The following is a 72089-nucleotide window of genomic DNA, read 5'->3' as shown; positions in this document are numbered from 1 at the left end:
GAGCTTTACAACAAATGCTAAAGGAACTTCTCTAGGTGGGAAACACAAGAGAAGAAAAAGACCTCCAAAAACAACCCAAAATAATTAAGAAAATGGTAAAAGAAACATACATATTGATAATCACCTTAAATGTAAATGGATTAAATGCTCCAACCAAGACAGACTGACTGAATGGGTACAAAAACAAGACCCATGTATCTCTGCTGTCTACTGGGGACCCATTTCAGACCTAGGGACAAATACAGACAAAAAGTGAGGGAGTGGAAAAATATATTCCATGAGAATGGAAAAAAAAAAAATCTGGAGTAGCAATACTTATATAAGACAAAATAGACTTTAAAATAAAAAGACTGAATTCAATCATTTAATAAAATCTTTATAAATTAAAAAAGAAAATATTATTAAAATTTTAAAAAATTCTTATACTTGGACCTTTTCAATGTTGTGATCTGAACTCTTTGAATTACATGCATCAGAATTCAATAAAAGCAAACCTAAATAACCTAGAAAAAAAGAAATGTAGAGTTTCAGATTTATGAGGAAAAGATTTAAAAATCTTTTGTGTGTATGTGTATATATATATATATATATATATATATATATGAATATACTTGATAACTGAACTGCATTCTTAAAAATGGCTGAGGTGGTAAATTTTATGTTTATTAAACACAATTAAAATTTTAAAAATATATTTAAAAAGGAGCTTATTGACTCAGCTTATTGGGATGTCCAGTAGTGGAGCCAGCCTCGGGGACTCCAGGGAGTCACTTACTTGCACACTTTTAGATTTTGCTCTGCCATTTACTCCATTTCTCTTGTTCCTCGCCACCCCCCACCTTTTTTTTTTCTCTCTCTTCCTTCTCTATTGACTATCTCTTTGCGAGGATGCTAAGTCGCTTCAGTTGTGTCCTACTCTTTGCAGCTATGTGGACTGTAACCCGCCAGGCTCCTCTGTCCATGGATTTTCCAGGCAAGAATACTGCAGTGGGTTGCATTGCCTCCTCCAGGGGATCTTCCTGATGTAGGAATTGAACCCACATGTCCTCTGTTTCCTATATTGATAGGTGGGTTCTTTACCATTAGTGCCACCTGGGAAACCCATTTATCTCTTTTCATTGATCTTATTTTCCTCTGCTGCACATGGACTTTTTGGTGCATGGTGCGGAGAGAAAGGAGAGGTTGTAAATAACTCAAAGTTTAAGTCATTCTAGCAGAGTGATCCTGTAGAAAAGGGAAAATTATTCTTTCCTAGCATCTATAATGAAACACAGTGAGAGAATCTTAATTGTCATTGTTTTGGCTCCATGCCAGGGCACTCATGGGCTAGGTGTGGACACATGCCCACCCTAGCTGCAGGGGCCAAGGCTATCTGGTTCACAACCTTCAGAGAACTATGTGAATTTGAGGAGGAAAAGTTCCCAAATGTCGAATGTGGGGTAAAGCCATCAGTGGAAGGAGAGAAGTTATTTAGGGCAGCCAAACAGTTTTCACATATGACTTTTCTTATTTGAGATAGAAGTTAATAACCACTGCTGTGGTGTTCTTTCTCCCCATCCTCACAGGTAAATTACTAGTTCTAAAATATTGATTTACCAGTCCCTCACACATGTTAAAGACATTAACTCCTATATCATATTTGTGTTCAAAATGCTTCCCCTAATTTGTTATTTTCTTTTTAATTTTGCTTATTATATTCTGTAACATTAAAGTTGTACTTTTCATGATTCTAACTCCATTGAGCTTTTAAATTGTGATTTCATAGTTTTATTCTCAGGAAGTCCTTTTTCATTCCAATACCTGATGAATATTCATGAACATGTATTTCTGAAATATTTATCCACCTGAAATATAATAGGAGAGGATCTAAATTTTTCAGATTTGCTTATTAATTTTTTAAGCACCATTCAGTGAATAATCATTTCCTTTCGGGTTTGTAGCAATTTATACTACATTATTATATGAAATATAGTCTTTGTCTCTCAGACCCACATGTAACACGTCTTTGGACATTTTCTCTTGGATGCTTCATATGTCTTTTGACTGAACAGATTCAAAACAGTATTCATTATCATCACTGAAGACCATGTCCTCCAATATCATCTATTCAGTCTTAAAATAAGAAACCCAGGAGTGATTCTTTCACTCTCACCTTCTTCCTCTCCCTCTTTCATTCTTTCTCTCTTTTTATCTCAATTTGTTACTCATGGAGCAAACATCTTGTGCCTACTAAGTGCTAGGTGTTATGTAGGCTTTTGGAATGAATCAGTAATAATGGAACAATTTCTTTTGTTGTGAACCTTATATTCTAGTGGAGCTATCCAGACAATAAGTAATAAGCAAAACAAACAAATTTTGTAGTAAGTTGAGAAGAAATAAGTACAGTAGTAATATAATAGGGTAGGTTAAGATGAATCTGAGAGATCAGACTGAGGGGAGGGAGTTGCATTTCTTAGAAGGGTGGTTTAGGTAGGGATCATTGGGAGGTGTCATTGAGCAAAGGCTTGATGCAGATGAGTGAGTTAGTAGTGCAGATATCATAGGGAAAGGCACCCACCCCATCAGAGATATAGCCAGTAAAAGGCTGGTGTTCTCAGGAAAGATCAAGATGTCTATTGTGTCTTTGTTAGTATAAAAAAGTGGGAGAATAGTAAACTATTCAAGGAGGCAAAGGGAAGCAAATTTAGGGGGGTTCTGTAGACCACTGTAAAGAATTTGGCTTTTACTGTAAGGAAGGTGGGGGGGCCTCTGGAGGGTTCTGAGAAGAGAGTTGATATGATATCACTTACATTTACAATTATTTTTATGTCTGGTTGTCCTGCTGAGAATAGCTTAGGAAAGGGTGGTGCAGTGGTGTCAGCAGTGATAAGTTAGGAGTCTATTTCAGAATTTAAGGGAAGAGAGAGATGGTGGCTTGGGTAGCAGTGCAGATGCTAAGATGCTAGTGGTGAGATTTTGAAGGGTTGATGTTTAGTCACCAAGTCGTGTGCAACTCATTTGTGATGCCATGGACTGTAGCCCACCGTAATCCTCTGTCCAAGGATTTCTTAGGCAAGAAGAGTGGAGAAGGTTGTCATTTCCTTCTCCAGGGGATCTTCCCCACCCCAGGATAGAACTCCAGGGTCTCCTGCATTGGCAGGTGGATTCTTTGTTACTGAACCACCAGGGAAGTCCTTTTGAAGGGTTAACAAATACGATTTTTAATTAAAGGAATAGTGGATGTAAGAGAAATGATTCCAAGTTTTTTGACTTAATCAACTGCAAGGATGAATTTGTCATCATTTAAGATGAAGGGGTAGGTAAGAACAGAAGCTCAATTTAGTACTCTTTTCATCTAATATGTTTATAGTATGTGCAAGTGAAAATGTAAAGTAGGCATCTGAATAAACAAGTCTCATTTACCTGCTAGAAATCTGAGCAAGAGACTGACACACAAATGTTATTGAAAGATGTGATACTAGGTGACACAACCTAGAGCATGAATATAGATAGAAAAGATGCAAAGTTAAAGACATGAGCCCTGATATCCTCTAACATTAAGAGTTCAGAGAGAATATGAGTAATAATTAATAAGACCAAGAAGGAGCTATTGGGTACATAGAAGAAGATTGTGTAGTGCCTGGGAAACCAAATAAAGAAAATATGAAGATTGGAATAAATACCTGGGTTTAAAAATGGGACTAAGAGTAAATCTTTAGATTTAAATATGGAGATAATTAGATAGCGGAAAAACAAGTGTTAGGGGAAATTTTTCATTGAAATGGATTATTTGAGAGAATGCAAAAGAAGAATTAGACAAAGAGCAGAGACAACTCTTTTGAAGAATTTTACTGTAAAAGTTTTTAGAGAAATGGAAGTAGCAGAAAGGAAAGTCATATCAAAAATTTTAGTAAGACAGCAGCTGTAGCACATGGTGAAAGCCATGGGGATACAGTAAAGAGGGAAACATGGGCGATGGTGAACAGAGATGGAAAAGCTGGAGTAGTTCTTGTATGCACAAGAGAGAAGGGTTGTATTGAGTGAAGTAGAGTTTGGTTAGATCCTAATTCCTTTGGCTTAGAAAGAAGAGAAGAAACTTATTATTTGCCATCCTAAGCTAGAATCCTGTGTCTATTTTCAGAAGTGGTGTGGCAGCTAATTATCTTTGTTATAGTTGTTGCTTTTGCCTGATAATTTGATTTTGCTTTATAAAACAATGTGAATCATTTTACCTTTATTCTGGTGGAGGAGGTATGCTATAGAGAAGAACAAGAAAGAATATTTTGATTATGGTTTTAAAGATGAAGCTAAGCTTTATTGACTGTATAATCTGGCTTAATACATAGATTGAAATTATGCTATGAAAACCTTACTCTGCAGTGCTGTTCTGGGGACTCAATAAAATAATATGCAAAAGGACTGGTTTCCAAAGTCACTTTATTTTCATATTTTAAAATGTTACTTTTTAATAGAATGGTCAAAAATTTTGTCCTCAAGTCTTTAAAAATATTTTTCTGTGTTTTTCAAATTCTTAAGATGAATATGTACTACTGAAATTATCATAAAATAATTAAAAATAGAAAAGATCACTTTAAATTTTGCTGTGCAATGCATATTCAGTCACCATAAAATAAAGATTCAAAATAGTTCTAGAGTATGGCAGAAATTCTCTTTGTCACAAGAAAATGATAAACCTCTTATTTCCTCTCATTAACAGCTTCTTTGCTTGAACTATACTAGGAAAAACATCATAAGTGATAACTCCCCAGGTCAAGTGGTTTCAGTCTCAGTAGCATCACTTGGTCACTGCCCTCTGGGGCTGTAATTAGCTTCCACTCTTACTGTGACATCATTTTATACACAGAAGTATTTGTGTCTATAATGATCCTGTGTAGGATCTGGTTGATTTTTGGGTGGAGATATCTGAATCTCTAGCAGATCTCTTGGTTCCTTTGGCAAAGCAGGTAGGTGAGGGTTATTTAAGTAGTATGAAAATCAAAGAGCAAAGTTTCCTATGTTCTAAATTTAGAGATGATTTTGGTGATGTGATTAAAATGTTCTCAAGTCAGATCTGCTTTATTACAGCAGCCTCTTCATTGGGCTTCTCTTTTTGTCTCTTCATTCCAGTTTATCTGTCATATGACAAATCAATCATTTTTTTTTTGAGCTCTGGTCTCATCATTAATTCCTTGCTTCTAATTAACTCATCTCCATTAACTATACTCTACGATCTTAAGTTCAAACTTAAGGTCAGGTAAAACTAGTCTCAACTTTCTTATTTTCCACTGTTCTCTTAATTTCCATTCACCAGACAACTTGCATTCTTCACCGTTATCCCAGAGCACCTTGAACTTGTCATTTCTCATAGTGTAGTATCTGCTTGAAATGATTGTTCAAACTCTATCTCCATGTATCATAATATTTACTAGTCATAAAAACTCTTCAGTGCCCTATTTCCCCCTTTGTCTTCTCTGATCAACATCGCCCTGGTTTTCTCCTTCCACTTTACTCAGGTATTTCTAAGTCTGTAACAGTCTCTTACTGGGCCTAATAGATTTATGTAAAATGTTAGATAGGCATTGTCTTTCTAAACAAATAACACAGGATGGTCAGTAAACATATAAATAAGAAGGGATGGTAGAACAGGAATTAAGAGATCTAGGATTACATTCGTTTGAGTTGCCATCTGCATCCATAACATTGCTTGATATGCATATAAACTGTCGTTGTATTTTCCACTTGTACAGGGTTGCCAACAGCTATGGCTAAATGATGTCAAGTGAATGTTGAAAAAGATGGTAGTTTAGCAGCAAAATTCTTATTTCCTGAGGGGCACATATTTGTGGGTTTGCTTCTTCCTTCTAAGCAAATCTATGTGAATTTTTATATGATCGAGCACAACCTTTGAAAAATTCCAAGAAGCGTCCCCTTCCCCCTATAGATGCAAATGAACCAGTGTTATCTGAGGTGGTCAGAAAAGGCTTCAAAATAGTTTTTATGAGAATTTATTCATAGTTTTGGCTGTAGAGAGAGGAGTGTTGGGGAAATGATACAGTCTGACATTATGTCTCAGAGCATAAACTTCTTATAAAACAAGCCCTTTGTTTTCATTTAGGAGTTCTTGGGAAATATTCCTCATAGAACCTTTCAAGCTACAGGAGACCAGTATAGACATGAAAACCTGACTTGACACTGGCTCCACTTAATTGTCTTACACTAACAAACTCAGAACTAAATATATATATATTTTTTTTTTAATATTTGGAAAAGTTAGCTGGTAAAGAATTTGCCTCCAATGCGGGAGACCAGGATTCAATCCCTGGGTTGGGAAGATCCCCTGGAGAAGGGAATGGCTACCCACTCCAGTATTCTGGCCTGGAGAATTCCATGGATTGTGTAGTCCCTGGGGTCCAAAGAGTCAGACATGACTGAGTGACTTTCACTTGAATACTTGGAACTTAGAATTGGGACATATAGCTAGATGGTCCTTATATTGTATTCAGTTCAGTTCAGTTCAGTCGCTCAGTTGTGTCCAACTCTTTGCAACCCTGTGGACTGAAGCATGCCAGGCCTCTCTGTCCATCACCAACTCCCAGAGTTTACTTATACTTATGTCCATTGAGCTGGTGATGCCATCCTACCATCTCATCCTCTGTCGTCCCCTTTTCCTTCCACCTTCAATCTTTCCCAGCATCAGGGTTTTTTCCAAATGAGTCAGTTCTTCACATCAGGTGGCCAAAGTACTGGAGTTTCAGCTTCAACATCCGTCCTTCCAATAAACACCCAGGACTGATTTCCTTTAGGATGGACTGGTTGGATCTCCTTGCAATCCAAGGGACTCTCAAGAGTCTTCTCCAATACCACAGTTCAAACCATCAATTCTTTGGCACTCAGCTTTCTTCATAGTCCAACTCTCACATCCATACATGACTGCTGGAAAAACCATAGCTTTGACTAGATGGACCTTTGCTGGCAAAATAATGTCTCTGCTTTTTAGTATGTTGTCTAGGTTGGTCATAACTTTTCTTACAAGGAGCAAGTGTCTTTTAATTTCTTGGCTTCAGAAGTCACCATCTGCAGTGCTTTTGGAGCCCAGAAAAATAAAGTCTGACACTGTTTCCACTGTTACCCCATCTATTTCCCATGAAGTGATGGGACCAGATGCCACGATCTTAGTTTTCTGAATGTTGAGTTTTAAGCCAAGTTTTTCACTCTCCTCTTTCACTTTCATCAAGAGACTCTTTAGTTTTTCTTCACTTTCTGCCATAAGGGTAGTGTCATCTGCATATCTAAGGTATTGATATTTCTCCCAGCAATCTTGATTCCAGCTTGTGCTTAATCCAGTCCAGCATTTCTCATGATGTACTTGGCATATAAGTTAAATAAGCAGGGTGACAATATATAGCCTTACTCCTTTTCCTATTTGGAACCAGTCTGTTGTTCCATGTTCAATTCTAACTGTTGCTTCCTGACCTGCATACAGATTTCTCAGGAGGTGGTCATGTGGTCTGGTTTTACCATCTCTTTAAGAATTTTCCACAGTTCAGTGTGATCCACACAGTCAAAGGCTTTGATATAGTCAATAAAGCAGAAATAGATGTTTTTCTGGAACTCTCTTGCTTTTTTGATGGTCCAGTGGATGTTAGTAATTTGACCTCTGGTTCCTCTGCCTTTTCTAAATCCAGCTTGAACATCTGGAAGTTCATGGTTCACCTACTGTTGAAGCCTGTCTTGGAGAATTTTGAGCATTACTTCACTAGCATGTGAGATGAGTGCAATTGTGTGGCAGTTTGAACATTCTTTGACATTGCCTTTCTTTGGGATTGGACTGGAAGCTGACCTTTTCCAGTTCTGTGGCCACTGCTGAGTTTCCAGATTTGCTGGCATATTGAGTGCAGCAGTTTCACAGCATCATGTTTTACTACCCCTTATTGTGCTCCCACTATGGTAGGTACTGCATTACATATATTTTATGCATATCATATCAACTAGTTCCCACCATGCCCTACAAGGTAGATATTGTGAGGAAACAGGGTCGGAGAGGTTAAGTAACTTTTCCATGCTCACATAGCAAGTGAGTAGTGTAATCTGGATTTAAAAACAGTCCTGATAGAAACCCAAGCTACTTACAGCTGTACTGTAGTCATCTCAAATCAGGATAGCAGTTGTAATTCACATTTGTGTTGCATTGTAAAACATGATCTTTCTATTCATTATCACATGTGATATTCACAGAAATTGTGTGAGCCTGGCTAGGCAAGCACTGAAGGAGTTTGCCTTTTCAAACTGAATCACTTGCTTAGTGGTGGGAGCCAGATATTTACTTTTATCTCAACTCTGGTACTCGTGGTGAAGAACCTGCTTGCCAATGCAGTAGACATGAGAGATGCGGGTTTGATTTCTGGGTTGTGAAGATCCCCTGGAGAGGGAAATGACAATCCACTCCAGTATTCTTGCCTGAATAATTCCGTGGACAGAAGAGCCCGATTGGCTACAGTCCATGGGCTCAAAAGAGTTGGACATGACTGAGTGACTTTCACTCACTCACTCTCTCCTTTTATACTCTCCTGTTTTTTAACTCTTCCTTTTATCATCATATTGCATATCTCTCCTAATTTCTCCCTTTCTGTGTCTTTCTCTCTTTCATTTTTTTTTCTATTTTCTCTGTTCTCTATTCCTCTCCACCTCTCAGATTATTGCCAAACTTCATGAAATTGAGTGTTGTAAATTCAGAGAAAAGTTTCCTCCTATTCCAAAGCAAGATATGTTATAGAGTGTAGGTGCCTCTAGATGGAGACTGTTAGTTGTGGTTGCTCTCTATTTTTTTTTTTTAATTTTTTAAAATTTTATTTTATTTTTTAACTTTACAATATTGTATTAGTTTTGCCACACATCAAAATGAATCTGCCACAGGTATACACATGCTCTCTATTTTGAGATGAGAAACATTCTTTGCATTTGGAATTTATTTGAAAAGATGATGGAGAGAGGAGAACAGCAGAGTAATGGCTTCTAGAGTGTGTAGGGGTTACTAACCAATCTCTCATTCTGAAACAATACACTCACTTTCACACCTAGTTATAAACTTTGGGTGATATGCAATTGAAAATTTTAAAGAATTATGGTTAATAGCAATAGATCCACAGGTTACACACCAAGGTGTTAGCATTCATATTTAAAAAGACATCACATCCATCCTCTTCCTGAAATCCTTTCCCTGTAGATGATACTAGTCCCTCCTTTGAATTTCTATTGTTCTTTTCCCTTCACACATTCAAAAAACATTTTTCTCTACTGTTTGTATGGCACATATTGTATATTTACTTATATTGTAGCTATTATGTGTGCAATTTATGTCTTTCCAATGGATTTATAGAGTTTGTGACTTACAGAAGCTAGGAAAAAACACCCAGATCATTTATGGGCTGTAACTGTCAAAAAAAACTTTATGAAATAATTAAAACTTTTATTAACTTTTGAGGAGAATAAACATAGAGAGGCAGATATGATAGTGTGATAGTAAATATTCTTTTAAATATTTTGTTATTGTCGTGTCATTTCAAATAAGCCACAAAATAAGAAGAGTGAGCACACAGTCTGGCAGTAATGAATAATCCTATTTTTGTATACAGTTTATTTCTAACATTCAATGGGTCACCTTTTTGGTATTTAGTTATTATGGTTATGCAAAATAATTTATTGCCTATCATAGGGTGTTTTGTAAATACTGGTGTTATCAGTTTTAAGTCAAAGAAATTACATTTTTAATTTTGATTTTTTGCCTTTTTTCTTAGGCTGTCTTCTACAGGATCAATAATTTCTGGATCAGGAATCCAGATGCCTGGGTTCTTGTTTGCAGTTCTGTGAACTGAATAATTCATTTTTCATTTTAAAAAATTTACTTATTTTTATTGAAGGATAGTTGCTTTACAGTACTGTGTTGGTTTCTGCCAAACATATACACAGTTTTTATTTTTGAGTCTTAGGTTTTTCATCTGAATAATGGTAAATCTGGACTGGACCATCTCTTAGATCGAAATATTGGTAAGAATCCACTGGTTTTCTTAAGCCTCACCACACAGAAGTCTTCATGGGTTTTCATCAGTTGCTGAATATTTCTGGCTCTTTCCCCAGTATTTCAGTCATTCTTTCACAAATTTTTACCTCACTGGCCCTTTTCATTCCATTTCTTTCCCATAATGAACAGGCTATGTTGTTGTCAGTTCCCTGGCCCAGACTCAGATTTCTGATGCCTGAAAAGATTGATACTATAGAAAGTGGGTACCTTGAGATTATAGACTGTAGGATCAGGAAGTGATGGCAAAGTCATTTGGTTTAATTGACTGTAGAGAGACTGAGTTCTGTAGTGGTGAGTCAGAATTGGGGTCATATCACAGTGAGAGCTTCTGCAAGTTTTGGGGGAGAGGGATATTTTAAGATCAATGAGAACATCAACTTGACATGCATATTTTTTTTTTGAGAATATTCTTTAAATTTATGGAGCTGTGTATACAAAAGAAGAATGTTATTAAATCTTTTCTTCTGCATCCCAGCATCTTCTAAAGGAGCAAAAGCTCACTAACTGTTTTCAAGGCTCACCTTCTACCAGGAATTCATTATGGTGGGTATTTGGACACAGAGCAATGGACTCTTCTCTCCCCCCTCCATGTCCTCTCCCCCAAACACACAAACATACTTAAAGCTTAAAAAGCACTAACTCTTTAGTATCACACTTGGGTGTATGTGCTCAAGCCAAAGAGATGACTCTGGTGCCTTCCTATAATGTTACTAAGGTTTTGACATTCTTCTCATTTCAGAAATAAGCTAAAAATGTAAAAGTGTAAGTGATCTTGGAGATATAACACACCTGCATGGATTTCAGACACAGTAATCATGATGATATCAAATATCAAAGCAGGTACAATAAAGGAAAATATCGAATACTTTAAGAGGATAGAGATACCACAGAGCAGGGAAAGAGAGTGGGTAGGTGAAGCTGAGACATTGATGAGGAAAAATGTAATATTTCAATATTTCCAATTGCTGGCAATGAACACCTTAATATGTGTGGACTAATAGAGACTATTTGCAGGAGTATTTCATGTCACCTGCCGTGATATAGGCATACGGTTTAGCAGAAATGAGGGTGAAATCCCAAATATTTGTACATGTCTTAGGCCTGAATTAAAGTCTTGCAGGGCCAGGTGTAGGCTCTAGAGGAAACTTTATTGAGTAGTGTGGCCAGTAGAGAGCTCTGTGTGATTTTGATAAAACTTTTAAAAGATGGGGAGATTTACCTTGAAGATATTATGCTAAATGAGATAAACCAGTCAGAAAAAGATAAATACTGTATTGTTCCTCTTGCACGAGGTATGTAAAGTAGTCAAATTTATATAAACAAAGTAGAATGTGGTTACCAGAGGGGCTGGAAGAAGGGGGAAAAGGAGTTGTTGTTTCATTGGTTTAGAGTTTCAGATTTTCAAGATGAAAAAGTTCTGAAGACCAGTTACACAACAGTGTGAGTATGCTTAATATTACTGAAAGTGAAAGTGAAGTCACTCAGGCATGTCTGACTCTTTGCGACCCCGTGGACTGTAGCCCACCAGGCTCCTCCATCCATGGGATTCTCCAGGCATAAATACTGGAGTGGGTTGCCATTTCCTTCTCCAGGGGATCTTCCCAACTCAGGGATTGAATTCAGGTCTCCTGCATTACAGGCAGACACTTTAACCTCTGAGCCACCAGGGACCTATTCTCTTAAAAAGGATTAATGTTCATTTTTTTAATAGTTGAGTAATAGTCCATTGAGTATATGTACCACTGCTTTCTTATCCATTCATCTGCTGATGGACATCTAGGTTGCTTCCATGTCCTAGCTATTGTAAACAGTGCTGTGATGAACATTGGGGTACATGTGTCTCTTTCAATTCTGGTTTCCTTGGTGTGTATGCCCAGCAGTGGGATTGCTGGGTCATATGGCAGTTCTGTTTCCAGTTTTTAAAGGAATCTCCACACTGTTCTCCAAAGCGGCTGTACTGGTTTGCATTCCCACCAACAGTGTAAGAGGGTTCCCTTTTCTCCACACCCTCTCCAGCATTTATTGCTTGTAGACTTTTGGATAGCAAGCATTCTGACTGGCATGAAATGGTACCTCATTGTGGTTTTCATTTGCATTTCTCTGATAATGAGTGATGTTGAGCATTTTTTCATGTGTTTGTTAGTCATCTGTATGTCTTCTTTGGAGAAATGTCTATTTAGTTCTTTGGCCCATTTTTTGATTGGGTCATTTATTTTTCTGGAATTGAGCTGCAGGAGCTGCTTGCATATTTTTGAGATCAATTCTTTGTCGGTTGCTTCATTTGCTATTATTTTCTCCCATTCTGAAGGCTGTCTTTTCACCTAGCTTATAGTTTCCTTTGTTGTGCAAAAGCTTTTAAGTTTAATTAGGTCCCATTTATTTATTTTTGCTTTTATTTCCAATATTCTGGGAGGTGGGCCATAGAGTATCCTGCTGTGATTTATGTCAGAGAGTGTTTTGCCTATGTTTTCCTCTAGGAGTTTTATAGATTCTGGTCTTACATTTAGATCTTTAATCCATTTTGAGTGTATTTCTGTGTACAGTGTTAGAAAGGGTTCTAGTTTCATTCTTTTACAAGTGGTTGACCAGTTTTACTGCACCACTTGTTAAAGAGATTTTCTCCATTGTATATTCTTGCCTCCTTTGTCAAAGATAAGGTGTCCATAGGTGCATGGGTTTATCTCTGGGCTATCTATTTTGTTCCATTAATCTATATTTCTGTCTTTGTGCAAGTACCATACTGTCTTGATGACTGTAGCTTTGTAGTATAGTCTGAAGTCAGGCAGGTTGATTCTTCCAGTTCCAGTCTTCTTTCTCAAGATTGCTTTGGCTATTCAAAGTTTTTGTATTTTCATACAAATTGTGAAATTATTTGTTCTAGTACTCTGAAAAATAATGTTGGTAGCTCGATAGGGATTGCATTGAGTCTATAGATTGCTTTGGGTAGTATACTCATTTTCACTATATTGATTCTTCCAATCCATGAACATGTTATATTTCTCCATCTATTTGTGTCATCTTTGATTTCTTTCATCAGTGTTTTATAGTTTTCTATATATAGGTCTTTTGTTTCTTTAGGTGGATTTATTCCTAAGTATTTTATTCTTTTCGTTGCAATGGTGAATGGAATTGTTTCCTTAATTTCTCTTTCTGTTTTCTCATCATTAGTGTATGGGAATTTGAATCCATTCTAATGAGGTGGATGAAACTGGAGCCTATTATACAGAGTGAAGTAAGCCAGAAAGAAAAACACTAATACAGTATATTAACACATATACATGGAATTTAGAAAGATGATAATGATGACCCTATATACAAGACAGCAAAAGAGACACAGATGTAAATAACAGACTTTTGGACTCTGTGGGAGAAGGCGAGGGTGGGATGATTTGAGAGAATAGCACTGAAACATGTTTATTACCATATGTGAAATAGATCACCAGTCCAGGTTCAGTGATAAACAGGGCCTCAGGGCTGGTGCACTGGGATGACCCTGAGGGATGGGATGGGGAGGGAGGTAAGGAGGGGGTCTCAGAATGGGGACACATGTACACCTATGGCTGATTCTTGTCAATGTATGGCAAAAACCATTACAATATTGTAAATAAATTAGCCTCCAATTGAAATAAAGAAATTAATTTTAAAAAAGGAAAAAAAGGATTAATATGGTAAATTTTATATTATGTGTTTCTTAACCACAATAAAAAAAATGGCAAGATTCATAAGAGCAGTGAGTCTGACTGACAGGATAAAAAGAATGAAGTTATATTTTCAATAAGACCCATTTACTCTTTCTTTTAATATTCTTGCCCATATCTGATGTTTGATATTCCTCAGCTTTATTTATGTTAATCTCAGTCAACCCACTATTCTATAGTTTGTTTCTTCTTAATTCATTTCCATCTCAGGTTTCAGAAAACTCTCACTCCTAGGTGATGATCCATCAATTAAGCAGTTTCCCTCCAACATTGCTCTATGAGGATAAATTATATTGAGAGAAGAAATTGAAAATGATCATAAAAGAGAGAGGGACAATGTATGTTTATTTTTAATTTTTTAAGGAACTTCCATACTATTTTCCATAATTGCTGAACCAATTTACATTCCCACCATCAACGAGGGTTCTTTTTCTCCACATCCTCTTGAACACTTGTTATATGTTGTCTTGTTGATAATCAGCATTCTGCAGTTGTGAGGTGGTATAATGTGGTTTGATTTGTATTTCTCTGATGATTAGTGATGCTGAGCATCTTTTCATATGTCTGTAGCCATCTGTATGTATTCTTTAGAAAAATATTTATTCATGTCTTCTGTCCATTTTAAAATCAGTTTCCTTCTTTGATCTTGAATGAATTCCTTGTATATGTTTGATATAGACTCCTTATTGAGTATATCATCTGCAAATATCTTCTCCCATGCAGTAGCCAGCCTTTTTGTTTTGCTGATAGTTTCCTTCAATGTGCAAAAACTTTCTGGTTTGATGTTTTTCCAATTTTTTATTTTGCTTTTGTTTTCTTTGCTTAAGGAGACAGATCTACCTCCCCAACCCCAAAATATTGCTAAGACAAATTCTTAGAATGTGCTGCCTGTTTTCTTCTGGGAGTTTTTATGGTTTCAGATATTAAATTAAGCATTTTATCCATTTGAGGTTATTTTTGTATATAGTGTTAGAAAGTGGCCCAGTTTTATTCTTTTGCATATAGCTGTCCAGTTTTCCAGGACCATTTATTGAAGAGAGTGTCTTTTCCCCACTACATAGTCTTGGCTCCTTTATTGTAAATTAGTTGACCATGTAAGTTTTATTTTGGGGGGGGGGATGGCTTTCTATTCTGTTTCAAAGATTCACGTGTCTGTTTTTTTGTGCCAGTACCATAGATTTTTTATTTTTATAGCTTTGTAATAAAGTATCAGAGAAGGCAATGGCACCCCACTCCAGTACTCTTGCCTGGAAAATCCCATGGGTGGAAGAGGGTGGTAGGCTTCAGTCCATGGGGTCGTGAAGAGTCGGACATGACTGAGCGACTTGACTTTCACTTTTCACTTTCATGCATTGGAGAAGGAAATGGTAACCCACTCCAGTGTTCTTGCCTGGAGAATCCCAGGGATAGGGGAGCCTGGTTGGCTGCCGTCTGTGGGGTTGCACAGAGTTGGACACGACTGGAGCGACTGAGCAGCAGCAGCAGCAGCAGCAGTAGCAGTATAGTATCTGGTCCCATCACTTCATGGCAAATAGATGGGGAAACAGTGGAAACAGTAGCTGACTTTATTTTTTGGGGTTCCAAAATCACTGCAGATGGTGACTGCAGCCATGAAATTAAAAGATGCTTACTCCTTGGAAGGAAAGTTATGACCAACATAGACAGCATATTAAAAAGCTGAGACATTACTTTGTCAACAAAGGTCCATCTAGTCAAGGCTATGGTTTTTCCAGTGGTCATGTATGGATGTGAGAGTTGGACTATAAAGAGGGCTGAGTGCAGAAAAACTGATGCTTTTGAACTGTGATGTTGGAGAGAATTCCTTGGACTGCAGGAGATCCAACCAGTCCATCCTAAGGGAAATCAGTCCTGGGTGTTTTTTGGAAGGAGTGATGTTAAAGCTGAAACTCCAGGACTTTGGCCACCTGATGTGAAGAGCTGACTCATTTGAAAAGACCTTGATGTTGGGAAAAATTGAAGGCAGGAGGAGAAGGGGACAACAGAGAATGAGATGGTTGGATGGCATCACCGACTCAATGGACCTGAGTTTGGGTAAACTCCAGGAGTTGGTGATGGACAGGAAGGCCTGGTGTGCTGCAGTTCATGGGGTTGCAAAGAGTTGGACAAGACTGAGTGGCTGAACTGAACTGAGTATATTTTGAAATCAGTGAGCATGACATGGCCTGCTTTATTCTTCTTGCACAAGAATGTTTTGGCTATTTGGGGTCATTTGTGTTTCCATATAAATTTTAGAATTGTTTGTTCTAGGTCTGTGAAAAATACTATTAGTATTTTGATAAAGATTGTATTGAATCTGTAGATTGCTGGGTAGTATGCACAATTTTAACAATATTTTAATAATATGTCCAATCCATGAGCATAGTATATGTTTTCATTTATTTGTGTCTTCTTCAATTATTTTTTATCAATGTCATGTAGTTTTCAATAAAAAGGTTTTTCACTTCACTGGTTATGTGTATTTCTAGGTATTTTGTTCTTTTTGATGTAATTATAATTGGGATTGTTTTCTGAATTTCTTTCCCTGATTGTTTTTCCTATATATAAATACAACAGATTTATGTATATTGATTTCTATATCCTGAAAACTTACTGAGTTTATTTATTAGTTCCATTTTTTTTGTGTGTGTGAAATCTATAGGGTTTTCTGTATATAGTATCGTGCCACCTGCAAACAGTGGCAGTTTTATTTATTCTTTTGTTATTATTTTATTATTATTTTTTAATCTTGTCTGATTTCTATGGCTTAGATTTCCAATAATATGTTGAATTAATGTGGCATTGGTGGGCAGTCATCATCTTCTTCCTAATCTTAGAGCAAAAGCTTTCAGTTTTTCATCATTGAGTATTTATGTTAGTGGTGTGTTTGTTGTATATATCCTTTATTATCTTGAGGTATATTTCCTCTATACAAACTTTGTTGAGAGGTTTTTATCATAAAAGGATGTTAGATGATATGGTTTCTTGAGTTATATGTATGTCTTCATCACCATCATCACCATCATCATTTTCATGATTATTTAGCAAGTGTGAAGAATATATTATCAAATATTTGTCATTCATAATGTGACAGTACCACATAAGTACAAGCATACCACATTTTGTTGTTCTTCACAGATACTGTGTTTCTCACAAAGTGAAGGATTGTGGCAATAATGCATAGGGCAAGTCTGTTGGTGCCATTTTCCCAACAGTATGTTCTCACTTAGTGTCTCTGTGTCACATTTTGGTAATTTTCATAATATTTCAAAAATTTTCATTATTATTATATTTGTTATGGTGATTTATAATCAGGGTTGATCTATAATCAGTGATGTTACTACTATGACTCATTAAAGGCTCAGATGACAGCTAGGATTTTTTTAGCAAAACATGTATTTTTAACTTAAGGTATATATATTGTTTTATACAAAGTGCTATTACATATTTAATAGACTACAATATATTTTAACAAAGCTTTCATATGCACTGGGAAACTAAAGATTCATATGACTTGATTTTCTGTAATATTTATTTTATTGCAGTGGTCTGCAACTGAACCCATCTTATCTCTGAGGTATACTTGTAATTAATGCCACTCTTATCACTAATAATAATAACTTCTTTCATATTTTCTTAGTTCTCATTATTTCAGCAGCAGCCCTGTTGGCTGGATGGATGGATGGAGGGAATCACTCGGTGTCTGAGTTTGTATTTCTGGGACTCACTTATTCATGGGAGTTCCAGCTGCTCCTCCTGGTGTTCTCCTCTGTGCTCTATGTGGCAAGCATGACTGGAAACATCCTCATTGTGTTTTCTGTGACTACTGATCCTCACTTACATTCCCCCATGTACTTCCTACTGGCCAGCCTCTCCTTCATTGACTTGGGAGCCTGCTCTGTCACTTCTCCCAAGATGATCTATGACCTTTTCAGAAAGCGTAAAGTCATTTCTTTTGGAGGCTGCATTGCTCAGATCTTCTTCATCCATGTCATTGGTGGGGTGGAGATGGTGCTGCTCATAGCCATGGCCTTTGACAGATATGTTGCCATATGTAAGCCTCTCCACTATCTGAGCATCATGAGCCCGAGGATGTGCATTTTGTTTCTAGCTGCTGCCTGGGCCCTTGGTGTCAGCCACTCACTGTTCCAGCTAGCATTTATTGTTAATTTGCCCTTCTGTGGTCCGAATGTATTGGACAGCTTTTACTGTGATCTTCCTCGGCTCCTCAGACTGGCCTGTACAGATACTTACAGACTTCAGTTCATGGTCACTGGCAATAGTGGGTTTATCTGTGTTAGTTCCTTCTTTATACTCCTCATCTCCTATATGTTCGTCCTGTTAACTGTTTGGAAACGCTCCTCAGGTGGTTCACCCAAGGCCCTGTCCACTTTGTCAGCTCACATCACTGTGGTTATTTTGTTCTTTGGTCCAACCATGTTTGTCTATACATGGCCGCACCCCAATTCCCAAATGGACAAGTTTCTTGCTCTTTCTGATGCTGTTCTCACTCCTTTTTTAAATCCAGTCATCTACACATTCAGGAATAAAGAGATGAAGGTAGCAATGAAGAGAGCTTTCAGACCATTCGTGATTTTTAGGAAGATTTCATAAATAGTGATAGAAGGATTTTATCCTGATCATCATGTCACCTGTATCTGAAATTTTTAGAATTAGCTTTTTTTGTTCATTAGAGATTAATTTGAGTGTTACCACAGTCTTTAAGAATGCTCCTCTTCCTTAAAGATGATGAAGATTTAAACAAATAAAACTTTAATTCAAAACTTATGTTGATGCATATGGGATTGCACATATGTGTACTAATTATAATTATAAACCATTTCTTTCTAGGTAGTTTCTTTGCCTCTCTTTTCTCTTGTAATTATAAATTTATTATTATTTCAATATATCCATGTATTTACTCATAATCTGCCTCTTGAGGTAACTTATATGATAATTATTCAATTACCATTAAATCTAAGTAAACTGTGAAAGGATAGATATGCATATTACAGTCTCCTGAGACTCACTGAACAGGAACAACAGCAATAACAAAGAGATATAATGAAAAAGTCGATAGAGACATTTAAGTCAAATCATAAAAAATACATAAATAATCCAAAAAAGAGACAACAAGGGGTAAAGAAAAGAACAAAAACTGGGAGAAACAGAAAATAAATGATAAAATGGTAAAGCTAAATGACCATTTTAATAATCTCATTAAATATAAAGGTCTGCCTACTAATTGAAGACAAGTCATCAAATTAGGGGAAAAACCCTAAATATATGCTGTGTACAAGAAACTCACTTTAAATATTATATATATATGTGTGTATATATATATATATATGTTATATGTAGAAGAATGGAAAGTATACCATGTAAATGCTAATCAAAAGAAAATGGGATATTTGGCAAAACTAATACAATTATGTAAAGTTTAAAAATAAAAAAAATAAGAAAAGAAAACATAAAAAAAAAAAGAAAATGGGAGCAGTTATATCAGTTATGAAACAGGAAACCTATGTAAGGCTATCAACCAATTTTATCCAGTAATCATTTGTAGAAAAACCTACCTGACAACAGCAAAATGTATACTCTTTTCTCAAGTGCACATGAAATATTCTTGAAGACAGAACATATTCTGGACAATAAAGCAGACTTACCAAGTTAAAAGAATTAAAATTACACACAAAAAATTCTCTGAAAGTAATAGAATTAAACTAAAAATAAATGGAAGGATATCTGAAAATTCTCCTAATAATTGGAAATTAAACAGTATACTTCACATAATACATAGGTCATAAAGAAAGTGATAAGGGAAATTACAAAGTATGTGAGTTGAATGGAAATGAAAATACAATATCAAAATTGGTGGAATTTGGCTAGAGCAGTGTTTAAAAAGTTTATACAATTTAAAGCTAATATTAAAAAATAAAGAAATTATTAAACCGGTTAATATTTCACTTTAGGATGAGAAGAGAAAGTTAAATACGGATAAAGAGAATGAAGAAAACAATAATGATAATAGAAAAAAAAACTTCTTGAAAATAGAAAAATCTATAAAGAAATAACATTGAAACCAAAAGGAAATTTTTGAGAAATATCAATACAATTGAAAGAGATTGCTGAGAAGGTTAAAATGTCATTATTAGAAGGGGAAAATGTTATCTCACTATACTCTAGACACATCAAGAGAATAATCATAAGATATTATAAGTAACTTATGCCCATACTTTTAATTCTAATGAAATATTTTAATTCTTGAAAAATATGAAATATACAAGTTGACTTAAGTATAAACAAACAACTTGAATAGCTTTATATTAGCTAAGGAAATTGAATTCCTAGTTAAAACCCTTCATCCAAAATCTCTAAAAGTCCAGATAAATTTTACTGGCAAATTCTGTCAGACATTTATGGAAGAGATATATCAATTTTACACAAATTTCCCAGAAAATCATAGGGAGGGAACTTCCCAACTTAGTTTCTGAGATCAACATTGCTGTGATATCAAAAAAAAAAAAAAAAAGACACTATAAGAAACAAAGAAAAACAAAAAAAAAAATACAGATTAATATCCACCATAAACAGAGACACCAAATGCTCAACAAAGTATTTGACAGTCAGGATAGGATATATATAGATGTGATAAATACATCATAACTAAGTGGGGTTTAGTCAAGGAATGAAAGGCAGGCTGAACAGTTCAGTATCAATTGACAGAAAAAAAGATTGAAAACTACATGATTGTCTTAATAGATGTAAAAAGAAAAGGACAAAATTAAATACCTAGGGGCTTCCTTAGTATCTCAGTCAGTAAAGAATCCACCTGCAATGCAGACCTGAGTTCACTCCCTGGGTCAGGAAGATCCCTTGGAGGAGGAAATGGCAATCCACACCAGTATTCTTGCCTGGGAAATCCCATGGATAGAGGGACCTGGTGGGCTACTGTCCATGAGGTCTCAAGAGTCAGACACGACTTACCAACTAAACCACTATTCATGATAAAAATTCTCAATAAAGGGAAAAAAGGAATTTCCTTAATCTGACTAAGACCATCAACAAAATCTTACAGCTAACATACTCATTGGTGAAAGACTGAATATTTCATTCTAAGACTGGGAACAAGGCAAAGATCTGCATCCTTACCACTCCTACTTATAATCACACTAGATATCCGAGCCAGTGGAATAAGGCAAGAGAAGAAGAGACATGCAGTTTAGAAAGGAAGAAATAAAATTGTCTCCATGCACTAAAGATAAGATTTTCTATATAGTAAATTCTATTGAATGTGTAAAACAAGCTTCAAAAACTAAAGTGAGTTCTGTAATATATAAAATTTAGTTGTATTTCTACATACTGGAGATGAACAGTTGGAAACAAAAATATTTATTTTAAAGATGCCATTTATGATAGCACTTATAAACATGGAATACTTAACTGTAGATATAACAAGTGTATGCTGATAATTACAAAACACTGATGCAATAAATCAATAAAGATATAAGGTGGCTGAGATGGTAAAGCATCTGCCTTCAGTGCAGGAGACCTGGGTTCGATCCCTGGGCTGGGAAGATTCTCTGGAGGACGGTGTGGCAACCTACTCCAGTATTGTTGCCTGGAGAATCTCCATGGACAGAGGAGCCTTCTGGGCTATAGTCCATGGTGTCACAAAGAGTTGGACACAACAGAGTGACTAAGCACATCAGAAATCATAAATTGGAACATAAATTGGAAATGTGACGTTAGTCATATGTCAATTCTTGCCAAAGTCATCCATAGATTCAACAAAGTCCCAGTCAAAACACCATCATTGTCAGGTTTTGGTATTAGGATGATGGTGGCCTCATAGAATGAGTTTGGAAGTTTACCTTCCTCTGAAATTTTCTGGAAGAGTTTGAGTAGGATAGGTGTCAGCTCTTCTCTAAATTTTTGGTAGAATTTAGTTGTGAAGCCGTCTGGTCCTGGGCTTTTGTTTGCTGGAAGATTTCTGATTACAGTTTCAATTTCCATGCTTGTGATGGGTCTGTTAAGATTTTCTATTTCTTCCTCGTTCAGTTTTGGGAAGTTGTACTTTTCTAAGAATTTGTCTGTTTCTTCCACGTTGTCCATTTTATTGGCATATAATTGTTGATAGTAGTCTCTTATGATCCTTTGTATCTGTGTTGTCTGTTGTGATCTCTCCATTTTCATTTCTAATTTTATTGATTTGATTTTTCTCCCTTTGTTTCTTGATGAGTCTGGCTAATGGTTTGACAATTTTATTTATCCTTTCAAAGAACCAGCTTTTGGCTTTGTTGACTTTTGCTATGGTCTCCTTTGTTTCTTTTGCATTTATTACTGCCCTAATTTTTAAGATTTCTTTCCTTCTCCTAACCCTGGGGTTCTTCATTTCTTCCTTTTCTAGTTGCTTTAGGTGTAGAGTTAGGTTATTTATTTGACTTTTTTCTTGTTTCTTGACGTATACCTGTATTGCTATGAACTTTTCCCTTAGCACTGCTTTTACAGTGTCCTATAGGTTTTGGGTTGTTGTGTTTTCATTTTCATTCATTTCTATGCATATTTTGATTTCTTCTGTGATTTGTTGGTTATTCAGCAGCGTGTTGTTCAGCCTCCATATGTTGGAATTTTTAAAAGGTTTTCTCCTGTAATTGACATCTAATCTTACTGCACTGTGGTCAGAAAAGATGCTTGGAATAATTTCAATTTTTTGAATTTACCAAGGCTAGATTTATAGCCCAGGATGTGATCTATCCTGGAGAATGTTCCATGTGCGCTTGAGAAAAAGGTGAAATTCATTGTTTTGGGATGAAATGCCCTATAGATATCAAATAGGTCTAACTGGTCTATTTTATCATTTAAAGATTGTGTTTCTTTGTTAATTTTCGGTTTAGTTGACCTATCCATAGGTGTGAGTGGGGTATTAAAGCCTCCCACTATTATTGTGTTATTTAATTTCCCCTTTCATACTTGTTAGCATTTGTCTTACATATTGCGATGCTCCTATGTTGGGTGCATATATATTTATAATTGTTATATCTTCTTCTTGGGTTGATCCTTTGATCATTATGTAGTGTCCTTCTTTGTCTCTTTTTACAGCCTTTGTTTTAAAGTCTATTTTATGTGATATGAGTATTGCTACTCCTGCTTTCTTTTGGTCTCTATTTGCATGGAAAATCTTTTTCCAGCCCTTCACTTTCAGTCTGTATGTGTCCCCTGTTTTGAGGTGGGTCTCTTGTAGACAACATATATAGGGGTCTTGTTTTTGTATCCATTCAGCCAGTCTTTGTCTTTTGGTTGGGGCATTCAACTCATTTACATTTAAGGTAATTATTGATAAGTATGATCCCATTGCTATTTACGTTATTGTTTTGGGTTCAAGTTTATATACTGTTTAAACAGGCCAATATCACTGATGAACATAGTTGCAAAAATCCTTAACAAAATTCTAGCAATCATAATCCAACAACAGATTAAAAAGATCATACACCATGACCAAGTGGGCTTTATCCAAGGGATGCAAGTATTCTTCAAATATCCACAACATTAACCACATTAACAAATTGAAAAATAAAGGCCATATGATTATCTCAATAGATACAGAAAAAGCCTTTGATAAAATTCAACATCCATTTATAATAAAAACTCTCCATAAAGCAGGAATAGAAGGAACATACCTCAATATAATAAAAGCCATATATGACAAACCCACAGCAAACATTATCCTCAATGGTGAAAAATTGAAAGCATTTCCCCTAAAGTCAGGAACAAGACAAGGGTGCCCACTCTCACCACTACTATTCAACATAATTTTGGAAGCATTGGCCACAGCAATCAGAGCAGAAAAAGAAATAACGGGAATCCAAATTGGAAAAGAAGAAGTAAAACTCTCACTGTTTGCAGATGACATGATCCTCTACATAAAAAAACCCTAAAGACTCCACCAGAAAATTGCTAGAGCTAATCAATGCATATAGTAAAGTTGCAGGATATAAAATCAACATACAGAAATCCCTTGCATTCCTATACACTAATAATGAGAAAATATAAAGAGAAATTAAGGAAACAATTCCATTCACCATTGCAATGAAAAGAATAACATACTTAGGAATATATCTACCTAAAGAAACTAAAGATCTATATATAAAAAACTATAAAACACTGGTGAAAGAAATCAAAGAGGACACTAATAGATGGAGAAATATACCATGTTCATGGATTGGAAGAATCAATATAGTGAAAATGAGTATACTACCCAAAGCAATCTATAGATTCAATGCAATCCTTATCAAGCTACCAACGGTATTCTTCACAGAACTAGAACAAATAATTTCACAATTTGTATGGAAATACAAAAATCCTCGAATAGCCAAAGCAATCTTGAGAAAGAAGAATGGAATAGGAGGAATCAACCTGCCTGACTTCAGGCTCTACTACAAAGCCACAGTCATCAAGACAATATGGTACTGGCACAAAAACAGAAATATAGATCAATGGAACAAAATAGAAAGCCCAGAGATAAACCCATGCACCTATGGATATCTTATCTTTGACAAAGGAGGCAAGAATATACAATAGAGAAAAGACAATCTCTTTATTGAGTGGTGCTGGGAAAACTGGTCAACCACTTATAAAAGAATGAAACTACAATACTTTCTAACACCATACACAAAAATAAACTCAGAATGGATTAAAGATCTAAATGTAAGACCAGAAACTATAAAACTCCTAGAGGAGAACATAGGCACAACACTCTCTGACATAAATCACAGCAGGATCCTCTATGACCCACCTCCCAGAATATTGGAAATAAAAGCAAAAATAAACAAACGGGATCTAATTCAAATTAAAAGCTTCTACACAACAAAAGAAACTATAAGCAAGGTGAAAAGACAGCCTTCAGAATGGGAGAAAATAATAGCAAATGAAGCAACCGACAAATAATTAAACCAAAAATATATAAGCAACTCCTGCAGCTCAATTCCAGAAAAATAAGTGACCCAATCAAAAAATGGGCCAAAGAACTAAATAGACATTTCTCCAAAGAAGACATACAGATGGCTAACAAACACATGAAAAGATGCTCAACATCACTCATTATCAGAGAAATGCAAATCAAAACCACAATGAGGTACCATTTCACACCAGGCACAATGGCTGTGATCCAAAAGTCTACAAGCAATAAATGCTGGGGAGGGTGTGGAGAAAAGGGAACCCTCTTACACTGTTGGTGAGAATTCAAACTAGTACAGCCACTATGGAGAACAGTGTGGAGATTCCTTAAACAACTGGAAATAGAACTGCCATATGACCCAGCAATCCCACTGCTGGGCATACACACCGAGGAAACCAAAACTGGGGTACACGTGTGCCCCAGTGTTCATCGCAGCACTGTTTTTAATAGCCAGGACATGGAAGCAACCTAGATGTCCATTAGCAGATGAATGGATAAGAAAGCCGTGGTACATATACACAATGGAGTATTACTCAGCCATTAAAAAGAATATATTTGAATTAGTTCTAATGAAGTGGATGAAATTGGAGCGATTATACAGAGTGAAGTTTGCCAGGAAGAAAAACACCAATACAGTATACTAATGCATATATATGGAATTTAGAAAGATGGTAATGATAACCCTGTATGCGAGACAGCAAAAAAGACACAGAAGTATAGAACAGTCTTTTGGATTCTATGGGAGAGGGAGGGGGGGATGATTTGGTAGAATGGCATTAAAAAATGTATAATATCATATAAGAAATGAATCGCCAGTCCAGGTTCGATTCAGGATACTGGAAGCGTGGGGCTGGTGTACTGGGATGACCCAGAGGGATGGTATTGGGAGGGAGGTGGGAGGGGGGTTCAGGATGGGGAACGCATGTACACCCGTGGCGGATGCATGTTGATGTATGGCAAAACCCATACAATATAGTTACATATAAAAAAATATCAGATTTTTAAAGATATCAACAAACAGATTTTAAAATCTTTATGGAAATGCGAAGGAACTATAATAGCCAAAATAAATTTTTAAAAAGTAAAATTGAATTTTAAAATGTATACATAGATCAAATAACAGAAAGAAGAATCAAGAAATAAACCTACAAATATGTTAAAACACAATTCAATGGAGAACAGGGAGTTGTTTCAACAAATCGTGCTGAAATAAATATTTATAAGGGCTACCCAGTTGGCACAGTGGTGAAGAATCTGCCTGCCAGTGCAGGAGATGCAAGAGATGTGGGTTGGATCCCAGGGTTGGGAAGATTCCCTGGAGTAGGAAATGGCAACCTGCTCCAGTATTCCTGCCTGGAAAATTCCATGGATAGAGAAGCCTGGCTGGCTATGTAGTTAGAAAGAGTCAGACACTGAGCACACACAAACAAACATTCATAATGAAAATTAAAGCTCAACCTATATCTGACACCTTTTTAACTCAAAAATGGTCATAGACCTAAATGCAAAATCTAAAACAATAAAACCTCTAGAAGAAAGTATTAGAGAAAATTTAGTCACCTGAAGCTAGTAAAGATTTCTAAGATATGAAACCAAAAACATAAAATACAAAAAGTTAGTAAATTGTTCTTCAGCAAAATTGAAAATGTCTGCTCTGTTAATGAAATGACAACCCATATAAGTGGGATGAGTATATTGGCATATCACATATCTGAAAAATGACTTGTATTTTGAATCTATAGGGAACTCTCAGTAATAAAAAAAAGATGCAATTTAAAGTAACAAAAGGCTTGAACAGATACTTTACCAAACAAAATCTGTAACTCAAGGAAGAAAGAGAATAAAAATTGGATAAAGTTCTAAATTCATATATAGGCCAACCCTTTGATATCTATGTAATTTAGATAATCTGTCTAAGAATATGTAACTACATCTACTTCACAGTGTGGTTGTGGAGATTTAATAGACTGTGCATGAAAGTGTTATTTCTGAAGTCAATTTAACCTCAATTCCTTATATATTCTCTCTACCTTTTTTCATGGAATACTGTATGGTTTTATCTCCATGTACTGGGCTTCTCTTCTGGCTCAGATGGTAAAGAATCTGCCTGCAGTGCAGGAGAACCAGGTTCAATCCCTGGGTTGAGAAGATCCCCTGGAGAAGGGAATGGCAACCTACTCCAGTATTCTTGCCTGGAAAATTCCATTGACAGAGGAGCCTCGTAGGCACAGTCCATGGGGTCACAAAGAGTCAGACAGGACTGAGTGACTTTCACTATTATTCTTATTATATATTTTGTGTTTAAGTTGAATATTATTGTAATATCAACATAGAAATGATGAGATGATTATACTAACGCATATATATGGAATTTAGAAAAATGGTAACAGTAACCCTGTATACAAGACAGCAAAAGAGACACTGATGTATAGAACAGTCTTTTGGACTCTGTGGGAGAGGGAGAGGGTGGGATGATTTGGGAGAATGGCATTGAAATATGTATAATATCATATATGAAACGAGTCACCAGTCCAGGTTCGATGCATGATACTGGATGCTTGGGGCTGGTGCAATGGGACGACCCAGAGGGATGGTATGGGGAGGGAGGAGGGAGGAGGGTTCAGGATGGGGAACACATGTATACCTGTGGCGGATTCATTTTGATATATGGCAAAACCAATACAATTTGTAAAGTTAAAAAATAAAATAAAATAAAAATGCTGCTGTGGCATTTACCTTTAATCATCATAAAGATTAAAATAGCTCTAAAACATGTTCAGTGGTACCTTTGTCATAAGAAACCTGAATGTCTCATTTTTCCTCATTTACAGCTTCTTTGCCTGGCTACAGTAGGAAAACCAAAACGACCACAGGTGATAATCACCCAGGCCAACTGACTTCACTTCAGCAGTCCCAGATCTCCACAGCATCACTTGGTCACTACCCTCTGGGGTTGTAATTAGCTGCTGCTTTGACTGTTTTATACTATTTGTGTGTGTCTGTAATGATCCTGCATAGGACCTGGTTGATTTTGGGAGAACTATATCTGTCTGTATCTTTAATGACGGTGTTTTCTTAGTTCCCTTGACAAAACAGGTAGGTGGGGCAAAAATAAAATCAGTAGTGAATAAATTACTACTAGCCAAGTTTTCTGTATTCCAGGAATGTAAAAACTGAGTTTTTCTGTAGCTCGCTGTGATGTTAACCTTCTGTGGAAGTTTTCTGCCCGCATTAGAGAAGGAGGATAGAGTAGGGATCAGGCCCATGAAGAGGAGTCATGTATATGGACAGTTGAAGGTATGAGTTAGGGGAAGTGCACAACAAGCCTTCAAAGAATGAGCATAAATCTGTAGAAGAATATCAGGGAACGCTCATCTTCTTTTCTAAGTATCTCAAGTGTTGGTCCTTACGTTAAAATTTTAATTTTTTTGGTATCATGTGTTTTTCTTTCTGGCCTGTGATTTATTGTCAGTCTGACTATATAGTTGTACTATACAGTGACTAGAAATGTTTCAGCCCTTTGTAACCTCCTGTTTCGCCTGCCATTTTATTTCTCTGTCTTTTCATCCTAATAGTTAAAGTTCTTTTTGGTTGATTTCAAGCTGCTGAGCATTGCTGGTATGTGTTACAATAGAGTGGCATGTAGAGTCTCTGAAAACTTTGTCTTCTAGCCCCTGCTGCTGCTGCTAAGTCACTTCAGTCGTGTCTCACTCTGTGCGACCCCATAGAGGCAGCCCACCAGTCTTCCCCGTCCCTGGGATTCTCCAGGCAAGAACACGGGAGTGGGTTGCCATTTCCTTCTCCAATGCATGAAAGTGAAAAGTGAAAGTGAAGTCGCTCAGTCGTGTCCGACTCTGAGTGACCCCATGGACTGCAGCCTACCAGGCTCTTCCGTCCATGGGATTTTCCAGGCAAGAGTACTGGAGTGGGGTGCCATTGCCTTCTTCGTTCTAGCCCCAATGGCGTCCTTTTATTCATTCATTCATTCTTTGACAACTCATCACATTTATTATATGATTAATTCCTTAATGAACCCATTTGATATTTATAATGTGTGCCTATGATACACTGGCCCTAAACCACCTGTTTCCAAAGTAGAAAACATATGTCAACTGGTATCTCAATTTATTTTATTTCTTCCCTTTACTCTATCATCCCACTCTCTTCACTGTCCCATCATTTCTCTATTCCCTCCATTAGTTCTCAGTTTTCATGCTTGGTTCTTGATTCACTCTTCTTGATTCACTTTTTGGCTTCTATGGCTCACAGCCCATTGTCCTCCTGTCTCCCGGATTGTTCTGCCCAAGTCTTTGGCTCCTTTGCTTCCTTTCACACTATCAGTGTAACGTTCTACATGGTGGGATCTTTGCTTTATTTCATTTATCTTGTCTTTTCCCTCTGTACTCTTGCTCTCAGAGAACTAATTCACTCTTATATATTAATTTATCACTCTTACGTGAGTTATGATACAATTATGTCTTGAATCTATACTTCTTTCCATATATCCTGTCCCATATTTCCACCTGGTATCTCACTAATGACTTAAACTCTAATTGCTTAATATAAACATGATAATCTATTTTCTCCACCTTTGTAAATTCCATGTCCAACTACCTTCTTTTAAAAAATGAATCCACAATTGTCCTATTCATCCACACATCTTGGTGTCACTTTTGACTTCTGTCTTTCATGTTCACATCAACTTTAATTCATCACCAGTTTCTCTGGGTTTTTACTTCTCAATATTTCTCTCTTCTGTATCAATACTGTTGCAGATCAACTATCTAGTCCTCGTCAGCAGCATGGCCTCCCAGATCTGCTTTATTTCATCATTCTCTTAAGAGGATTCCCTGCTTCCATTGCTTCTTTCCTCCAGTTGCCCTATCACAGTAGTGGGTAGAGTATCTGCCTTAATAACTAGCCTCATCATCAATTCCTTGCACACTCTCTGTCATTGACTTCCTGTAATTATTTAATGTCTTGAATAACTGAGATTAGTTCTCAATGTCAGGCAGAAACTAATCTGTACCAGTCTTTCTTCTCTTTTCTGAAACAATGTCTATGAAATAGACAATCTGCATGCTTCACCATTAACCTAGTGAATACCAAAGTTATGTATTTTTAATATTTTACCATTTGATTGAAATGACATTTTAGATCCCATGTTCATATATTGTACTATTTACCATGTCTTAAAAGTATATACAGTGTTATATTTGCTATGCTGTCTTTTTTAATCTTTGGAATTACCTTTTCCCACTCTTCTCATATTTTAGAGATCTATTCCACTTCTGTGACCTACATCACACAATGCCTGATGTATATTTATATATGTGTTTGATAAAGATTGACTTTGTACAACATTGGTCTTTTACGAGACCTAGTATATAGAAGCAAATTCATTTTAAATTAACAAAATGAATAAGTGAGGAGATAAGAATGGGAAAAGAACATTATTAAGACTTCAGTCTTGAATAACCATTTGACTTTATTATATGCCTAAACTGCTTCTTTTTTTTCACTTGTACAGTCAAAGTGAAAGTCATAACTAAAGAATTTAATATGCCAAATGAAAAAGACAGTTTGGAGAAAATTATATTTTCCTTAGCAGCTGATATTGCATACTTTGGCTTCCTTGTCTCAGCAGATCAATACATATTTGCTCCTGGATGGACCCAGCCTTCAGAAATCCCTTGAAGCACCTGCTCTTGCCCTTTCTTCCTACTTGCCCCACTTTTAACCATAAAGACAAGAGAAACATCCACTGTTAGGGAAAAGTTAACTTTTTTAATGTGAGAAATTGAAATTTATGGCTTTGGATTATTGGGATGGCAGTAGTGAAAAGGTCACAACCTGATGAGAGCACTAAGCTTCTTCCTGCAACCTTAGGCTCTCCGGTTAATACATTCCTTGAGAAGTAAAAGTATTTGGGAAATGTTCTTAATTGATTGGGTGCAAGTGTAGGCATAAATAAGGTCTAGTTTAAATATTAATAATTAAGAATAATGAAGGATTCAGAATATCAGGAATAATTATTTATACTTAATAACCACTTAGGGCTTCCCAGGTGGCACTAGTGGTAAAGAACCCACCTGTCAATGCAGGAGACATAAAAGACTTGGGTTCAATCCCTGGGTGGGGAAGATCCCTTGGAGGAGGGCATGGCAACCCATTCCAGTATTCTTACCTGGAGAATCCCATGGACAGAGGAGTCTGGAGTGCTACAGTCCATAGGATTTCAGAGTCAGAACTGACGGAAGCAACTGACCACGCACGCATATGTGCTAGGTTATGAGGTAGATATGTTTACATACATATCATATATTTCTCACAACAACCTACAAGGGAGGTATTATTATCTCAATGAGAAATAGTGAGAAAACTGAATCTCAGATAAAGTAACTTTTCCATGCTCACACAGCAAATTTGCAGCTGAGCTTCAACTAAAATATAAAAGACTAATGCCAAAGTCCAAGCTATTAACCATTCCACTATAATGCATGAAAAGAAATCTGTGAATTTTTGCATTTTTGGACTGAGGAAATTAAGAGATGAATGTTTGAAAATGATTTCTGGACTTTTTAATATGAACATATAGCCATGTGATAAATCCACCACATAGAAGAACCACACCTTTGAAAATAACAATACTGTGACCGTAATAGCAGATGCTGCCCAGACAGAGAGCCCTCCTGGGATGGTAGAATATAAAAACATACATGGGGGAGAATTTTATGTGCTTGTTGTCTATTGTCCTGTACACCTTTTTCTGCTTAGTATGTGATAGACTCCTCAAGTCATAATAAGAGTTGAATTTTTTTACTGTGAATTAAATGTATATATCATTGTGCAGCGTGAAGGCAACCTGCCATTCATTATCAAGTGTGGTTTTCACAGAAACTCTGTGAGCCTGACTGGGCAGGTAATAGAACCATCTGCCTTCCTTAAATGCAACCCAATGTTGCAAAGTCAGGAGCAGCCCTGAATCAATGAATTAAAGGTGAGAGGGTGATGTTCTCCTTAACTGACTTGGGTTCTCAGAAATAGAGGCATGGTATTTCACATTCTCTGAACCCTTATGTGTTCTCTCTGTTCTCCTCTTGCTTCTTTTTTTTGTTTGTTTTTGTCATTGTGCATATATTTTCTAATTTCTCCTCTATCCAATCTTTAAGATTTTATTTTGAATTTTATTTTAAAATTTTATTTAAAATTTATTTTATTTATTTTAATAATAAACTTTATTTTATTTTAGTTTAAAATTTTATTTTAAATTCTCCTCTATCCAATCTTTAAGAATTTATTTTAAATTCATTCTTTCTCTCTATTTTATTTTTCTATGCACCCATAAACTTTTGGAAAACAGGTTGAGTGCTGGCTATTGGTTTGGAGATGAATGCTAGCTAATCCCCAACGAGAAATGTGTTGTAAAGCTATAGGTGTCTTCTCACTGGAAGTCTAATGGTCTTGTCTACTCTAAGTTTTTAAGTAAGAAACTTTCCCTTAAGTGTATTTAAACTATTGAAAAAAATGATGGGGAGAATCAAGAATAATAAAGATGGAACGACTTTAATACAGCCTTGGGTTATTAATGCCTGTGTGCTCAGTTGCTCAGTCGTGTCTAACTCTTTGTGACCCTATGCACTTTTGCCTGCCAGACTTCTCTGTTCGTGGGATTTCCTGTGCAAGAATACTAAAGTGGGTTGTCATTTCCTCTTCCAGGGGCTCTTCCTAACCCAAGGATAGAAGCCAGGTCTCCTGCATCTCCTGCATTGGCAGGCAGATACTTTACTACTGAATCACCCATAACCTCTCAATCGAGAACTGTCTTTTGATTTTCTATGTGTCTGAGTATATACCATGAACTGTATACATGTGAATAATGGTGCTTGTTTGTGTGCTGAATCACCTCCGTCTTGTCCAACTCTTTGCACCCTGTGGACTGTAGCATGCCATGCACCTCTGTCCATGGGATTCTTCAGACAAGAATACTGGAGTGGGTTGCCATGCCCTCTTCCAGGGGATATTCTTGAGCCAGGAACTGAACTTGTGTCTTGTTTCTCATGCATTGCAGGCAGACTCTACCCACTGAGCAACCTGGGTAGCCTGTGAATAATGGTAGTTAATATTAAAGAGCATTTTCATATTATGTAATTCAAGATATTTACCAAAATTGGTATATATCTTCCTTCTTGCTTTCAGTAATTCTTCTAGACCCAGATAAGTATCTATGCCCTTGGAGCAGCTTAGCCACCTGGTATTGCTGACAGAAATTATCTTCTATACTTGAATCTCTAGAACACACTTCCGCCACTTCCCCCGCCCCCAACCCAAATCATCAAAGTCTCACTATTCAATTGACATATTGTATTCTGCATTCAGTTCAGTTCAGTCACTCAGTCGTGTCTGACTCTTTGCTACCCCATGAATTGCAGCACGCCAGGCCTCCCTGTCCATCACCAACTCCTGGAGTTCACTCAAACTCACGTCCATTGAGTCGGTGATGCCATCCAGCCATCTTATCCTCTGTTGTCCCCTTCTTCTCCTGCCTTCAATCTTTCCCAGCATCAGGGTCTTTTCCAATGAGAGAGCTCTTCCCATCACGTGGCCAAAGTATTGGAGTTCCAGCTCCAACATCAGAACTTCCAATGAACACTCAGGACTGATATCCTTTAGGATGGACTGGTTGGATCTCCTTGCAGTCCAAGAGTCTTCTCCAACACCACAGTTCAAAAGCATCAATTCTTTGGCACTCAGCTTTCTTTATAGTCCAACTCTCACATCCATACATGACAACTGGAAAAACTATAGCCTTGACTAGATGGTCTTTTGTTGACAAAGTAATGTCTCTGCTTTATAATATGCTGTCTAGGTTGGTCATAACTTTCCTTCCGAGGAGTAAGTGTCTTTTAATTTCATGGCTGCAGTCACCATCTGTAGTGATTTGGGAGCCCAGAAAAACAAAGTCAGCTACTGTTTCCCCATCTATTTCCCATGAAGTGATGGGACCAGATGCCATGATCTTCGTTTTCTGAATGTTGAGCTTTAAGCCAACTTTTTCACTCCCCTCTTTCACTTTCATTGAGAGGCTCTTTAGTTCTTCACTTTCTGCCATAAAGGTGGTGTCATCTGCATATCTGAGGTTATTGATAATTCTCCCTGCAATCTTGATTCCAGCTTGTGCTTCTTCCAGCCTAACGTTTCTCATGATGTACTCTGCATATAAGTTAAATAAGCAGGATGACAATATACAGCCTTGATGAACTCCTTTTCCTATTTGGAACCAGTCTGTTGTTCCACTTCCAGTTCTAACTGTTGCTTCTTGGCCTGCATACAGGTTTCTCAAGAGGCAGATCAGGTGGTCTGGTATTCCCATATCTTTCAGAATATCCCACAGTTTATTGTGATCCACACAGTCAAAGGCTTTGGCATAGTCAATAAAGCAGAAATAGATGGTTTTCTGGAACTCTCTTGCTTTTTTGATGATCCAGCAGATGTTGACAATTTGATCTCTGGTTCCTCTGTCTTTTCTAAAACCAGCTTGAACATCTGGAAGTTCGTGGTTCAGGTATTGCTGAAGCATGGCTTGGAGAATTTTAAACATCACTTTACTAGTGTGTGAGATGAGTGCAATTGTGTGGTAGTTTGAGCATTCTTTGGCATTGCCTTTCTTTGGGATTGGAATGAAAACTGACTTTTTCCAGTCCTGTGGCCACTGCTGAGTTTTCCAAATTTGCTGGCATATTGAGTGCAGCACTTTCACAGCATCATGTTTCGGGATTTGAAATAGCTCCACTGGGATTCCATCACCTCCACTAGCTTTGATTGTAGTGATGCTTCCTAAGCCCCACTTGATTTCACATTCCAGGATGTCTGGCTCTCAGTGAGTGATCACACCATCATGATTATCTGGGTCGTGAAGATCTTTTTTGTACAGTTCTTCTGTGTATTCTTGCCACCTCTTCTTAATATCTTCTGCTTCTGTTATGTCCCTACCATATCTGTACTTCATTTAGCCCATCTCTGCATGAAATGTTCCCTTGGTATCTCTAATTTTCTTGAAGAGATCTCTAGTCTTTCCCATTCTGTTGTTTTCCTCTATTTGCATTGATCGCTGAGGAAGGCTTTCTTATCTCTCCCTGCTATTTTTTGGAACTCTGCATTTAAATGGGTATGTCTTTCCTTTTCTCTTTTGCTTTTTGCCTCCCTTCTTTTCACAGCTATTTGTAAGGCCTCTTCAGACAGCCATATTGCTTTTTTGCATTTCTTTTCCATGGGGATGGTCTTGCTCCCTATCTCCTGTACAATGTCCCGAACCTCCATCCATAGTTCATCAGGCATTCTGTCTATCCGATCAGGTCCCTTAAGTCTATTTCTCACTTCCATTGTATAGTCATAAGGGATTTGATTTAGGTCACACCTGAATGGTCTGGTGGTTTTCTTCACTTTCTCAAATTTCAGTCTGAATTTGGCAATAAGGTGTTCATGGTCTGAGCCACAGTCAGCCCCATGTCTTGTTTCTGCAGACTGTATAGAGCTTCTCCATCTTTGGCTGCAAAGAATATAATCAATCTGATTTTGGTGTCGACCATCTGGTGACGTCCATGTATAGAGTCTTCTCTTGTGTTGTTGGAAGTGGGTGTTTGTTATGACCAGTGCATTTTCTTGGCAAAACTCTATTAGTCTTTGCCCTGCTTCATTCTGTATTCCAAGGCCAAATTTGCCTGTTACTCCAGGTGTTTATTGCCTTCCTACTTTTACATTCCAGTCCCCTATAATGAAAAGGACATCTTTTTTTGGGTATTAGTTCTAAAAGGTCTTGTAGGTCTTCATAGAACCGTTCAACTTTAGCTTCTTCAGCATTACTGGTTGGGGCATAGACTTGGATTACTGTGGTATTGAATGGTTTGCCTTGGAAATGAACAGAGATCATGCTGTCGTTTTGGAGATTGCATCCAAGTACTGCATTTCGGACTCTTTTGTTGACCATGATGGCCACTCCATTTCTTCTGAGGGATTCCTGCCTGCAGTAGTAGATATAATGGTCATCTGAGTTAAATTCACCCATTCCAGTCCATTTCAGTTCGCTGATTCCTAGAATGTCAACATTCACTCTTGCCATCTTTTGTTTGACCACTTCCAATTTGCCTTGATTCATGGACCTGACATTCCAGGTTCCTATGCAATATTGCTCTTTACAGCATCAGACCTTGCTTCTATCACCAGTCACATCCACAGCTGGGTATTCTTTTTGCTTTGGCTCCATCCTTTCATTCTTTCTTGAGTTATTTCTCCACTGATCTCCAGTAGCATATTGGGTACCTACTGACCTGGGGAGTTTCTGTTTCAGTAATGTTAATAATGGGCAGTGTATGAATACCTCTGGTTAGTTTTGATTTTCACCAACAAAAATGATTATTTATTTATTTTTTTGGTTAACTTGATCATTTTCTCTAGAGTCAATCTTTCTAGAATAAGAATCAACAGACCTAGCTTTTGGTTTCCAGTTCTTCCAGTTATGTAAACCTGGATGTGGCCTCGTGTTTTTCATGTGAATGATAACCATCTTGGACAAAATGGCCCATATATAATTCCACAATAGCTTTTCATCTCATAATACTGAGAACATGTGCTTTTCGTCACCAAAACCTTGGTCCTTTTTCAGTAATTACTGAGTTTCTTGTCTTCCCCCCATCTTGTGCCTCCACTACCTTCCTCTGCATGTCTATCCCATAAATCTTATCCCCTGGTGACTCTCTCCAACTTGATGAGCAGCAGAAATTGGTTGCTCCCTGCACCCTACTCCAAGCCTCAGGTTTCTGGTAACAGAAAGTGTGCACGTTAAGACTGTGGACCATTGGATTTGGAGATGATAGTGTAGTTAATATATGTAGATGAGAATAGAAAGACATTCATCCCAATGATGCTGACCCAGAATTGGAGTCAGAATATAGTGACAGAGTCAGTTGTGTAGTCTGTGATGAAAGAGGGCACCAGTCAGATGGCCCTTTGAGTGAGAAGGTCTGAAGTTGTACCTAAAAAATGAAAGATATCAGTATACCTGTTCTACTGCATTTCATTAAGTCCTAGATAAATTAACCTGTAGCAGATGTTTTCAGGGACTGCTCTATTCTAGAAGGAGTGGTTGAGACGGGTGTCTGCACACAGAGAAACACAACACCATTGTCTGCTTACCCTCCACCTCACATATAAATACTATATGCATTAAAGAACTAACTAACTTTGTATATTATGATTTAAGATCAAGAAGGAATCTCATCTGCCCTCCTATAATGGGACTTATTAGTGTTTGATATTCCTCATATTTTATAATTATAAATAAAAAATATAAAATACAAATTGCCTTGAAGATAAAATACCTGACTAGATTTCAAAGTAAAATTAAGCAGGATAATATCAGCTATCTGAATAGGTTATCATGCAGGTGATAATACTTTAAAGCATAAGGGGGTATCAGTGAACATAAGAGATGACATTAAGGGAAAGCTGAGACACCGATGAATTACTACTTAATATCTCAACTATTCCAAGTGCTGACTTCAATACCTTCACATGTATGAACAGAAAAATGCTTTCAGAGATATTTTACATCATCTGTGGCTGCTTTAGAAATTTCTGCCTTAGCAGAAATTGCAGAAATTCCCCAAATATACATTTATTAGGTCTAGAGAAAGCTTTTCCCACCTAGCTGCTGTAGGCTCCATTATGAAAGTCTTACTGAGTTTTGAGTCCAGTTTAGGGATTTTGTAGTCATGAAAAATTATGTGGAAACTAGAGGCACCCAGAATAGCCATGGCCATGATAAAATGTGATGGAAACAGTGGTTGTTTTATTTCTTATTGAAGTCCACATACTTCCCCTGCTTTACTATACTTGTGGGACCTCCAGTTTTACATACCACATTCTCTTTATTTTGTCTCAATCTACAGCTTATCCTGAGATAGGGATAAAAGACAGGAGACTATCAGTTCATGTCTCATGTAACTTTCAATCCAGGTGACAATCGACCAGTGAATCATGTTTTCCTCTCATCACTACTTTTTGTCAGTGAATTGTGAGAAAAGTGGATTGTGAGAATATATATAAAAACATGATGGAATATTTTGGAAATGAGGAATAGTCAATATCAAAGGTGAAATTTAAAATCTTTACTTATTGGCTATGTCAGATCTTAGTTCTAGCACGTGGGATCTTTGATGCATTATGTGGGATCTTTTGTTGAGATGCACAGACTCTATAGGTGTGACTGCAGAGCACTGGCTCAGTTGCTCCGAGGTATGTGGGATCTTAGTTCCCCAAGCAGGGGTCAAACCCCTGTTCCCTGCATGACAAGGTGTACATCTGACCAGAGGACCACTAGGGAAGTCCCCAGAAGTGATATAAACAGCTGATGAATTCCATGGACACATTGGAATCTTTTGTATTTGCCTACTCTTAATTTAAGAACAGAATGTTGAAGTGAGAGTATTTGTGATGATAGGTTTGAAGTACATTGCAGCTCAAACATTGTGATGATACTACGTTGATTGTTGTCTTTTTGCATGTGTATTTGAGGAATTGGATAGTTATATACTTTTCATTCATTATGAGAATACTGAAATCAGAAATTATCATCTCCATAATCACACTTTCCTCTTCATTTTCATATTTATCAGTATTTCAGTGGCAGCCCTGTTGGCTGGATCGATGGATGGAGGGAATCACTCGGTGTCTGAGTTTGTGTTTCTGGGACTCACTCATTCTTGGGGGATCCAGCTGCTCCTCCTGGTGTTCTCCTCTGTGCTCTATGTAGGAAGCATGGCTGGAAACATCCTCATTGTGTTTTCTGTGACTACTGATCCTCACTTACATTCCCCCATGTACTTCCTACTGGCCAGCCTCTCCTTCATTGACTTGGGAGCCTGCTCTGTCACTTCTCCCAAGATGATCTATGACCTTTTCAGAAAGCGTAAAGTCATTTCTTTTGGAGGCTGCATTGCTCAGATCTTCTTCATCCATGTCATTGGTGGGGTGGAGATGGTGCTGCTCATAGCCATGGCCTTTGACAGATATGTTGCCATATGTAAGCCTCTCCACTATCTGAGCATCATGAGCCCAAGGATGTGCATTTTGTTTCTGGCTGCTGCCTGGGCCCTTGGTGTCAGCCACTCACTGTTCCAGCTAGCATTTATTGTTAATTTGCCCTTCTGTGGTCCGAATGTATTGGACAGCTTTTACTGTGATCTTCCTCGGCTCCTCAGACTGGCCTGTACAGATACTTACAGACTTCAGTTCATGGTCACTGTCAATAGCGGGTTTATTTGTGTTAGTTCCTTCTTTATACTCCTCATCTCCTATATGTTCATCCTGTTAACTGTTTGGAAACGCTCCTCAGGTGGTTCACCCAAGGCCCTCTCCACTTTGTCAGCTCACATCACTGTGGTTATTTTGTTTTTTGGTCCAATCATGTTTATCTATACTTGGCCACACCCCAATTCCCAAATGGACAAGTTTCTTGCTCTTTCTGATGCTGTTCTCACTCCTTTTTTAAATCCAGTCATCTACACATTCAGGAATAAAGAGATGAAGGTAGCAATGAAGAGAGCTTTCAGACCATTCATGAGTTTTAAGATTTCATAAATGATATTAAAAGGATTTTATCCTGATCATTATGTTGCCTGTATCTGGTATTATGAAATTAGCTCTTTCTAGTTCATTAGCTCTGAGTGTTACCACACTCTATAAGACTGCTTCTCTTCCCTAAAGAGAATAAACATTCAGACAAATAAAACCTTAATTCAAAATTTATGTTTATTTATATGGGATTACACATATATGTTCTAATTATAATCATTTCTTTCTAGCTAGTTTCTTTACTTCTCTTTTCTTTCAAAATTTTAAACTGATAATTGTTTCAATTTGTCCATATATTTACTCATAATCTACATCTTGAAGTAACCAAGATGCTAATTATTCCATTGATAATCTCCACATTTACCAAGAATGGGTCTTTTTCTCATTCCTTTGGTGAGTTGGATAATACTCACATGTCATCCAAGTCCTTCAGGTTTATTATATCAGTTATCTCTTTGTAATTTTGATGATATAGATATCTTCTTCAGCAGGAAAATTTTCTGTTAAGATTCTCCCTCAACAAGTTACAAAGTATCTGATTCCAGGCTAAGGAAATACCAGTCTCTCTGGCCTCATTGTCTTCTGCCTTTCTGCCTCTTTTCTCACTACTCTTTCTCTTAATTACCAATATTTTTTATTGGTGACATAAACCCTGTTGGGAAGATTTTTGAAAGCCTAAACAAATGACACTACTGGTTTCCTACTGTTCACATATAGGTATATTCATGAACCAATTATTCATTCTTTTATCTGTCTCCTAAAACCATTCATTTCTCTTTATATATGGCATTGTATTTATTCTGTATCTGGGGTTGTTTCTAAGAATACGTTGAAGCACCTCAAGATGTATGGCCTGGAGGAGATAGAGATATGAATCAAATATTTTCAACGCAAATTTATAGAACATTTTGTAGTGCACTGTAAAAATCCAACATTAGTTTCCAGTGCTTGCCAAAGTGTCATACGTCCAGTATAGCCTATTTTTTCCATTTGTGTGCTGTGTGCTAAGTCACTCAGTTGTGCCCAACTCTTTGTGACCCCATGGACTGTATAGATTGCCAGGCTCCTCTGTCCATGGGATTCTTCAGGCAAGAATACTGGAATGGATTGCCATGCCCTCCTCCAGGGGATCTTCCTGACCTAGGGATCAAACCCACGTTCCTTAAGTCTCCTGCATTGGCAGACACTTTCTTCACCACTAGAACCACATGGGAAGCCCCAACATCCAGTCCAGATTCCTTCAAACCTACTCTGTACACAGGGATCCAAGTGATAGTCATAAATATCTAGTCTGTTCATATTGCCTTCCTTGGAGGAAGATTTTAAGTTTTCCTTGCCTTCTCATTCTCCTAGAAAGAGTATCCCACTACTTATTTCAGCCTCATCCTGTATAAATCTCCTCTCATTTTCTCTCAGTGTAGTTCCAGGTTTCACTCCCAGTGCCCACTCTGGCCTCAAGGGGAAGCACAGATTGTTTCCCCTTCAGGGAATCTTTTGTCTTCCATTCTTAGTCAACATCTATTTATCATTTAGATTTTAGCTCCAGTTGCGTCTTCAGGAAATCTTTACTGACTTTGTTGCTTACATCAAATCCTCTATTACAATATGACAGTGTAACTTTCATGTTTGCAATTTTGCATTTGTTTCTGTGGTTGTTTAACTAATATCTGCCTCTGCCTCTAGTATATAAAACCTCAAGATGGGAGAACTATCAATCAATTGCACTGGGCACACTCCTGGCAATGGGGTAGTCAATAAATATTAAGATAACTTAATGAATTAATTTTATGCATCCTTTTATGTAATACTTTTATGTATTAAAATTTCTCTCTATATGATGTTTTATTTCTTTTTGTGTGTGTTTTCTTTTAATAACTTTGAAAGTTTATAGTTTTTTTTAATTTATTTATTTTAATTGGAGGTTAATTAGTTTACAATATTGTATTGGTTTTGGCATACATCAACATGAATCTGCCACAGGTATACACGTGTTCCCTATCCTGAACCCCCCTCCCACCACCCTCCCCATACCATCCCTCTTGGTCATCCCAGTGCACCATCCCCAAGCATCCTGTATCATGCATCCAACCTGGACTGCTGATTCGTTTCACATATGATAATATACATGTTTCAATGCCATTCTCCCAAATCAACCCACTCTATCCCTCTCCCACAGAGTCCAAAAGACTGTTCTATACATCTCTGTCTCTTTTGCTGTCTCACATACAGGGTTATCATTACCATCTTTCTAAATTCCATATATATGTGTTAGTATACCACCCTTATGGCAGAAAGTGAAGAGGAACTAAAAAGCCTCCTGATGAAAGTGAAAGTGGAAAGTAAAAAAGTTGGCTTAAAGCTCAACATTCAGAAAACGAAGATCATGGCATCTGGTCCCATCACTTTATGGGAAATAGATGGGGAAACAGTGGAAACAGTGGCAGACTTTATTTTTTTGGGCTCCAAAATCACTGCAGATGGTGACTGCAGCCATGAAATTAAAAGATACTTACTCCTTGGAAGGAAAGTTATGACCAACCTAGATAGCATATTGAAAAGCAGAGACATTACTTTGCCAACAAAGGTCTGTCTAGTCAAGGCTATGGTTTTTCCAGTGGTCCTGTATGGATGTGAAAGTTGGACTGTGAAGAAGGCTGAGCGCAGAAGAACTGATGCTTTTGAACTATGGTGTTGGAGAAGACTCTTGAGAGTCCCTTGGACTGCAAGGGGATCCAACCAGTCCATTCTAAAGGATTTCAGCCCTGGGATTTCTTTGGAAGGAATGATGCTGAAGCTGAAACTCCAGTACTTTGGCCACCTCATGCGAAGAGTTGAATCATTGGAAAAGACTCTGATGCTGGGAGGGATTGGGGGCAGGAGTAGAAGGGGACGACAGAGGATGAGATGGCTGGATGGCATCACTGACTCGATGGATGTGAGTCTGAGTGAACTCTGGGTGTTGGTGATGGAGGCCTAGGGTGCTGCGATTCATGGGGTCGCAGAGTCGGACACGACTGAGCGACTGAACTGAACTGAACTGAACTGAATACTGTACTGGTGTTTTTCTTTCTGGCTTACTTCACCCTATATAATAGGCTCCAGTTTCACCCACCTCATTAGAACTGATTCAAATGTATTCTTTTTAATGGCTGAGTAATACTCCATTGTGTATATGTACTACAGCTTTCTTATCTATTCATCTGCTAATGGACAGCTAAGTTGCTTCCATATCCAGGCTATTATAAACAGTGCTGTGATGAACATGTCTCTTTCCATTCTGGTTTCCTCAGTGTGTATGCCCAGTAATGGGATTGCTGGAACATAAGGCAGTTCTGTTTCCAGTTTTAAAAGGAATCTCCATACGGTTCTCCATAGTGGCTGTACTAGTTTGCATTCCCACCAACAGTGTAAGAGGGTTCCCTTTTCTCCACACTCTCTCCAGCATTTATTGCTTGTAGACTTTTGGATCGCAGCCATTCTGACTGGCGTGAAATGGTACCTCATTGTGGTTTTGATTTGCATTTCTCTGAGGGTGATGTTGAGCATCTTTTCATGTGTTTGTTAGCCATCTGTATGTCTTCTTTGGAGAAATGTCTGTTTAGTTCTTTGGCCCATTTTTTGATTGGGTCACTTATTTTTCTGAAATTGAGCTGTAGGAGTTGCTTGTATATTTTTGAGATTAGTTGTTTGTCAGTTGCTTCATTTGCTATTATTTTCTCCCATTCTGAAGGCTGTCTTTTCACCTAGCTTATAGTTTCCTTTGATGTGCAGAAGCTTTTAATTTTAATTAGATCCCATTTGTTTATTTTTCCTTTTATTTCCAGTATTCTGGGAGGTGGGTCATAGAGGATCCTGCTGTGATTTATGTCGGAGAGTGTTTTGCCTATGTTCTCCTCTAGGAATTTTATAGTTTCTGCTCTTAAATTTAGATCTTTAATCCATTTTGAGTTTATTTTAAACTTCCAAACTCATTCTGTGAGGCTACCATCACCCTAATACCAAAACCTGACAAAGATGACACATACACACACACACACACACACACAAAAACTACAGGCCAATATCACAGATGAACATAGATGCAAAAATCCTTAACAAAATTCTAGCAATCAGAATCCAACAACACATTAAAAAGATCATACATCATGACCAAGTGGGCTTTATCCCAGGGATGCAAGGATTCTTCAATATCTGCAAATCAATCAAGGTAATACACCACATTAACAAACTGAAAAATAAGAGCCATATTATTATCTCAATAGATACAGAGAAAGCCTTTGACAAAATTCAACATCCATTTATGATAAAAACTCTCCAGAAAGCAGGAATAGAAGGAACATTTCTCACCATAATAAAAGCTATATATGACAAACCCACAGCAAACATTATCCTCAATGGTGAAAAATTGAAAGCATTTCCTCTACAGTCAGGAACAAGACAAGGGTGCCCATTCTCACCACTTCTATTCAACATAGTTTTGGAAGTTTTGGCCACAGCAATCAGAGCAGAAAAAGAAATAAAAGGAATCCAAATTTGAAAAGAAGAAGTAAAACTCTCACTGTTTGCAGATGACATGATCCTCTACATAGAAAACCCTAAAGACTCCACCAGAAAATTACTAAAACTAATCAATGAATGTAGTAAAGTTGCAGGATATAAAATAAACACACAGAAATACTTTGCATTCCTATATACTATTAATGAGAAAATAGAGAAATTAAGGAAACAATTCCATTCACAATTGCAATGAAAAGAATAAAATACTTAGGAATATATCTACCTAAGAAACAAAAGACCTATATATGGAAAACTATAAAACACTGGTGAAAGAAATCAAAGAGGACAAAAATAGATGGAGAAATATACCATGTTCATGGATCGGAAGAATCAATATAGTGAAAATGAGTATACTACCCAAAGTAATCTATAGATTCAATGCAATCCCTCTCAAGCTACCAACAGTATTTTTCATAGAGCTAGAACAAATAATTTCAAAATTTGTATGGAAATACAAAAAACCTCAAATAGCCAAAGCAATCTTGAGAAAGAAGAATGGAACTGGAGAAATCAACCTGCCTGACTTCAGGCTCTACTACAAAGCCACAGTCATCAAGACAGTATGGTACTGGCCCAAAGACAGAAATATAGACCACTGGAACAAAATAGAAAGCCCAGAGATAAACCCATGCACCTATGGACACCTTATCTTTGACAAAGGAGGCAAGAATATACAATGGAGAAAAGACAATCTCTTTAACAAGTGATGTGGGAAAACCAGTCAACCACTTGTAAAAGAATGAAACTAGAACACTTTCTAACACCATACACTTAGTTTTAATTACTCATTGTATATAACATAGGTAATGCTGTAATTTTGTGTTACCTCAAATTTAGTACCCATTGACTCCTCACTGTGGGCTTTTGTGGCTCAGATTGTAAAGAATCTACCTGCAATGCCGGAGACCCAGGTTCAATCACTGGGTTGGAAAGAAGGAAATGGAGAAGGAAATGGCTCCTCACTATAGTAGAAATTAGTATACATGCCTTTTATCTTTTACCCACCCCCTATCTTTTCCCCCTTCATCACTCAATTTTATTTGATAACTTAATTCTTAGTTCTTTTAATCATTACCTCTATACTTTAAAATAATAATTAATCACCCTTAAAGTAATTTTGAATCCCTCCTACTGTGAAAGATAAAGAAATCATAATATTTCAGTAGAAATATTTTTGTTTTTAATTTTTTTACTAATATAATTATTCTTTTTTAAAATATATTTTCCAGTTTTATTGATATATAACTGACATGTAACTAATTACTCTTTATAGTGTTATAGTTTTTAACACATGGATTCTATTCTTTAACCATAGTCCTCAGGATTCCCAGGACTGTTTAATATTAAACTTCATAATTTACTATTACCATGTTATATCTGTTCAGGTTTTGAATAGTGAAGTTCATTCTCTGTTTTCTTCAGTAAGGCCTCATGAGAACTTTGTTTCCTAAACTTTTTTTTTTTTTTTTAAGTTTCTTTATTTTGTGCACATGAAGTTTGATAACCAGTTGGATTTGCCTTAATGTGACCCATGCTATATTTTTTTACCCCTGGTTTCTGATAAGCTCTTTAGTCTGTAAATTCAATGCTTCTTTTGTTTTGGAGAAGTTTCCTTTTTCTTTATTTTGAATAATTTCTATACTAAACATTATGAACTCTCTTTAAGAAAAACTAATTTTTAATTTGTTGGATATTATTTTAATCTATATTTTTCTTTAATTCTTTTAAACTCCATTCTTTTTAGAATATTTAAGCTTCCACTTTTTTCTTCTGTTAGTGATCCTCATTTCTGTCTCTTTCATTTTGTTATTTACTTCTTGAAATTTCCAGTTTATTTTTTGTCACTTCATATTTTCTGTCATTTATTTAATTTGACTCATATTTTCTAAATGTCATTTCAGAAAGAAGATATCTTTACATTTTCACTGAAAATTTGCTTATAATTTTCACTACTTCATGGCATAACCTATTATGTGTTTGCTGTTTATCTTATGTCATTTTCCCTTTTCTTTCTTATTGAAGTATATTCACACAGGTCATCATTGTTTTATAATAGAATCATTATGCTATGAAATATAATTTTATCATTAATCTATTAATACACTAGATATTTGAAAGGATATCATGAAGGAGGAGGAGGTGGGGGTGATTGTGATATATGATAGAAGGCAGTTGAGTTTTGGAATGTGGTTTTCAAAATACCTCTCATTCATTAGTATGACTCAAGCCTGGGCTGCTGGTCTAACTACTGACTCAGAGTGGAGTCATATTTGTTAATATTTATCATGTATCTTATTATTTGTCTGTTTCTTCTCATTATATAATGGCAAGTGTCAGCTGTCTGGATGCTTTCCCCCACTTCTTGCCATGCTATACCATGGCCTAACTATTTCAAAGGTGCTGTATCTGTATCTTTCTCTTTAAGTTCCATTACCCCATCACTTTCTAATGTGAGGGTTCACACATTCTGATATTGCTGTTTAAAGTGAGGATCACTGGTTTTATTCTCAACATAGCTACCTCTTTTTGAAACTACTGAACTTCCTGACTGATTCAAGATCTTTAGAGGCATGCATTTTCTTTTGGTGTTCATTCTTGTCCTATTTCAATTTTTATGGCACGTAGTTTTACTTTACATGTCATGCCTTGGACTTGTAGGTAGATTTCCTGGTTTTTATAAGAATGGAGTTCACATTTATATTTCATCTCATTATTTAAAGAAAGAGAGGAAGAAGCATCTCAAGACTGGAATCTTAGACTGAAACTCTGAGTTTATTTACATAGTTGAGGTTGACCTACAGTTTTATCTGTTATGCATGCCTGAAATTTGGATTCACGATCCTGTGCTTCATGAATGTGTTGGGTAATATTGACTTTTCTATAATTTAAGAAAGAAAGAGAAGAAAAAATTGAGAAAGTCCTAAATTCATATATAGCTCAACCTTATAATATCTATATAATGTCAATAATTTTTCTGAGATCATGTGGTAACAATTATATCTACTTCACAATATGGTTCTGGGGCTTCAATAGAATATGTATTAAAGTATTATTTTTGAAGTCAATTTAAATCTCATTTCCTTATATATTCTCTTCTCTTTCTTTTTCATGGAATATTGTGTGGCTTTATTGCTGTGTAATAGTCTTCATACTTCTTAATATATTCTGTGTTTAAGTTGAATATTATTGTGATAATCAACATTTTAAAAGACAATTTAAAATGTTACCCTGGAAATCAACTTTAATCATCATAAAGTAAATATTTAAAATAGCTTTAAAAGATGGTCAGTAATTGTTTGTCATAAGAAACCTGAGTGTCTCATTTCTCATCATTAACAGCTTCTCTGCTTGGCTACAGTGGGAAACCAAAATGACCATAGGTGATAATTCCCAGATCTCTGCAGCACCACTTGGTCACTAACCCCTGGGATTGTAATTAGCTGTTGCTCTGACTGTTTATATAACTATTTTTATGTGTCTGTAATGATACTGCATAGGATCTGGTTGATTTTAGGAGAACTATATCTATGTGAATTCTTAATGATGCTGTTCTCTTAGTTCCCTTGACAAAACAGGTAGGTGGGAAGGACAAAAATAAAATCCATAGTGAGAAAATTACTGAGCCAAGGTTCTTGTTCCAGGAATGCAAAAACTGAGTTTTCCTCAGCTTGCGGTGATGTAACCTTCTCTGTGGCAGTTTTTGGCTGGCACGAGAGAAGGAGAATGGATCAGGAATTAGGCTCATGAAGGAGACTCACGTGTATGCATACTTCAAAGAATGATAATAAAGTTGTAGAAGAATACCACGGAAGACTCAATGTATTGTATGACTACAAGTTTCCCAAGTGATTGTCCTCATTTTAAAATATTTATTTTTTTGGTCTCATGTGCTTTTTTTTTCTGGCCTGTGGCTTATGGTCAGTCTTGACTGTCTGGTTGTACTGTCCAATGACCAGAAACCTTTTACACCTTTGTAACCTCCTTCTTCACTTGCCATTTCATTTCTCAGCCCTTTTCACCCTAATAGTTAAAGTGGTTTTTTTTTTTTGGTTGATTTCAAGCTGCTGAGCATTGCTGGTGTGTGTTACAACAGAGTAATTTGTAAGTTCTCTGCAATCTTTGTTATCCAGCCCCTAATGGGGACCTTTCATTAACTCTATCTTAAACAACTCTATCACATCTATTATATTATTCATATCTTAATGAACCTGTTTGATGTTTATAATGTGTACCTATGAAATACTAGGCTGAAATCACCCAGTTGCAAAGTACAAACTTATGTCAGATGATATCTCAGTTTTCTTATATTACTTCTCCTTTTATCATCCCCCTTTCTTCACTGTCATAGAATTTCTCTACTGCCTCCTTTTGTTCTGTTTTCATTTGTTGTTCTTGATTCACTGTTGTGTTTTGGTTTCTCTGGTTCACAGCCAATTGTCCTCCTATCTCCATGACTGTTCTGCCTAGCTCATTGGCTCCTTTGCTTCCTTCACTCTGTCAGTGTCATGTTCTACATGGTGGGATCTTTGCTTTATTTCCTTTTTATTTTTTCCCCTCTTTACTCTTTCCCTCAGAAAACTTACTCATTCTTATACATTCATTTATTACATTTACATGGATTACTATGCAGTTATGTCTTGAATCTATGCTTCTTTCCATGTATCCTGTCTGATATTTCAACCTGGATATTTCACTGATAGCATTTCTCAACTCCCTCCTTTTGTTCTGTTTTCATCCTTCATTCTTGATTCACTGTTGTGTTTTGGCTTCTCTGGCTCACAGCCAATTGTCCTCCTACCTCCATGACTGTTCTGCCTAACTCATTGGCTCCTTTGCTTCCTTTCACACTGTCAGTGTGCCATGTGACACTGTCACTTGCTTAATGTAAATGTGATAATCTCTTTTCTCCATCATCACAAATTCCATGTCCAGCTATCCTCTTTTTAAAAATGAATCCATGACTATTCTATTCATGCATACATCTTGGTGTCATCTTTGACTTCTCTCATGTTCACATCAACTTTAATCAGTCACCAATTCCTTTGGGTTTTTACTTCCCAGTATTTCTGTCTTCTATATTTATATTCTTATAGATAAAACTGTGTAGTCCTGATGCTTCTCCATGGCCTCCCTGATCTGTTTATTTCATCATTTTCTTAAGGGATTCCCTACCTTCATTTTTTTTTAACCTTTGATTAACCTATTCCAGTTATGGTTGGAGTATTTTCCCTAATGACTGACCTAATCATCAGTTCCTTGCTCCCAATCCTTCATTGTCTCTCCACACTTATTTAATAATTCTTAAATAGATTAGTTCTCAGTGTCGGGCAGAAACTAACCTTTACCAGTTTTCTCCTCTTCTCCAAAGCAACATTTGTGCTGTAGACAAACTGCATGCTTCACTGTTAACTCAATGAATACCAAACTTGCCTACTTTTAATGTTTTGTTGTTGTTTTTCAGTTGCTAAGTTGTGTTTGACTCTTGCCACCCTATGTACTGCAGCACACCAAGCTTCCCTGTCCTTTACTATCTCCTGGAGTTTGCTCAAATCCATGTCCATTGAGTTGGTGATGCTATCTAACCATCCCATTGTCTGCCACCCTCTTCTTCTGACTTCAATCTTTCAGCATTAAGGTCTTTTTTAGTGAGTCACCTCTTCGAATCAGGTGATCAAAGTATTGGAGCTTCAACTTCAGCATCAGTCCTTCCAGTGAATATTCAAGATTGATTTCCTTTAGGATTGACTGGTTTGATCTTGCAATCCAAGGGACCATCTTCTTTAAATGAAATTTTAGTTTCTATGATTGTGTATTATGATATTTACCATCTCTAAAGCTATACACAAATGTCACATTTGCTGTGCTGCCTTTTCTCGTCACTGTAGTTACTTTCTCTACTCTTCTCATATATTAGAGAATCTGTTCCATGTCTGTGACTTCATCACACAATGATGTATATTTATATACATGTTAGATAAGGATTGAACTTGTACAACATTGGCCTTTCTTGAGACCTGGCACATAGAAAGCAAATCTATTTTAAATTAGCAAATAAATGAGAAATTAAGAATGATAATAAAACATAAGACTTTGGTCTTAAGTAAACATCTGACTTTATAATGCGCCTAAACGACCTCTGTTTTCTCAAATTGCATAGTTAAATTGGAGGTCAAAACTAAAGAATTCAATATGTCTAACTCTGAGAGTTGGTGATGGATAGGGAGGCGTGGTGTGCTGCAATTCATGGGGTCGCAAAGAGTCGGACACGGCTGAGCGACTGAACTGAACTGAATTGAAAAAAGCAGTTTGGAGAATATTGTATTTTCCTGAACACCTGGTACTGTATAGTTTGGCTTCCTTGCCTCAGCTCAATACATATCTGCTCCTGGATGGACACAGCCTTTAGAAACCCCTCAAAACACCTGCCCTTCTCCTTTCTTCCTTCTTGACTCACTTTTATCCTTAAACATTAAAGAAATATCCAGTATTGTCTTAAGAAAAACTTAACTTTTTTAATGTGAGAAATTGAAATTTATGACTTTGGATTATAAGGATGACAGTAGTGAAAGGGTCACAGCCTAAGCAGAGCAGTAAGCTTCTTCCTCTCAGGCAGTCTTTGGTTAATATCTCTCCTGAAGAGTACACTTATTTGGGAAATATACTTAAGTCATTGGGTACAAGTGTAGACATAAAAGTTTATAAAACAAGATCTAGGTTCAATACATTAGAATAATGAATGATTCAGACATTTGGGAATATTGTCAGTCTTTGAAAGCCACGATGTAAATAGTCCTTACTATATAATAAGTACTATTTATTGTGTCATACTATGTGCTAGGTACTGAGGCAGGTATGTTTACATACATATATCATTTATTTCCCACAACACCCTGCAAGGGAGGTATTATCTCTTTGCTAATAATGACAAAACTGAAGCTCAGAAAGGTCAGATAACTTTGTCATTCTCACACAGCAAGTGAGCAACTGAGCCTCAATGAAAGAAAAAAAAAAATTCCTGGTTGACATCAGAGCCTAAGCTATTAACTCTTTTACTGTAAGGCATGAAAAGAAATATGTGACGTTTTGTAATTGTAGGACTGAAGATAGAAACGAAAATTTGGAAATTATTTCTGGACTTTTGATATGAGTATATATCCATGCGAAAAATCTATGATATAGAAGAACCACATGTTGAAAATAACTGTACTCTAACCTGCAATAGTAAAAGCTGACAGGGCAGAGAGCCCTCCTGGGATAGTAGAATGTACAGAAAATGTACATGGGGGGAATTTCATATGTCTGCTGTGTATTGTCCTGTATACCCTTTTCTGCTTGGTATATGCTAGACTCCTCAAGTCATAATAAGAGTTGAATTTCTACTGTGAATTACATGTGTGTATCATTGTGCAGCATAAAAGCAACCTGTCCATTCATTATCAAGTGTGATTTTCATAGAAACTTTGTGAGCCTGACAGGGCAGGTGACAGAAGCATCTGCCTTCCTTAAATGCAATCCAATGTTGCAAAGTCAGGAGCAGCCCTGAATCAGTGAATTAAAGGTGAGAGGGTGATGTTCTCCTTAACTGACCTGGGTTCTCAGAAATACAGGCTATGGTATTTTGTACTCTCTGAACTCTGATGTGCTCTTTCTCTTTTCTCCTCTTGCTTCTATTTTGTCATTTTGCACATCTTTTCTAATTTCTCCTCTATCCAATCTTTAAGATATTTTAAATATTTTAAATTTATTGGTTCTCTTTTCTCTCTATTTTACTTTTCTATACATCTCAGATTATTTCATATACTTCCTGAAAATAAGTTGAGTGCTGACTGTAGGTATGGAGATGAAATATTAGCTAATCCCAATGAGAAATACATTGTGAAGCCTTTGGTGCCTTCTCACTGGGAGACTACTCATCATGCTCTTATAAGTTTTTAAATGAGAAACTTTCCCTTAACCATGATGAAACTGTTGAAAAAGATGATGATAAGAATCAAGAATAAACCAAAAAGAATGATAAAGATCATTGACCTGTAGTCATGGCTTTAATAAGGCCGTTGTTGTTAATATACCCTCACAGTTGAGAACTATTTGTTGACTACTGTATGTATCTGGGTATATAATATGAGCTATATACACATGAATAATGGTAGGTAATATTAAAAGGCACCTTGATATTAATTGATTCAAGGTATTTCTTTCTCTTTCTATTTAGCTTTCACTAATTCTTATAGAGTCAAATCAATAGAGAGTGGCCTTCCCCACCTGCTATTGCTGACACTGGTAATCTTATATTATTGAATGTCTAAAACACATTCCAAATATTTATCTTGCTATTCACTTGACAGGTGTTATATCCACATTAGACAGTATTTGTTATGTGTTCAATTCATGTGTTTTCAACTGTTTTCCCTGCTCTTTGATTTACATGTATTTGTAAAAAAAAAAAAAGTTCTTATGAACAAAATTGTCAATAATAGCTAGTATGTTTACATTATAGCTAGTGAGTTTAATTGACCTTCTTTAAGGATAATAAAATTTAGGAAGACCAAAAGAAAGGTCTCCTTAGAGACAGCAACTTAAGTGTTTTACAGTGGTAATGACCAGTTGCATAACCAGCAAAAAAGACACATCAGTACAGAAATATATTTGCAGTGAATAACCACTTTCCCAAATATAATTTTCTATTTTACTAGTTGAATAATCTTTAACTAGGCACTCACTTTATGTATTTTATTATTACACTAATTATATAATTTAATGTTAATAATGGACATTGTATGGAAATAGTGTTTTGTGGATTTTTATTTTGCTTGATTATTGTCTGCGGGGTCTATCTTTCTTGGAATAAGAGTCAAGAGCTCTAGGTTCTGGTCCCCAATTCTTCTAGTTGTGTGAACCTGGTTGGGGGTCTCATGTTTTTCATGTGATTGATAATCACCTTGGACAAAATGGCCCATAAATAATTCCATGAAAACTTTCCATCCACACTGAGCACATATTTTTTCCTCACCAAAGCTTTGGAGGTTTTTCAACAATTACTAAGCTTCTTGCCCCCACATGCCTCCATTACTTTCCCATGTACATCCATCCCACCAGTCCTCTCCCCTGCTGATTCTCTCTGCCCTGATGAGCAGGAGATAGTGGTTATTTCCTGCCCACTACTCCAAGCCTCAGGTTTATGGTAACACTGTGCACCTAGAGAATGTGGACCATTGGACTGGGATGTGATAGCATAGTCAGTGCATGTAGATGAGAGTAGAAAGACATTCATGCCAGTGGTGGTGACCCAGAATTGGGGTCCAGACATAGTGAGAGCTTCTGTCAGGTTTGCAGACTGGGATGAATGAGGGCATCAGTCAGATGGCCCTTTGAATGAGAAGGTCAGGAGTTGTACCTCAAAAAATGGATATCAGTATAGCTGTTCTACTGCTTTTCATTAGACCTGAAAATAATTAACCTCTAGTAGGTGTTTTCAGGGAATACTTTCTACTATAGGGAGCGATTGAGATGGGTGTCTGGACACAGAGAAACACAACACTATTGTCTGCTCACTCTCCACCTCACATATAAATACTATGTGTATTAAAGAACTAAATTCTGTGTCATGTTTTATATAGTATGCTGCTGCTGCTGCTGCTAAGTCGCTTCAGTCGTGTCAAACCCTGTGCGACCCCATAGACAGCAGCCCACCAGGCTCCTCTGTTCCTGAGATTCTCCAGGCAAGAATACTGAAGTGGGTTGCCATTTCCTTCTCCTTATATATAGCATGATTTAAGATCAAAAAGAAATCTTATTTTCCCTCCTAAAATGTGAGTTAAATTTTTTTTTTTTTTTTTTTTTTTTTTTTTTAATTCTTCCAATTTTATTTTATTTTTAAACTTTACATAATTGTATTAGTTTTGCCAAATATCAAAATGAATCCGCCACAGGTATACATGTGTTCCCCATCCCGAACCCTCCTCCCTCCTCCCTCCCCATACCATCCCTCTGGGCCGTCCCAGTGCACCAGCCCCAAGCATCCAGCATCATGCATCGAACCTGGACTGGCAACTCGTTTCCTACATGATATTTTACATGTTTCATTGCCATTCTCCCACATCTTCCCACCCTCTCCCTCTCCCACAGAGTCCATAAGACTGTTCTATACATCAGTGTCTCTTTTGCTGTCTCGTACACCGGGTTATTGTTACCATCTTTCTAAATTCCATATATATGCGTTAGTATACTGTATTTATGTTTTTCCTTCTGGCTTACTTCACTCTGTATAATAGGCTCCAGTTTCATCCACCTCATTAGAACTGATTCAAATGTATTCTTTTTAATGGCTGAGTAATACTCCATTGTGTATATGTACCACATCTTTCTTATCCATTCATCTGCTGATGGACATCTAGGTTGCTTCCACGTCTTGGCTATTATAAACAGTGCTGCGATGAACATTGGGGTACACGTGTCTCTTTCCCTTCTGGTTTCCTCAGTGTGTATGCCCAGCAGTGGGGTTGCTGGATCATAAGGCAGTTCTATTTCCAGTTTTTTAAGGAATCTCCACACTGTTCTCCATAGTGGCTGTACTAGTTTGCATTCCCACCAACAGTGTAAGAGGGTTCCCTTTTCTCCACACCCTCTCCAGCATTTATTATTTGTAGACTTTTGGATCGCAGCCATTCTGACTGGTGTGAAATGGTACCTCATAGTGGTTTTGATTTGCATTTCTCTGATAATGAGTGATGTTGAGCATCTTTTCATGTGTTTGTTAGCCATCTGTATGTCTTTTTTGGAGAAATGTCTATTTAGTTCTTTGGCCCATTTTTTGATTGGGTCGTTTATTTTTCTGGAGTTGAGCTGTAGGAGTTGCTTGTATATTTTTGAGATTAGTTGTTTGTCGGTTGCTTCATTTGCTAGTCTACGGCCATACCACCCTGAACGCGCCCGATCTCGTCTGATCTCGGAAGCTAAGCAGGGTCGGGCCTGGTTAGTACTTGGATGGGAGTTAAATTTGATATTCCTATTTTATAATTGTAAATTGAAAGAATGGGATACGAATTGCCTTTAAGATTAAATATCTGAACAGATTTCCAAGCCAAGTAAGCAGGATAATATCAACCATTAGAGGAGGTAATTGTGCAGGTGGTACTGAATACTTTTAAGGATAGAGGGATCTCAGTGGACTTAAAGGTAACAACAACTGAGGCACTGATGAATTAAAAATTAATATCTCAACTATTTCAAGTGCTGACCTCAGTACCTTCACATGTATGGACAGAAAGCAAATGTTTTCAGAGATATTTTACATCGTCTGTGACTTTAGGAATATACCTTAGCAGAAACTGCAGAAAACCCTCAAATACACATTTATTAGGCCTGGAGAAAGCCTTTCACACTTAGCTGCTGTAGGCTCCATTATGAAAGCCTTACTGAGTATTGAGTCCAGTTTAGATATTTGTAGCCATGAAAAATTATGTGGAAACTAGAGGCACCCAGAATAGCCATGAATATGATAAAATGTGATGGAAAACTGTGTTTGTTTTATTTACTAGAATCTGCATACTTCTCCTGTCCTGTTGTACTTGCAGGGCCTCCAGTTTTACATATACTAGCATTTTCTTAATCTACAGTCTATTCTAGTCTACAGTCTATCCTAATTCAGTATCTATTCATGTCTTATGTCCTGTTCACTCCAGGTGACAATTGACCAGTCAATGTTTTCCTCTCATCACTAATTTTTGTAAACCGTGAGAAAAGTAGATTATGAGATATACATAAAAGCATGATGGGATATTTTGGAAATGTGGAATAATCAGTATCAGAAGAGATTTAAACAGCTGATGAAGTCATGGACACTTTTGTTCTTGCCTAATGTGTTAATTTGAGAGCAGAGCATTGAAGTGTGAGTATGGATGATGTTTGAAGTATGTTGCAGCCCACACTTTGTGATGATATAATGTTAATTATTGTTATTTTTGTATAGTTGATGAACTGGATAATTACATACTTTTCATTCATTATGAGGACATTGAAAAATCAGAAATTATCTTCTCCATAATAACACTTTCCTCCTCATTTTCATAATTATCAATATTTCAGTGGCAGCCCTGTTGGCTAGATTGATGGATGGAGGGAATCACTCGGTGGTGTCTGAGTTTGTGTTTCTGGGACTCACTTATTCATGGGAGTTCCAGCTGCTCCTCCTGGTGTTCTCCTCTGTGTTCTATGTGGCAAGCATGGCTGGAAACATCCTCATTGTGTTTTCTGTGACTACTGATCCTCACTTACATTCCCCCATGTACTTCCTACTGGCCAGCCTCTCCTTCATTGACTTGGGAGCCTGCTCTGTCACTTCTCCCAAGATGATCTATGACCTTTTCAGAAAGCGTAAAGTCATTTCTTTTGGAGGCTGCATTGCTCAGATCTTCTTCATCCATGTCATTGGTGGGGTGGAGATGGTGCTGCTCATAGCCATGGCCTTTGACAGATATGTTGCCATATGTAAGCCTCTCCACTATCTGAGCATCATGAGCCCAAGGATGTGCATTTTGTTTCTGGCTGCTGCCTGGGCCCTTGGTGTCAGCCACTCACTGTTCCAGCTAGCATTTATTGTTAATTTGCCCTTCTGTGGTCCGAATGTATTGGACAGCTTTTACTGTGATCTTCCTCGGCTCCTCAGACTGGCCTGTACAGATACTTACAGACTTCAGTTCATGGTCACTGTCAACAGTGGGTTTATCTGTGTTAGTTCCTTCTTTATACTCCTCATCTCCTATATGTTCATCCTGTTAACCGTTTGGAAACGCTCCTCAGGTGGTTCACCCAAGGCCCTGTCCACTTTGTCAGCTCACATCACTGTGGTTATTTTGTTCTTTGGTCCAACCATGTTTGTCTATACATGGCCACACCCCAATTCCCAAATGGACAAGTTTCTTGCTCTTTTTGATGCGGTTCTTACTCCTTTCTTGAATCCAGTTATTTATACATTCAGGAATAAAGAGATGAAAGCAGCAATGAAGAGAGTATGCAAACAGCTAGTGATTTATGGGACGATTTCATAAATGATGTGATGAAGTCTTCTCACCAACCATAAGGTAGCTTTATGCTTCTGTCTTTGGTATTTTAGATCAGGAATTTGAAGCATCAAATTTTGCTTTGAGTGTGTCAGATCTGTAACTTATTTCTAATTGATAAATATATTTATTCCTGTGAGCCATTAAACACTGTACCTCTGTATCTATGTAAGTCCAATTTAATTACTTTCAGCAGTGTTTTCAGTTTTTGGTGAATAAGACTTGCATATCTTATTTTCAGATTCATCCTAAAATTTCCATATTTTTGATATGGTTATAAACTGTTCTGTTGGGGTTTAATGTAGAATTGTTTGTTGTTAATATATAGAAACACAACAGACTTTTGTTTATTAACATTATGTCCTGCACATTTGCAAAACATTACTTCTACTAGTGTTTTACAGATTAAGCAGGATTTTCTTCATATATGAGAATTTCATTAGCAAATAAAGATATTTTTCATCTTTCATTCTGGTGTGGATTTAATTTATTCATTTTTGTTGCCTTATTACACTTAGCAAAGTCAAATGGTACAGCGTTAAATAGAAGTGGTGGCATTGGACATCAATGACTTATTCTTTTGAAAGAAGCATTAAGTCTTTCATCATTAAATATGATGCCAGTTATAGGTTTTTAGATGCCCTGTTGATATGATTTTTTTCTTAAAAATATTTTATAGAATTTACCCAATGAAGTCATTTGGGCTAGGGGTTTTCTCTGCAGAAATGTTTTCAACTAGAAATTTGATTTTTGGTAGTCTGTGTCTTATAAGAAACTTTTACATTCATCTGTGTTTTCAGATTTTTTTGGAATAAGTTCTTTGTAATATTTCCTTACTGTCTAATCAAAATATCTGTAAGATTGGCAATGTTTTTCTCTCTCACTGTGTATATTGGTAGCTTGTTTTTTTTTTAAATTTTATTTTATTTTTAAACTTTACATAATTGTATTAGTTTTGCCAAATATCAAAATGAATCCACCACAGGTAGCTTGTATCTTTATTCTTTTTAAAAAATGTTTTCTAGATTGTCTTTACTCTTTTTTATCTTTCAGCATGGCTAGAAGTTTTTCAACTTTCTTGATGTTCTCCCATTTAAATTTCATTGATTTTTCTCTATTGTTTTCTCTTTTCTTAATTTTCATTTTTATTGTTTATATTCTCCTTTATTTTTCTAGTTTAGGGGGAAACCGTAATCATTCATAATGATACCTATCTTCTTTTGTAATACAAGATTTTAATTGTATTAATTTCTCTCTAAGCCACTGCTTTAACTGTTTCACATAATTTTTTACATATCTTGTTTCCTGTCATTCAGTTCAAATTGGAAAAGAAGTAAAACTCTCACTGTTTGAAGATGACATGATCCTCTACACAGAAAATCCTAAAGACTCCACCAGAAAATTACTAGAACTAATCAATGAATATAGTAAAGTTGCAGGATATAAAATCAACACACAGAAATCCCTTGTCTTCCTATACACTAATAATGAGAAAATAGAAAGAGAAATTAAGGAAACAATTCCATTCACCATTGCAATGAAAAGAATAAAATACTTAGGAATATATCTACCTAAAGAAACTAAAGACCTATATATGGAAAACTATAAAACACTGGTGAAAGAAATCAAAGAGGACACTAATAGATGGAGAAATATACCATGTTCATGGATTGGAAGAATCAATAGAGTGAAAATGAGTATACTACCCAAAGCAATTTATAGATTCAATGCAATCCCTATCAAGCTACCAACGGTATTCTTCACAGAGCTGGAACAAATAATTTCACAATTTGTATGGAAATACAAAAAACCTCGAATAGCCATAGCGATCTTGAGAAAGAAGAATGGAACTGGAGGAAACTACCTGCCTGACTTCAGGCTCTACTACAAAGCCACAGTCATCAAGACAGTATGGTACTGGCACAAAGACAGAAATATAGACAAATGGAACAAAATAGAAAGCCCAGAGATAAATCCACGCACCTATGGACACCTTATCTTTGACAAAGGAGGCAAGAATATACAATGGATTAAAGACAATCTATTTAACAAGTGCTGCTGGGAAAACTGGTCAATCACTTGTAAAAGAATGAAACTAGAACACTTTCTAACACCATACACAAAAATAAACTCAAAATGGATTAAAGATCTAAATGTAAGACCAGAAACTATAAAACTCCTAGAGGAGAACATAGGCATAACACTCTTCGACATACATCAGAGCAGGATTCTCTATGACCCACTTCCCAGAATATTGGAAATAAAAGCAAAAATAAACAAATGGGACCTAATTAAACTTAAAAGCTTCTGCACAACAAAGGAAACTATAAGCAAGGTGAAAAGACAGCCTTCAAATACTTTCTAATTTTTAATTTGAAACACATGAGTTATAATTTCCATGGAAAATTTCCAGATATCATTCCATTATTGAGTTTAATTTATTTGCCTTTTAGTCAGTAACCTAGTTTGCATAATTTGAATATTTTTAAATTTGTGGAGACTTGTCTTATGGTGCATAGGACAGCAGGTTCCTATCTTTCCTTGTATTGAGTGCTGAACAACCTAGAGACTGGTCTTTTGGGACAGCTCAGAACCTAAGAAAGTGGAGGACATTCAGTTACAGCTGGTGCTGCCCTGTGAGACTGGGGATAAACACAGGACTGAAAGGTTTACTCCAGGAAGGAGGAAAGGAAGCAAAGGGAGCCTAATTCTTAGAAATTCGAAGTGTCTTCTGGGTGAAGCACACAACAGAGGATGAGATGGTTGGATGGCATCACCAACTCAATGGACATTGAGTAAACTCCAGGAGTTGGTGATGGACAGGGAGGCCTGGTGTGCTGCAGTCCATGGAGTCACAAAGAGTCGGACACGACTGAGTGACTAAACTGAACTGAATATCTATTTTGCTCACGCTAAGTGCTAAGATATTGGAAGAGCTCAGTCTTGTGGACCAGCTAATAAGAAAGAAAAGGGGTGAATGTTCTCCAACAGCTGGAATTGTTCTGTGAAATTGGGAAAAAAAAACCCCAGAAAACTGTGGCTTTTCCTCCAGAGGACTAGGCAGGAAATAATGGGAACGTTGTCCTCAAAAACATTAAAGCACACACTCCAAGGAATTGGTCTCTATCTTCATATTGAGTGCTTCTGACTCTATGGGCTAGTTGAAACAAGCCCATAAAGCCTGGGAGAGAAAGCTGCTTCTTCAAATGATTAAATAACAAAGGGAATCTACAAAGAAACATAAAGAATCATGATTCAAGGAAGAAAACAAACTTCTCATTTAAAAGAAATGGATATTTGTGAATTGCTGACAAATAATTCAAAATTATCATCCTAAATAAACTCAGTGAACTACAAAAGAACATGGTGGACAACAAAATGAAATTAAGAAAGCAATACTTAAATAGGATATCAACAGAGATAGATGTAATAGAGAAAAGGACCAAACAGAAATACTGGTGCTAAAGAATACAGTAACTAAATGGAAAAATTCCTAGAGAGGTTCAAACACAGATTTGATAAAACAGAGGAAAGAATCAGTAAATTTGAAAATAGGTCATTTTAACTTATTCTGACACACAAAAATTAAAAGATAAAAAGAGTGAAGAAGGCCAAATGAGACTACATCAGAAGAAGCAATATAACATTGTGAGATACCCAGCAGGAGTAGAAAGAAGGGGCAGGAAGCATATTTAAATAAATAATGGCTGAAAACTTCCCAAATGCATGGAAGAAAATGGACATCCAGAATCATGGGAACCAAAGGGATACAAATAGGTTAAAAGTAAAAAGATTTACACTAAGGTTTACATTTAGAAGCATCTTGTTAAATGTCAAGGACAAAAAGAGAACTTTGAAAGCAGAATTAGGAACATGGTTTATCTCAATCGAGGAAGCCTCCATAGGACTGTCAATGGATTTTTCAGTAGAACATTTGCAGGCCAGGAGAAAATGGATGAGTATATTCCAGGCACTAAGGATTAAAACTGCCAAATGAAAATACTACACTTGATAAAGCTGTCCTTCAAAAATGAAGAGATATTTCCAGTTTTTAAAGGAATCTCCACACTGTTCTCCATAGTGGCTGTACTAGTTTGTATTCCCACCAACAGTGCAAGAGAGTTCCCTTCTCTCCACACCCTCTCCAGCATTTATTGCTTGTAGACTTATGGATTGCAGCCATTCTGACTGGCGTGAAATGGTACCTCATAGTGGTTTTGATTTACATTTCTCTGATAATGAGTGATGTTAACTGCCTTATGATCCAGCAATCCCACTGCTGGGCATACACACTGAGGAAACCAGAAGGGAAAGAGACACGTGTAGCCCAATGTTCATCGCAGCACTGTTTATAATAGCCAGGACATGGAAGCAACCTAGATGCCCATCAGCAGATGAATGGATAAGAAAGCAGTGGTACATATACACAATGGAGTATTACTCAGCCATTAAAAAGAATACATTTGAATCAGTTCTAATGAGATGGATGAAACTGGAACCTATTATACAGAGTGAAGTAAGCCAGAAAGAAAAACACCAATACAGTATACTAACGCATATATATGGAATTTAGAAAGATGGAAACAATAACCCTGTGTACGAGACAGCAAAAGAGACACCGATGTATAGATCAGTCTTATGGACTCTGTGGGAGAGGGAGAGGGTGGGGAGATTTGGGAAAATAGCATTGAAACATGTATAATATCATGTATGAAACGAGTCGCCAGTCCAGGTTCGATGCACGGTACTGGATGCTTGGGGCTGGTGCACTGCGACGACCCAGAGGGAGGGGAGGGGAGGGAGGAGGGTGGAGGGTTCAGGATGGGGAACGCGGGTATACCTGTGGTGGATTCATTTTGATATTTGGCAAAACTAATACAATATTGTAAAGTTTAAAAATAAAATAAAATTAAAAAAAAAATAATAAAACAAAGTTAATAAAAGTAAAAAAAAAAAAATGAAGAGATAGACTATCTCAGATAAAACAAAGTAGAGAGAGTTCATCATCACTAGATGCCTTACAAGAAATGCTAAAGAGAGTTCTTTAAGGTGAAGCAAAGGAATTATTTAGCAAGATGAAAAATGTGAACGTGTAAAACTCACTGCTAAAAGTAAATATATATTCAAGTACAGAATATGCTAATACTGTAATGGTGATGCATAAATAATTTTGAACTCTATCATAAAAATTAAAAGGTGAAAGCAATAAATATAACTAACTATAGTAACTTAATGGATTCTCTTAATATAAAAAGATTTGTGAAACCGATAACATAAAGTGTGTCAGATGGAAGGTGGAAGTAAAAATGAAGAACTTTTGTATGTAATCAAAGTTTTCATCAACTTAAAATAGACTGTTACAACTGTAAGATGTGTTTGAAAGCCTTATAGTGGTGGTTTAGTTGCTCAGTCATGTCCAACTCTTTGTGACCCCATGGACTATAGCCTGCTAGGCTCCTCTGTCCATGGGATTTTCCAGGCAAGATTATTGGAGTGGGTTGCCATTTCCTTCTCCAAAGCCTCATAGTAAACAGAGATTAAAAAAAAAAAAAAAAACTGTAGTGGATACACAAAGTATGAAGAGAAAAGAATCAAAGCACACTGCTACAAAATAGATCAAATCACAAAAGAACATAGTAGGAGAAGAGGAAGCAAAGGAACTACAAAACAGTCGGAAAAAATGAAAAAAAAAAGGCAATAATAACTCCTTGTTCATGTGTGTTCATTCACTTCAGTCATGTCTGACTCTTTGCAACGCTATGAACCATAGCCCAACAGTCTCCTCTGTCTATGAGATTCTCCAGGCAAGAATTCTGTGTTGGGCTGCTATTTTCCCCTCCAGGAGATCTTCCCAACCCATAGACTGAACCCGAGTCTCCTGTATCTCCTGCATTGCAGGCAGATTCTTTACTACTGAGCCACCAGGGAAGCCCTAATAAATCCTCACTTAGCTACAACTACTTTATATGTAAATGAATTAAATGCTTCAGTTAAAAGATATAGAGTGACTGAATGGATATAGAACCAGATACAACTCTGTGCTGCTATAGGTGACTTATTTGAGCTTTGAGGACACAACATAGGTTGAAAGTGAGGAGTAGAAAAACATAGTCCTTAAAAGTATAACCAAAACATCACAGGAGGGGGCTAATATTATATAAGACAGACCTAAAATTAAAAAAAAAAACCGTCACAATAAAGAAGGCTGTTATATTATAATTAAGGAGTCAGTTCATTAAGAGGATATAATAGTTTGCTGTGGGTTTGTCATATATAGCTTTTATTATGTTGAGGTATGTTCCTTCTATTCCTGCTTTCTGGAGAGTTTTTATCATAAATGGGTGTTGAATTTTGTCAAAGGCTTTCTCTGCATCTATTGAGATAATCATATGGTTTTTGTTTTTCAATTTGTTAATATATGACAAACCCACAGCAAACATTATCCTCAATGGTGAAAAATTTAAAGCATTTCCTCTAAAGTCAGGAACAAGACAAGGGTGCCCACTTTCACCATTACTATTCAACATAGTTTTGGAAGTTTTGGCCACAGCAATCAGAGCAGAAAAAGAAATAAAAGGAATCCAAATTGGAAAAGAAGAAGTAAAACTCTCACTGTTTGCAGATGACATGATCCTCTACATAGAAAACCCTAAAGACTCCACCAGAAAATTACTAGAACTAATCAATGATTATAGTAAAGTTGCAGGATATAAAATCAACACACAGAAATCCCTTGCATTCCTATACACTAATAATGAGAAAACAGAAAGAGAAATTAAGGAAACAATTCCATTCACCATTGCAACGAAAAGAATAAAATACTTAGGAGTATATCTACCTAAAGAAACTAAAGACCTATATATAGAAAACTATAAAACACTGGTGAAAGAAATCAAAGAGGACACTAATAGATGGAGAAATATACCATGTTCATGGATTGGAAGAATCAATAGAGTGAAAATGAGTATACTACCCAAAGCAATGTATAGATTCAATGCAATCCCTATCAAGCTACCAACGGTATTCTTCACAGAGCTAGAACAAATAATTTCACAATTTGTATGGAAATACAAAAAACCTCGAATAGCCATAGCGATCTTGAGAAAGAAGAATGGAACTGGAGGAATCAACCTACCTGACTTCAGGCTCTACTACAAAGCCACAGTTATCAAGACAGTATGGTACTGGCACAAAGACAGAAATATAGACAAATGGAACAAAATAGAAAGCCCAGAGATAAATCCACGCACATATGGACACCTTATCTTTGACAAAGGAGGCAAGAATATACAATGGATTAAAGACAATCTCTTTAACAAGTGGTGCTGGGAAATCTGGTCAACCACTTGTAAAACAATGAAACTAGAACACTTTCTAACACCATATACAAAAATAAACTCAAAATAGATTAAAGATCTCAACATAAGACCAGAAACTATAAAACTCCTAGAGGAGAACATAGGCAAAACACTCTCTGACATACATCACAGCAGGATCCTCTATGACCCACCTCCCAGAATACTGGAAATAAAAGCAAAAATAAACAAATGGGACCTAATTAAACTTAAAAGCTTCTGCACATCAAAGGAAACTATTAGCAAGGTGAAAAGACAGCCTTCAGAATGGGAGAAAATAATAGCAAATGAAGCAACCGACAAACAACTAATCTCAAGAATATACAAGCAACTCCTACAGCTCAACTCTAGAAAAATAAATGACCCAATCAAAAAATGGGCCAAAGATCTAAATAGACATTTCTCCAAAGAAGACATACAGATGGCTAACAAACACATGAAAAGATGCTCAACATCACTCATTATCAGAGAAATGCAAATCAAAACCACTATGAGATACCATTTCACACCAGTCAGAATGGCTGCGATCCAAAAGTCTACAAATAATAAATGCTGGAGAGGGTGTGGAGAAAAGGGAACCCTCTTACACTGTTGGTGGGAATGCAAACTAGTACAGCTACTATGGAGAACAGTGTGGAGATTCCTTAAAAAACTGGAAATAGAACTGCCTTATGATCCAGCAATCCCACTGCTGGGCATACACACTGAGGAAACCAGAAGGGAAGGAGACACGTGTACCCCAATGTTCATCGCAGCACTGTTTATAATAGCCAGGACATGGAAGCAACCTAGATGTCCATCAGCAGATGAATGGATAAGAAAGCAGTGGTACATATACACAATGGAGTATTACTCAGCCATTAAAAAGAATACATTTGAATCAGTTCTAATGAGGTGGATGAAACTGGAGCCTATTATACAGAGTGAAGTAAGCCAGAAGGACAAACACCAATACAGTATACTAATGCATATATATGGAATTTAGAAAGATGGTAACGATAACCCTATATACGAGACAGCAAAAGAGACACTGATGTATAGAACAGGCTTATGGACTCTGTGGGAGAGGAAGAGGGTGGGAAGATTTGGGAGAATGGCATGAAACATGTGAAATGTCATGTATGAAACGAGATGCCAGTCAAAAAAAAGAAAAAGGATATAATAAATATAGTTCTATATGTATCCTACATCAGAAAACCTAGAAGTATATGGCATATATAGAAAGATCTGAAGGGGAAAATAGCAATAGAATAATAGTAGGGATCTTCAATATCCCACTCTCAACAATGGATGGATCATTCAGATATAAATCAATAAGAAAATAAAGGAGTTGCACAATACCATATAACAAATAGACTTAACAGACATATACAGAGAATTTCATTCAACAATAGCAGAGTATACATTCTTCTTAAGTGCAAACAGGACATTCTCCAGGACAGATCATATATTAGCCTTCAAAACAATTTTTAGAAATTTTAATAGTATTGAGCTTGCTTCAAGTATGCTTTCTGACAAAAATAGTATGAAACTTTCAATAAAAGAAGGAAAATTCCCACAAATATATGGCAATTAAACAACACATTCCTAAACAACCAATAGGTCAAAGAAATAATCAAAAGGGAAATAAAGTCATAAGCTGAGACCAAAGAAAAAGGAAAATAGACATTCAACATGCCAAAACTTATAAATTGCAACATAAGCAGTTCTAAGAAGGAATTTATATGATAAACGCCTACCTTGAAAAAAAAAAAAGATCTCAAATCACAATTTAACTTTATACCTTGAGGAATTATAAAAAAAGAACAAACTAAGTGCAAAGTTAGCACAAAGAAGGAAATAACAAAGGTGAGTGGAAATAAATGAATTAGAGAACAGAAAGATAACACAAAAATTCAAACAAATTAAGAGCTACTTCTTTTTCAAAAAAGATTAACAAAATTAACAGAATTACCAAGAAAAAGAGAGGGAGCTCAAACAAATAAAATTATAAATGAAAAATAGACATTACAAATGATACCACAGAAATACAAAGGATCTTAATTTTTACTATGATAAAATAAATGCCAACAAATTGCATAACCTACAAAAAAATGGATAAATTCCTAGAAACATATGACCTATCAAGAATGAATCATAAAGAAATAAAAATCTGAACAGATTAATAATGAGTCAGAAGATTAAACCAACAATTAAAAATTTTTGAATAAAGAAACACCCAGGATTGAAAACTTCCTGAGCCATTCAATTATACTAAACATTTAATAAAGGATTAATATGAAAAAAGAAAGGAAGAGCATCATAAGTAGATGACTATAAAGAAAGATGTGGGAGAATTAGAAATACTAGTAGCTAGAAGCATTAACAATTAAAAATAATAAAGAAGGATTAATATCAACCCTTCTCAAACTTTTCCAAAAAATTGAAGATGGGTAATCACTCCCAGAATTATTTTATGAAGGCAGTGTTACTGGGTGTTAATGGATGGGTGATTCAATACACAGTTAAAAATTGTGATATATTACAATAACAGAATGAAGGATAAAAACAATATGCTCATGTTAGAAACAAAAAGAATTTGACATAATGTAATATCCTTTCTTGATAAAAACTCTCAACAAGTTACATATAGGTACTGGGGGTTTTTAAGGCAGTGAAACTATTCTGTATGATACTATAAAGATTTATACACACCATTATATTAATACATGTTAAAGCCCATAGAATGTACAACCCCAGGAGTAAACCTAAATATAAACTATGCACTTTGGTTCATAATGGTGTCACTGTTCTTCATTGAGTGCAACAAAACATAGCACAAAGAAGTGAATGCTTGGGAAGTTTGTGTGTGTGTGTGTGTGTATGTGTGTGTATTTAGGAGTTATGTGGAAACTGTATGCTCTGCCCACTTTTGCTGTGATCCAAAAGTGTTGTAAAAAAATAAAGTCTATTAATTAAAAAAAATAGAAACCAGTAACTCAGTTGGTAAACAATGCTCAAGTTCATGGTCGCAAAGAGTCGGACACGACTGAGCGACTGAACTGAACTAAACTGAGGGTCATTGGGGGATTCCCTGGTATGTCAGCTGGTAAGGAATCTGCCTGCAATGTGGGAGACCCTGGTTCAATTCCTGGGTCAGGGAGATCCACTGGAGAAGGGATAGGCTACCCACTCCAGTATTCTAAGGAAGTATCACTAGGTGTTTGAACAGACACACAGAGGCAGTTCAAGTATGACCTAAACTGGGTCTTGTGTTGTTCTTGTTCTACAGGTAACCAATGAAAAGAACTTTCTGGTTAGGTTTCAAAATAAGATGGTCCAGAATTTAGCCATATTTCACTAGAAGTAATATTTATTTGGAGAGAGTATTTAAATATATATATATATATATATTTGCTTGTTACCATTGCTCAGTAGTTTAGTCATTTCCTACTCTTTGTGACCCCATGGACTATAGCCTGCCAGACTCTTCTTTTCATGGAATTTCTCAGGCAAGAATATTGGAGTGAGTTGCCATTTCCTTCTTCAAGGGATCATCCTGACCAAAGCACTGAGCTCGAATCTTCTGCACTGGCAGGTGGGTTCTTTACCACTGAGCCACCAGGGAAAGAGGCAAACGTGACTAAGCTACTGAGCATGGACGTTTATGACCATTTGTTGTTCAGTCTCTCAGTCATGTCTGACTCTTTGCAACCCCATGGCCTGCAGAATGCCAGTCTTCCCTGTCCTTCACCATCTTCCAGAGCTTGTTCAAACTCATGTGCATTGAGTCAGTGATGCCATCCAACCATCTTGTTCTCCGTCATCCCCTTCTCCTTCTGCCTTCTTTCCCAGCATCTTTTCCAACATTAGAGTCTTTTCTAATGAGTTGCCTCTGCACATTAGGTAGCCAAAGTATTGGAGCTTCAGCTTAAGCTTCAGTATCAGCATCAGTCTTTCCAATGACCGTTAAGTGAAAATCACTCAGTTGTGTCTGACTCTTTGTGACTATACAGTCCATAGAACTCTCCAGGCCAGAACACTGGAGTGGGCAGCCTTTCCCTTCCCAAGGGGGTATCATCCCAACCCATGGATCAAACCAAGGTTTCCGGCATTGTGGCGGATTCTTTACCAGCTGAGCCACCAGAGAAGCCCAAGAATACTGGAATCGGTAGCCTATCCCTTCTCCAGTGGATCTTCCTGACCCAGGAATTGAACCGGGGTCTCCTGCATTGCAGGCAGATTCCTTACCAGCTGAGGGATCAGGGAATCCCCCAATGACCCTCAGTTCAGTCACTCAGTCTTGTCCAACTCTTTGCGACCCCGTGAATCGCAGCACGCCAGGCCTCCCTGTCCATCACCAACTCCCGGAGTTCACTCAAACTCACGTCCATCGAGTTGGTGATGCCATCCAGGCATCTCATCCTCTGTAATCCCCTTCTCCTCCTGCCCCCAATCCCTCCCAGCATCAGAGTCTTTTCCAATGAATCAACTCTTTGCATGAGGTGGCTAAAGTACTTGAGCTTCAGCTTTAGCATCATTCCCTCCAAAGAACACCCAGGGCTGATCTCTTTTAGAATGGACTGGTTGGATCTCCTTGCAGTCCAAGGGACTCTCAAAAGTCTTCTCCTGCACCACAGTTCAAAAACATCAATTCTTTGGCACTCAGCTTTCTTCACAGTCCAACTCTCACATCCATACATGACCACTGGAAAAATCATACCTTGACTAGACGGACCTTTGTTGGCAAAGTAATGTCTCTGCTTTTCAATATGCTATCTAGGTTGGTCATAACTTTTCTTCCAAGGAGTAAGCGTCTTTTAATTTCATGCTGCAGTCACCATCTGTAGTGATTTTGGAGCCCCAAAAATAAAGTCTGACACTGTTTCCACTGTTTCCCCATCTATTTCCCATGAAGTGATGACCCTGCTGCTGCTGCTAAGTTGCTTCAGTTATGTCCGACTCTGTGTGACCCCACAGACAGCAGCCCATCAGGCTCCCCCGTCCCTGGGATTCTCCAGGCAAGAACATTGGAGTGGGTTGCCATTTCCTTCTCCAATGCATGAAAGCGAAAAGTGAAAGTGAAGTCGCTCAGTCATGTCCAACTCCTAGCGACCGCATGGACTGCAGCCTACCAGGCTCCTTCGTCCATGGGATTTGCCAGGCAAGAGTATTGGCTAGGACTGGAATCTTATAGGATAATGCCAGTGGCAGTGTCTTTCAGTTGTATGTAAAGAATGCTTTGTGAGAGTACATAACCTCTATTAGACTTTGCCTGATGGGAAAAAAAAAGTTAGTGGGACACTAACAATTATGGTTAGTGAAAGAGCTAATATTACTTTATTAGCTTGCCTGGAAAATCCCATGGATGGAGGAGCCTGGTAGGCTGCAGTCCAAGGGGTCTCTAAGAGTTGGACAGGACTGAGCGACTTCACTTTCACTTTTTGCTTTCATGCATTGGAGAAGGAAATGGCAACCCACTCCAGTGTTCTTGCCTGGAGAATCCCAGGGACGGGGGAGCTTGGTGGGCTGCCGTCTATGGGGTCGCACAGAGTCGGACACGACTGAAGAGACTTAGCAGTAGTGGGATATAATATTTATTAAATTTGTTTTCAGTTGTGAAGATGTGAAGTTGTAAGAATGACAACCAACAAATAATACTGGTATTTTTACTGAGACCCAAAGATGTCAGATATTTTGATGGTGTATAAAATGGACAGTTCAATGAAACAAGAAGTCTTTGTGCAGTGAATGCCAAAGTACTTACTAATTATGATGAACTATCTACAAAAAGTCCCATTTATTTTTTTCTTTCTCTATCAGCTGCTTCAGAGAAAACTCTCTGTAAAGTTTTAGGTGTGGGTACAGAGAGAAAGTAATGTGGCAGGAGTTTGTGTCCTAGGCATTTAGATAATTTTCTCAGGAACCTATGTTTTCAAGATGTGTTCGGCTATAGTCTTTTTTTTTAATTTAAATTTATTTATTTATTTTGACTGTCTCAAAATTTTTTTAAATTTTATTTTTAAACTTTACATAATTGTATTAGATTTGCCAAATTTAATTGGAGGCTAATTACTTTACAATATTGTAGTGGTTTTGCCATACATCAACATGAATCCACCACTGGTGTACACGTGTTCCCCATCCTGAGCCCCCCTCCCACCTCCCTCCCCATACCATCCCTCTGGGTCATCCCAGTGCAACTGCCCCAAGCATCCTGTATCTTGCATCGAACCTGGACTGGTGATTCGTTTCTTATATGATATTATACATGTTTCAATGCCATTCTTCCAAATCATCCCACCCTCGTCCTCTCCCACAGAGTCCAAAAGACTGTTATATACATCAGTGTATCTTTTGCTGTCTCACATACAGGGTTATCATTACCATCTTTCTCAATTCCGTATATATGCATTAGTATACTGTATTAGTGCTTTTCTTTCTGGCTTACTTCACTCCGTATAATAGGCTCCAGTTTCGTCCACCTCATTAGAACTGATTCAAATGTATTCTTTTTAATGGCTGAGTAATACTCCATTGTGTATATGTACCACTGCTTTCTTATCGATTCCTCTGCTGATGGACATCTAGGTTGCTTCCATGTCCTGGCTATTATAAACAGTGCTGCGAGGAACATTGGGGTACACGTGTCTCTTTCCATTCTGGTTTCCTTGGTGTATATGCCCAGCAATGGGATTGCTGGGTCATAAGGCAGTTCTCTTTCCAGTTTTTTAACTATTCTCCATAGTGGCTGTACTAGTTTGCATTCCCACCAACAGTATAAGAGGGTTCCCTTTTCTCCACACCCTCTCCAGCATTTATTGCTTGTAGACTTTTGGATTGCAGTCAGTCTGACTTGTGTGAAATGGTACCTCATTGTGGTTTTGATTTTCATTTCTCTGATAATGAGTGATATTGAGCATCTTTTCATGTGTTTGTTAGCCATCTGTATGTCTTCTTTGGAGAAATGTCTATTTAGTTCTTTGGCCCATTTTTTGATTGAGTCATTTATTTTTCTGGAACTGAGCTGTAGGTGTTGCTTGTATATTTTTGAGATTAGTTGTTTGTCAGTTGCTTCATTTGCTATTATTTTCTCCCATTCTGAAGGCTGTCTTTTCACCTTGCTTATAGTTTCCTTTGTTATGCATAAGCTTTTAATTTTAATTAGATCCCAGTTGTTTATTTTTGCTTTTATTTCCAATATTCTGGGAGGTGGGTCATAGAGGATCCTGCTGTGATTTATGTCAGAGAGTGTTTTGCCTATGTTCTCCTCTAGGAGTTTTATAGTTTCAGCTGTAGTCTTGAATGGATGTTGCTGTGCACATCCAACACTATAGCTTGGTGGGTTGCAATGCCAAATTCATGATGGGAATCTCAGATTACATAGCATCTTGGTTACACTTGTTCAAGTGTGCAGTCTCTACTAAGACCCAGAAGCAAGCCAGAAGTTCTTACTTGAAAATAGATTTAGTATCTACAGAGTATAGCATATGTGTGCTCCCAAAGTCTAAAGATATGGGATTGTTCTATTTCCAGTTTTTTAAGGAATCTCCACACTGTTCTCCATAGTGGCTGTACTAGTTTGCATTCCCACCAACAGTGTAAGAGGGTTCCCTTTTCTCCACACCCTCTCCAGCATTTATTGCTTGTAGAATTTTGGATCGCAGCCATTCTGACTGGTGTGAAATGGTACCTCATAGTGGTTTTGATTTGCATTTCTCTGATAATGAGTGATGTTGAGCATCTTTTCATGTGTTTGTTAGCCATCTGTATGTCTTTTTTGGAGAAATGTCTATTTAG

General features: G+C 36.9%; 3 protein-coding genes across 3 annotated transcripts; all 3 read left to right on the top strand.

Moving 5' to 3' along the window:
* Positions 1 to 17430: 17430 nt before the first annotated feature.
* On the top strand, positions 17431 to 18366 carry LOC133255403 (olfactory receptor 4F3/4F16/4F29-like). The gene has a single exon (XM_061429858.1). It carries the CDS (start codon positions 17431 to 17433, stop codon positions 18364 to 18366), a length of 936 nt encoding a protein of 311 aa, XP_061285842.1.
* A 20047-nt stretch (positions 18367 to 38413) lies between these two features.
* Positions 38414 to 39346, top strand: LOC133255402 (olfactory receptor 4F3/4F16/4F29-like). The gene has a single exon (XM_061429857.1). It carries the CDS (start codon positions 38414 to 38416, stop codon positions 39344 to 39346), a length of 933 nt encoding a protein of 310 aa, XP_061285841.1.
* Positions 39347 to 56004: 16658 nt separating this feature from the next.
* Positions 56005 to 57085, top strand: LOC133255400 (olfactory receptor 4F3/4F16/4F29). The gene has a single exon (XM_061429855.1). The coding sequence runs from the start codon at positions 56005 to 56007 to the stop codon at positions 56941 to 56943; it is 939 nt and encodes a 312-aa protein (XP_061285839.1). The 3' UTR covers positions 56944 to 57085.
* Positions 57086 to 72089: the final 15004 nt, after the last annotated feature.

Source organism: Bos javanicus, chromosome 10 (assembly GCF_032452875.1).
Source record: "Bos javanicus breed banteng chromosome 10, ARS-OSU_banteng_1.0, whole genome shotgun sequence".
Classification (NCBI taxonomy): domain Eukaryota; kingdom Metazoa; phylum Chordata; class Mammalia; order Artiodactyla; family Bovidae; genus Bos; species Bos javanicus.
This window is presented reverse-complemented; position numbering and strand designations above follow the sequence as displayed.

Bases quoted from the DNA above. Each gene is read 5' to 3' on its own strand.
- LOC133255403 (XM_061429858.1), top strand. From the start codon at position 17,431: ATGGATGGAGGGAATCACTCGGTGTCTGAGTTTGTATTTCTGGGACTC.
- LOC133255402 (XM_061429857.1), top strand. From the start codon at position 38,414: ATGGATGGAGGGAATCACTCGGTGTCTGAGTTTGTGTTTCTGGGACTC.
- LOC133255400 (XM_061429855.1), top strand. From the start codon at position 56,005: ATGGATGGAGGGAATCACTCGGTGGTGTCTGAGTTTGTGTTTCTGGGA.